The 72089-nt window shown below is 39.7% G+C and overlaps 4 protein-coding genes across 23 annotated transcripts in view; all 4 read right to left on the bottom strand.

Annotated features, from left to right (window-relative positions):
- Positions 1-5058, bottom strand: part of csde1 (cold shock domain containing E1, RNA-binding) — a 20656-nt gene extending 15598 nt beyond the window's left edge. For 9 of the 15 annotated variants that reach the window (XM_031565904.1, XM_031565901.2, XM_031565900.1 and 6 more), the window contains exons 1-2: positions 4948-5058; positions 511-1348 (exon numbers count right to left, since the gene is read on the bottom strand). The gene's annotated coding sequence lies outside the window, so the exon portion shown is untranslated. Of the gene's footprint in view, positions 1-510; positions 1349-4947 lie in introns of those variants that run through there. The other 6 variants (XM_042707604.1, XM_031565899.2, XM_031565898.2 and 3 more) reach the window with 5 other exon arrangements.
- Positions 5059-18507: 13449 nt separating this feature from the next.
- LOC116220280 (nuclear GTPase SLIP-GC-like) lies at positions 18508-54622 on the bottom strand. The gene is made up of 17 exons (XM_042707511.1): positions 54472-54622; positions 53692-53812; positions 53295-53508; positions 52981-53193; positions 50996-51190; positions 50167-50399; positions 50006-50042; positions 49815-49907; positions 49642-49729; positions 49306-49439; positions 21104-21283; positions 20824-20981; positions 20614-20743; positions 19821-19929; positions 19583-19716; positions 19342-19426; positions 18508-19149 (listed from the first exon to the last, which is right to left on the bottom strand). The coding sequence occupies exons 1-17, from the start codon at positions 54620-54622 to the stop codon at positions 19094-19096; spliced, it is 2331 nt and encodes a 776-aa protein (XP_042563445.1). The 3' UTR covers positions 18508-19093.
- On the bottom strand, positions 32261-40976 carry LOC116220279 (nuclear GTPase SLIP-GC-like). 4 transcript variants are annotated; one of them, XM_031565907.1, is made up of 18 exons: positions 40940-40976; positions 39277-39951; positions 38778-38898; positions 38391-38613; positions 38079-38291; positions 37777-37971; positions 37057-37244; positions 36860-36896; positions 36670-36762; positions 36498-36585; positions 36175-36308; positions 35900-36079; positions 35620-35777; positions 35402-35537; positions 34269-34377; positions 34040-34173; positions 33799-33883; positions 32261-33598 (listed from the first exon to the last, which is right to left on the bottom strand). In XM_031565907.1, exons 1-18 carry the CDS (start codon positions 40950-40952, stop codon positions 33543-33545), a joined length of 2838 nt encoding a protein of 945 aa, XP_031421767.1. In that variant the 5' UTR covers positions 40953-40976; the 3' UTR covers positions 32261-33542. The 4 variants fall into 4 exon arrangements, 3 of the variants coding, with proteins under 3 accessions (XP_031421767.1, XP_031421765.1, XP_031421766.1); XM_031565905.1 differs by lacking the exon at positions 40940-40976 and adding an exon at positions 40787-40911; XM_031565906.1 differs by lacking the exons at positions 36670-36762; positions 40940-40976 and adding an exon at positions 40787-40911.
- A 15329-nt stretch (positions 54623-69951) lies between the features above and the next one.
- The window catches only part of LOC105905167 (nuclear GTPase SLIP-GC-like), a 4245-nt gene continuing 2107 nt past the window's right edge, over positions 69952-72089 (bottom strand). For all 3 annotated transcript variants that reach the window (XM_031565911.2, XM_031565912.2, XM_031565914.2), the window contains 3 exons: positions 71901-72034; positions 71704-71788; positions 69952-71502 (listed from right to left, as the gene is read on the bottom strand). In XM_031565911.2, the coding sequence (XP_031421771.1) occupies positions 71447-71502; positions 71704-71788; positions 71901-72034 (275 nt within the window). In that variant the 3' untranslated portion in view covers positions 69952-71446. The remainder of the gene's footprint in view (positions 71503-71703; positions 71789-71900; positions 72035-72089) is intronic.

Raw genomic sequence — 72089 nt, forward strand, 5'->3', positions numbered from 1 at the left:
TGACTGTTCAGAACATGGGACTCTGAAAAGAGTCGTTTTTGAGAAAGCCTGACCAGTGGATGTACTGGATTTCACTTCCATATAACATAACCAGCCTGTCCAAATCTTTCTACCTTACTATCTGAAGGTTCCTTGTACAGAATGAATTCATTCTTATCCTTCTTGCATCACATTTGCAACCAATCACCTGTCACTGGTGACATTGTGCTAGGGTTAGAAGTGGAGTATTCAATGGGTACTTTAGAATACTCCTGAGCTGAGGACGGGAAACCGTTAAATTGGCAAAAATGAATTCCAAAAAAAAAAAACTTCAGGTCACAGAAAGGTTGGCTTGCATGTGCCAGGACATAGAGGGCATTTAAATGAACCATACTGGAGTCCAGAACTCCAGCACTATGTTTAACAAATGAACACAAACTTGAAGGATGTCCGTAATGACTCATATGGTCCACTCACTCACATCAGCTGGCAAGACTAATGATGGTGAAATGGAAACGGAGAGGCACCTACCTTGAGTAGAGGTCTTGTTGTGTTGTTCTGTCTTGGACACCGACCGTGGCACTGCTATTGCAGAGTTTCTGTTCAAACACGCGTGCGCACGCACACTCACTCACACACACACACACACACACACTCGCTTATGTCAAGTTTTCTGGCACGTGTTCAAATAAGGGTTGCAAAAACAAGGACACAAAAAAAAAAACGACACAAAAAAAAAATTAAGCTGAGAAATTAAAAAGGAAAAAAAAATATATATATTTATATATATATATAAAGGCCAAAACGTGGGGACAGCAACTAGGCTTCCCACAGAAAAATGAACAGATCTAGAGGAGAGAGAGAGCAGATGAGGAAGGGACAAAGAGGAGGTAACTGAAAGATAAAACGAGCAGACAGCAGCCCTCTCCGCACTCTGGATGAGACAGAGGTGCGGTGAGGATGAGAAGGGCTTGGAGCAGCGTTGGGACGTGTGCTTTGTCAAAGCTGTTGAGTAGGCACAAACTTCTTGTCTCAGATCTAGTATAGTCTTTGCATTTTGCTTTTGTTGGTTGTCGTCTGTGGCTTAGGTTCGTTGTCGGGATTTCTTTTCTTTTTTTTTTGTCTTCGTTGTCTTCTTGAACTTCTCGTTTCTGTGGGGCTTCTCTAGTCGCAGATCTTTGGTTACTTTGTCTGGTTGCTTCGTTTTTTTCCCCCTGTTTCCGTTGTGAAGTGAAGTTCTTATCCTTGGTCGTCTGAGTTGGTTTGCTAACTTTTGGGATGGTTTTTCCTTGAATTGTTACTTCGGTGTGATCTGAACTTGAAGTAGCAGTTTCAGGTGGTACAAAAATCAGTTCTGTTTCACTTCATACTGTAAAGGAAAGAAGAAAAAAAAAAAAAGGCATTAGCTGACAACCTTACACAAGCTTATCTAGTTAGACGTTCAGTATCTCAAAGACAATGAAACAGACTATACTCAAAGATATGTGAAATCATACATGTATATCAAGTAATACTCAGCTGAAATGGAAACAAATTAACCACATACTAGAAATCACAGACATTGTGGTTACAAAGTACATACAGAAAAGAACATGAAATATGAGGCACAAACCAATACAAACATAACTCCCACAGGTCCTTCACAGCAAAATTATACATCCATTGTGTGAACAGAACCCTTATGTTCTTCACCCACAATCCCCCACCTAAAAATAAAGTGCGCACAGCTGCCCCCTTTTGCTTGAGAACAGGCCCCTGTTTTGCAGGGCCAGCTGCCTGGATGCTCCCTGCTAGGCCACAGATCAACAAGTAGATGTGCATACCAGCCGGCGTGAGGGGATATTTATGGAGGTCCGCCGCTCACTGCTGACCACTGTTTAATTTCGTCTTGTTGATATACCACTCACCCTCTGCTTGCTGTTTACTAAATGTGTGTGTGTGTACGACAACAGTCCTGTGCAGAGATCTTTGGCGATTGGTAACCTTCATTTAATAGAACCTCACAATGAATTCTGTTTTCTGTTAACTGGCATGAAGACATTTGACTCAAAGAAAAAGCTGTTAAATGACACCCTGATGATGTTGCAATGAGTAGCTGCACCACAGCACAAGGCTCATGAGCATTCAAAAACAAGGCCATGGAAAGGGGGTCAATTTCACAAGTAGGGAATGGAGTTTTAAAGGAGTCTTAAAGGAGAACCAAGCCCAGCTATGCTCTCCATAATTAAAACAGGTTAATTAACCACAAATGTCTCCATTATAGAAATGCTACGAAGAACGTGAGCTGACAGTTATCAGGATGAACACAATGAGATTATGTTGACAATATTTAGGGGTTGTCTAAATTGAAGGCCCAATTTAATTTGGAAATGGACCAGAACAGCTGCTTGAAATCAGGCTCCATTTAAAATTCAGGTTGTGGTGTTCGTTGACACGGGGAAAGGGTAAATGGTTAGCAGGATCCAAGTTAAAGTGGGGCAAAGGTCTGGGTGGTATTTGTAAAGATTCGTTTTCGCTACGCATCAAAAGACTGAACTTGTAATTTCAAAACTTGAGGTTTGACCATCACTCGCAAACAACATGCATCGATGTATGGTTTACACTTAACGTACGTACAAAACTGGTGTCAGTACGTTTACATGGTTTATTAGCCAACAGCATCGAGTTGGAACCAGGGGCGGAGATCCCATTTCATTGTAGGGGGGGACAATACATTGTCAAATTTCAGAGTGTAATTCCGGGGGGGGGGACATGAAAAAATTGCTTTCACGAGAGCTAGCATAAACTGCTAAATACCGAATTATCTTATCACATTTACAAACAGAAATTCGAAGTCATTTTAGAATGATCTAAACAGCATTAAATGTACTAACACGAAATATCTATTCACAGACAAATAATGTCCAAAGTTCAAGAGAACTTGATGCTCAAAATAAGTTATAAAACAGCTCAAGAGGGAATTGAACTTTCAACCTTTTGATTACAATACGACTTCTCTACCTCCTACGCCACTGTCACTCCATATTACTATACCAGCATAGTTCATGGACCGCAGAAAAAGATGACATTAATTTAATTTCAGATAATTTAACAAATCTGGAGAGGCACTGAGATGTAGACCTACGTTTATTAACTAGCATGAACCTGCCCTGACAGGACATTGTCCTAGACTTAGCTAGCTATCTTAACTGTGTTAATTACCGGCATGCGTGTGTTATCGGCAAACGTTCACGTTGTCATGCCAATCCATGAATAAGCTTATGTATACTTGTGCATATCGATTGGAACTTCGTAAATGGAGTTTAGAAAAAAACTTCTTCTTTACATGTTCTTACTGCGTTCGAGAATGAGATAAATCTCGTTACATATCGTGTATCATAGCGGCAGCGACAGGGGACAGAGGAGGAAACAGTCTGACAATCTGACCGTGTAGGCTACTGGGCTGATTAACTGAAACACGGAGCTGCCGGTAGCCCTGCCCGTTGGAAACAGCATGTGAACCAAACCACTTTGAGGAATAGGGGGAACATGATTTTTCAATACTTAAAAACACATTTTTTTTACGTCTATAATTAGCACCGCTTGTGTCGTCGTATTTTTATTTAAAAAAAAAAAAATCAAATTTTTTTTTTTTTTTTTAGTTTTCAATGATTGTTGGGGGGGACAACTTTATGGTAGGGGGGGACACGTCCCCCCCGTCCCCCCCGGGATCTCCGCCTATGGTTGGAACCTTAGAGCGCGTGTTTTCCAGTTCCCCGTGACGCAGTCAAAAAACAGCCGCATACCGAGTCCGCCCACAGGAACCGAATCGGGATTGGTTGTTTTTAGTGATGACAGTGGATAAAAAAAATCCTTCACAGTAGATAACTCGCATGTCGCCAGACGCAGGTATCAAATGGCCAGATTCATCATAGAAAGCCAATGCATATTGGTGGTACATTTTGATGACACGTGAGGCATGTGCAAACAAACTCGGAACTTGTTGTCAACATCAATTCAACACCGCCAGCAACCAATTGTCAACTGTTACTCTGCACAGTACTGGGCTTTGTGAACCCCGATAGAGCCAAGAGCAAAGCAGCTCCGTTTAACTAACTTTAGCTCGCTAACAGTTAGCTAACGTTACCACAAATAACGGGTGATCTGTCTATAAAATACGCAGCACCTAACGTTAGATAATTAACATAGTGACATCAAATAATATCACTAACATTAAAAGTTATACCATCCTGATTTGTCGAAATCTGGTGGGGGAAACATGGCCTAGCTAGTTTTCACTCTTTGTTAACGTCAGGGCTCTACATTTTCGTTAACATGATTTACCACGCTAGGCTAGCTGACGTCTAACTGTTGTCTGGGGCCCTAGCGCCCAGCCTAGCCTGCTACCTAAAATGCGGAGGATTAAAGTGTGACAAACTGTCATGGGTGAATTTCTATTGGAATACGACGGTAAAGAAAACGCCGTTAACTACCACTTTTGTTAATGAACCTGACACCTAACGTTACACATCAAATATCTATCCGTACCACAAACAACAAAGGAAATCAAAAAGGGGGTTTCAAACCTCCGGTTAAAGAGCTAACTCAGCCTGCTAGCAATCAGAGTTATGCTCACATGCTAGACAGCGTAGAGAGAAAAGCTAAGCTAACATGATAGCTAACGTGTCTCGACCACGAAGTCAGTTCGATTCGACGTTGTCCTTCAGATGTCGGGGAAAATAAGGATTATTTTTAACGAAACAGACTGACAATTACTGGCTAAGACTAATACAATCGCCTTGATTTATGATGGAAAATGAAACACTGGAAACACAGCCCCCACCCAGGCCTCGGCGTCTTAGGCAAATAAATAGTTATTTTCACATTGTTGCATTATAACAGACAGAAATAATTGACAAGTTGACAGTAATCTTTCCACGGAATACATATTAAACGAGATTTATAACCATGAAATAACCAAAAACTCACCCCAACAGCTTTCAGCACTGTCACCAGCGCCGCCATAAGCAGCACGGCACATTACGTAGTGAGGGAGACTGCGACGTCTCGCGATATTTCCTGTAATTGTGCGAGTTGCGTGCGTGGATTCATTTTTGGATGCCGGTGCTTTGTTTTCTGTGTTGTTCAAGTGAAGTCCATTATTCTCTAAAACACAAGATAAGCCTGACTGCAGAGTGACTCGCTCTACAAGTTCACTATTTGTCTGTTCTTGAACGGAATTGAATTATTTCTGGTAACTGGTTTTCTGAGACATAAGCAGGGTGATACTAAGCCGTATAAAATGAATAACTATAACTAAACGCAAAAGGCCCTTACAGCATTCACGAATTAACAGTTACATTGTTTTGTTTTCTTTACAGTTTTCTGCTTAACAGTACAGTAGTAGCCTACAATTGACAGATATTAGGCTACAATATTTGCGAACAATATTTAATCGTATCTTTATTGTTCTTATAAGTGATTGGTTAGTAAGGTAAATAAAAGTCTACAGATTAAGTAATTTTGCTAGGATCCACTGCATCGTTTGTTCGCAAGGGGGCACAACAATATTTTCTGTCCATTTGAGTGTCTGACGTAGGCGGATGCGGATATGTTTCTATTTGGTCCGTACTAGACATTTCAAACCATAAGTTGTATTTTACAACTCTTTTACTGTAAACACAAGGAATGGAGAAAACAGAGTATCCACCCGAGGCGTTTTAAGCGTTAGACCATCTCAGCAGTAAAAGCTAAAAAGCTAAAGTTCAATGGAGTCTGCCTACGACCGATTCAATTATTTTGACTTCGAGGGTAATGCCCGTTTTCAAGAAGGTTTAAGAAATATCCAAGAGAGCAGTGCAACAGAAAATATATTGAAGCTTAAAATCTTTTATTATAACAGGTATGTAAAGTCTTCAGATATCGTACCAGTCTGCTGCGTATGTATTTCATGTGGTGACTGGAATTTGGCTACTGTTGTTTGAATGTTTTTTTTTTTTTTTTCAACCCAGATTCGTCGAGCCTGTTGACCTGGACGGTTACAGACAATGGAGTCGCTGTCGTAATTCACTACCAGGTTCCAAAGAAAGCCTACCAGCTTGCATGGAATCCCGTCATTTGGAAGTCATGAACCATGACACTAAACCCATGGAGCAGCCTGACTACGAACAAGTGCTTTTTGATTCTGCGGACTCCTGTCAAAGCGAGCGAAGTGACAGTCTGTCATTTGCAGAGGTTTTCCGTCTGATTCAAGAAGGCGAAGAAGTCCCAGGGATTCAGACACTAGATATTACGCCGTGCCAGCAAACACCAACGGTCTCACAAATGTCACGAAGGTTAAAACCATGGGAAAGGGATCATACCTCCGCCATTTCAGTGTCACCAAATGAATAAAAACCAAGTTGTTTACTCTCACACTTCAATCCAGTGTCATGCTCTGCTCATGAAAGAATGATCTCTCAGTCGATATACTCAACCTTACAATCACCACCATGAATACCAAAGTGAACACCTCACAGGTAGCCCACACTTCCAAGTAATAAAGTAGGCTACCATAGTAGGCTAAACGTATTTGTATGTATTTATCTGATAACTGTTAACAGGTGGCTCAGATGGGAGGTGGTGCTTCTATTGCAATTTGAAATATTTAAGATGTATTAAAATCGGATGATAGGGCAAACTTTGAATCACTGTCGAAAGACTGACCTAATGAAAATAACAGCTGGCCACCTGGGTAGATTTCAGATAGGCTAGTGACTAGTGGTATAGGCTAGATTGTGTTGTGAGACTGATTGTAGGCCTACTTCAAGATTGTTTCATTCAGTAATATTATGTAATTACTTAATCTTTATATCACTTTTCAAAATCCATGTTACAAAGTGCTTCACAGAGTCATACAATCATCAGCTTTTAAAAAGAAAACTGATATAAAAAACAATACAGTGGTACACCTTTACAAGAGTAAAACCAGTTTTGTTTTTCAAACATCAATTAATGACTGGAGATTGGGAAGTTGCACTGGAGGTAGATCTGGTCTTAACACTACACTAGACAACCTTAAAACCAAAGAATCAAACAGGTCTGTCCTCACACTCTCTCAGGGAATTGACTTGGTGTGGTTGGTGCATAGGACATAAAACAACAATATATATAAGTAGAAACAAAGTATTGAAATGTACAAAAGAGCAAATATTAACAAATTAGCAAAAATGTTTTACAGATAGAACAATACATTATTTGGGCACGTACAGGGCTTAGACGGTGACTGATCACAAGCGAAAGCACTTCTAACAGTAGTTACTACAATGGTATAGTTCATGGCCTCATCGCTGAACAAGTTCAGTATGGCTTTCACTTTGTGTCTGTCCTCCTCTGAGAAGCTGTCAGGCTGCAGCACCAGTAGAAATACACGAGGCTCTGGAGCAGACAGGGCCACACACTCTTTCACTGCCACCGAGAGCTCATGTTGTGTGTGTTGGGGATGAAACAGGTCAGTAGTGTTAATGACTGTGATGGGTCTTCCCTCCACCTGTCCTCTGACTCTCTCACTTACATGTTCTTCACAAACCTCAAGGGCTTCAGTCTGAAATGCATCTCTTCCAAGGATGAGGTTTCCCACTCGGCCATTGTCTAGTCATTCTTCCCCATCAACACAAGCCTCACTGCAGAAGATTAAACCATTTGCAATATAACAGTATAACCTTAATTCACATTTAATCTAAACCACTGGAATTAAGATTGAACAAAATTAAGATAATCTCCTGAAGAAACTATGAATTTTGGCATATTTCTCTGTTTGTTTTCAGTCGAAAACAGCCTCCGTTCAAATACGTGCTAAAATAACCAGACCCTCCACGATTTAGCAATTTGTTTAAAAGTTACAATTTAACGTCTTGTTTTCCTCTATTTTATGAGCAAATTAATTACATGAATTAAGGCAGTAACAAATGTGATGCGTCACGAAACAACTTACTGTTTGGTGGTGCTTCAATACTGCTTTTCTGTTTTGATTAAAATGTCAACTTTGGAATGTACTTTTCATGTGAGCTAATAACCGATGCCAGAGCATTAGTACTTCATTTCGTCGTCAGCTGAAAAAGGTGGATGTTCCAACCTAAGCCTTCGATCAGACAAATTATAAGGCAGAAGAGCAAAGCTTCCGGCTCAAGTTTCCCAAAAAATTTAACTTAAATTCAACGCTTCACTTAACATAAGCGTAAAACAGTAGACTAGAAGAGCTAAACATCTATAGCAATACCACACACACACGTCAGGTTCACCCACAAGGCGGCACAGAAAAACTACACGCACACATGACTACAGAAATCCTACCTGTTTGTCCTCTGTAGTTACGTAGCATTACCGCATGAGGGGGTAAGATGACCGGTTGAACTTCCAGTTCATCAACATAGCTGATTTAACTTTTTGATATGAGAATGATTATACCTGATATGCCCCCCAAAAATAAAATAAAAATATATGCTTACCACTTCATCCACATGTTTTGTTTTCTTCCACAGCAAGATGCAAAGGTGGAATGCAAACTAAAATTAGGGTCACATGACAAAAAAAGTGTATGGTTGCCCAGATACAGGTGGTGGGCTTACTTTTACTGTCAACGCTAGGTCTTACCTGCCCCCAATGAAACACACACATCTTTATACGTATCTTTATATTAACGAATGGGGTGTGTAACAATGTAAAAATAAAGCTTAGTGTCTTTAGTGAACTTCCCCAAATTCCTGCTGTATTTACGTTAATATTTTTTGGGTTCCACTACTGGTTTCAGTATGGTTTCTGATGGGGCGATATTTGGTGTTGCACACCTCAAGACTTTCCCTTGCTTTTGAAGTCTGGAAAGGGGTAAACAGTGTCTGAATCCTCCGTGAATGAAATTCATTAATATTGTGTATTTTGCAATGTTTTCCATGACATGTGTATTTTTTTTTTTATGTAAGATTGTCCTCTATCACTTCCTCTATTTGCATTGCGTTAAATGTGCAAATTAGCGTTGTCAAATGTTTGAAGAACTTTAGGCAACGACTTTTGGAAGAAAGCAGGGCTGAGATCCAGCAAGCTTTCCAGCCAACCCAGGACCTTGACAATGATAAGGCAGCTGGAGGGGAAGGTGTGGAGATGGAGAATGAAGCAGAGGAGAAGAAAAGAGCTCTGCTTCAAGAGGAACATGAGAGGAAGGGAGAGTATCAGAGAGTAAATGACCTGATGAAAATCAAAGCCAAAGTTTGAGGAGGGCATTTGGGGCAGAAAAGGTCAGACAGACCTAAAATAGAAACTCTGTTGAGAGGATATAGCCTAAAGGCCTGTTCAGGACTTGTTAACATGTGTTCTGTCCTTTTGATCATAGGTCCGAAAGGAACTGGCTGCTATGCTGGTCCTCATGTCTCAAGTCAGCATTCGCTTATTATGTAAGTGTGAACACCATACTGACCATTCAAAGCCATTCACACACAAAAATGTATTACCTCTAGAAAAGGATATGGGATATATCGTCATTAATTTAAGCCAATTTTTTTATGCCAAAGCATATGAGCCACTGAAGCAGATACGATATGTAGGATGTAGGCAAGGGAATCAAGGGTGAGACCAATGGTTTCTTTGTCTCTCAGTGATAAATCAGGGTGTCAATAGTACATCCACATACATCATCTCGAAGGGATCTCTTGATGTTATCACCAACCGCAAGGTAAATTACCCACTAACAGAAAAATCCTCTGGTTATATTAATCTGTTTCTTTAGGCCTGGGAAAAAATGTAAAAGCTTGTCAGTCATGACATTCAGTTGATTTGGGATTTTAGAGTTGGAGGTGCTGGAAGTCAGGAGTAAAAAACTCTGTATGCTTTATCTATCCAGGGTAAGATTACTACCCTGCATAAGGGAGAGAACTTTGGGCAGTGATTAATAAGATGCCCCAAGACACCTCAGTCATCATGCAAAAGCATGACTGTCACTTCCTCAGAGTAGGAAAACTGGACTTAAGCATCTGTGCCTGACCTTAAGGTAAGATTCCCAAGAAGAAAGGGTCCTGAATTATAGTAGTGAAAGCAGCATGGGACTGGAATTATACATACATGTGTTTGGTGTCTTTTAACATTGTGCACTTTGTACATTTGTACGGACTGAGTTGTGGATGTTTGTGCATGTCTTGACACACTGGGTGTATTGAAGGTTGTGAATGCAGACGTGGTGCATGTGGAAGGGAATGGCAAACCTGCACTGATCCTTCAGAGGAGCTCCGGCCAGGTGGTTACCCCAGATGCACCAGAATATGCATCTTGCAGCAACAAGTAAGTATTCTGGTTGTGCTTACCTAGTGATGAAATGTTGTATAAACAATAGAAAGCAAACACACGTTGTGTTGTGAGGGGACTACTAGAGCTATCTGAGTGATGTAAACTTATTTAACTATGCAACCTTCAATTTATTGACCAAAATGAGCAAGGTAATGATTACTTTAATCCAAGCGATGAAGTGCTCTATGGTCCATTCTCTCTGTCTCTGCCTCTCATGAAACCTGTTGTCTCTTTCAGCTTCTTGGTGAAGTTGGCAACACCAGCCAAGATACTGCAGTTCATGCTTTGCTCAATTAAACTCATCCGATGACCGAATGGGTAAGCCACTTTATGTGTGAAGCTAGTTTTTTTTGTTTTTAATTGATGACATTACATTATAGATGACTGAAATTTCTCTGATTTGTTTTCATGTTGGTGAAGAGAAAAATGAATGAGTGATTATGAGAGTTGTCTTTGCCTGCAGATCCTTTTGTGTGCAGTTTCTTGCTCATGCGTCGCGTCTTTATGCCGTTTGAAGAGCTGTGCTCCCCCCTGCTGAATCAATATCCTTCCACACCAACTTTCACTGATATGGATCTTTTATAGTAACATTTAAGCAATTGGATTTTAGAGAAATTACTTCACTAAAAGGTTAAGGGTTTTCTGTCTTTCTGAAAATTAAACAAAAGTATCCACGGTTAGTTTCGGTTGGGTCAGAGGTCACATTTCCTTAATGATCATTTCACTTTCCATGCCGAGTCCTCACAGCGCTCTGAGCTGGAGAGGGGAAGCCTCCGCCCTCAAGATAAAAGAGAGAACTGTGAAGCTTTTTGTCCAGTGGGTGGCACTGTATGGCCTGCTGTTGAGGGACAACCCTGCAGTGGTTCACCTCCTTGAGGTAATAATGTTTCCCATCTTTGGTTCCCCTTACCCACAGTGAGTGTGTGTGTAGTCTAATAAAGTTAAATGAAGCAATCAAGAGAGGGAAGACCTTCCAGGTAGTTGTTATGTTTTTGTTGTTGTTTTTCATGAAGGGCCATGCACATCTACGCATGCTGAGAGGATACATAGTGGCAAAAGCAAAGCCCTTAACAAAGGCACAACCAGCGTCAGCCCTCAACAGTGGTAGCAGCAGCAACAGCAGCAGCCCTCAGCAGTGGATTTTCTGAAAGAGTGCCTTCTTGGCTTCTGTTCAGATGGAGCATTGGTGATGTTAGGTAGGAAGACAGGGGTGGACAAGAAGTTGAAGGCCAGATATCCTGCAGTGGTTGGCTGGCACTGCCTTAATCATAGGCTTGAGCTGTCTGTTGGGGATGCAGTCAAGAGCTGTGTGGAGATGAATCACTTCACCAGTTTCCTAAATAAGTTATATTGTCTTTGCAATCAGTCACCAAAACATCTCAGAGAGCTGGAAGAGGCTGCATCTGCAGTGGGCACACAGTTGTGCAAAATAGGGCGTGTGTTGAGTGTGAGATGGGTGGCCTCCTCTTTCAGGACTCTTGTCTGGAACATGTATGGTGCTTTGCATCAGCACTTTATAAATACCAGCAAGGATGCGACAAGAAGTTCAGTGGATAAGTCCATGTATCAGGGGCTTGCAACTAAACTAAGTTCAGCTGATTTCATCTTGAATATTGGACTTATGTTTGATACATTAGAGGAGCTGAAAGACTTGTCGAGATGGAACTGGAGTTCCTCATACGACGCTTTAATGAAGTGTTCTACTGGCTGCTCACAGAGCTCTGCCCGTCTGCTGAAGAAATTCATCACAATCGCCATGATGTGCGTGCTCTCGAGGCCTTGTGTTTTGCTGGTTTAGTTTCTTGTTGAGCCTTAGTTACATTTTTCTATTCTTTGTAAATAAATTCACGATTATTGTTATTCCTTTGTCTGCCCGTTTGTTAAAACTTTTTGTCATGTCATTATGCCCTAGACACGGACGTCACAGACACATCACAACACACACACCATAATGCCCCATCCAGATTAATGTCATCGGCTACACAGCTAGTGAGATAATGGTTTTCTTGTGTAGCTGTGGAAAAGGAACAGCATTTTAAGATGGAATGATATTTAGTCACAGTTTGCTTTAGAGGCACTTAATGGAAACTTCTAAAACTATCCTTGGCAGTTCAAAACTTAGTGAAATATTTTAAAATGTATGTTTGTAGTTTAGTGTTTAGGCTTAGGGGCCGTTTAGTGTGTGACAGTGATGTCTCATTATATCATCCAGAGGCGAACCACTGAACTGTCTCATTTTCTTAATAAAGATATATTTTGCATAATCATAAATGCATTTTGTTCTTCTTTATACTTGGTCAAAGTGGAGTTTGCCAGTAGGAATTGCTGTGTGCTTTGAGGATATGCATACCGTAATTTCCGGACTATTAATCTTGGTTTATACATTGATTTTGTTACATATCTGCAGCCCTGTGGTTAATACTCTGGTGCAGCCTGGGAATGCATTTATTTGCATGTTAGGTTGTTAGTAAGGCACACAGTAACTCTGCTAGGTAAAGCGTGAATGGATATCTCTTACCCTCTTTCACACATGAATCCCATTAATGTATCAGATATTTCAACATGGGATAGATAGCTAAATTGTATTTACACTCATTCTTCCATAATGATAAGGGTAAAGTAAAGGGTGTCCTGTATTCCCACCCAATTGCATTTAACAGAATGCTGAGTGTGAACACACCGCCAGAGGTGTAAAACATGCGAGTTAGCCGGTTAGCCTAGCTATGAACCATGGCTGTCAGTATTGTTTGAAAAGTACTGAGGACATACATGGGATTTTACATAATCCTACCTGTCGCTGGGCTATTGCGTGTCTGCCTGTGTTATTGATGAGCGTAGCCCAAATACAAACCACATTTAAAAGGTTATTGGAATTGTGTAGAGTTGAGCCTAAATGTAAAAAATTAAAAATCTAAATAAAACTTTAAGCAAAATGTCACCAACCCGGTGGTCTTGGTGTAATTATTAGCACTGCCACGTCCAGAGCCAGAGAATGTAGGTTTGAGTCCAGTGCAGGGCTATGCTCACTTATATAAATAATGGTTATGTGATGATTCATTTAGAGATGTCTGTATTCATCGATGTAGGTGTGTTCTGTATCATTTGTTCAACACACTCTGGCACAATTTACTGTGCACTACTTTCATTCCCATGTCTGATCTGTGTGGTTAATGCTTGCTCTGCTGCTGTTGAGCAATCACACTTCACAATCACATCTCTAGTTATTGTTGATGTTATTGTGTTAAGGGCACAACATGTATTATTTAGTGGCATCTAGTGATGAGGCTGCAGATTGCAACCCACTGAATACTTCTCCTTTCCAAGCATGTTGGAGAAGCTACGGTGGCTGGCAGGTGCCATAAATAGGTGAAAGGCCCTCTCTAGTGCGATCATTTTGATGCTTGCTCGGCCATGGTGGTGGCATGTGGGGTGAGCTCTCTGTGTGCATTCCTTTGACGGTTCAACCGCCAAAAGGTAACAGTTTTTAAAGAGCAGGTGGCCTACATTTCTAGAGTTTTCTGGATCCACCACAACGTGCACGTGTGTGTTTATATGTGAGTTTCCTTGGACAAGGACTCAGGCAAGACACATGAAAGACCTTCACACATGTGACCCCCATGGTTTGTTTGTGTGTGTGTGCGTGTGTGTGTGAGAGAGAGAGAGAGTTCTTTTGTGTACCTCTATATATGAGTTACATGTGAGTGTGTTTTTTTATTTGGTGATATTCATTAATTAATGAACATTCAGTTATCCTGCTGAATCAGATAAACCAAAACCCCTTTGTAAGAAAAAAGGAAGTTTATTCTGTGGTTGATGTAGCAATCTGCTTGCGTAAGAAAAAGGACGTTTCTTTTGTGGTTGATGCAGCAATCAGTCTTTATTCCAGTAAAGGGCAGTAACGAAGCACCTGGAAGACATACTCTGGATTTTTGGAGCTTGCAATAAAAGCAGTAACCCTGTTTTGGTCGCCTCATTCATCAGCATAACTACCTAAAACGGGAATAGATCAAGAAATACAGTCAAGAAACAAAGCATCAACACGATTAAAATTGGATTACCCGGTTTCTGCTCTGAGATTGCGACAAGTACCTAAGCAACTAGGCTAGGCTACTGTATTTTGTCATCCAACTGGTAATACTACAATGCCAGTAGAAAATACTTGGGAAGATAATTTCAGTTGTCATTCGCCAGACCAGGTGGTTGTACTTGTGTTAACCAGGAAATTGTGTAAAATGATAAAGAACAGTGTTGGGTAGGCTAAAGGTTGCTAGCTAACAGCATGTAGCTCGCTAGCTGGTAGCTAGCTATTAAATGGCAATCATCTTTGCTCTGATAATGAAGATGTTTATTAGTTTTCACCTTCCAGACGACATCGTTATTAACCCATCCCCTTCTGAAAATTAAATTACTATCTGTGCTTTTGGTAGGCTTTCAGTTTTTGAGGTGTGTAGGGGGACGGATTTTCTATTAGATATATGTAAATATCTCCAAACTGGAGCTCAGGCAGGGACTTCTACGACGTTACAGAAATACAAATATCAGCGGGTGCAGTAAAGGGATCACAGGTTCCCAAAATGTAATTTTTTTCTAGATATCTCTGTCTGGCTATTGTGGTATGGTTATGTGATGATTCATTTAGAGATGTCTGTATTCATCGATGTAGATGTGTTCTGTACAATTTGTTCAACACACTCTGGCACAATTTACTGTGCACTACTTTCATTCCCATGTCTGATCTGTGTGGTTAATGTTTGCTCTGCTGCTGTTGAGCAATCACACTTCACAATCACATCTCTAGTTATTGTTGATGTTATTGTGTTAAGGGCACAACATGTATTATTTAGTGGCATCTAGTGATGAGGCTGCAGATTGCAACCCACTGAATACTTCTCCTTTCCAAGCATGTTGGAGAAGCTACGGTGGCTGGCAGGTGCCATAAATAGGTGAAAGGCCCTCTCTAGTGCGATCATTTTGATGCTTGCTCGGCCATGGTGGTGGCATGTGGGGTGAGCTCTCTGTGTGCATTCCTTTGACGGTTCAACCGCCAAAAGGTAACAGTTTTTAAAGAGCAGGTGGCCTACATTTCTAGAGTTTTCTGGATCCACCACAACGTGCACGTGTGTGTTTATATGTGAGTTTCCTTGGACAAGGACTCAGGCAAGACACATGAAAGACCTTCACACATGTGACCCCCATGGTTTGTTTGTGTGTGTGTGCGTGTGTGTGTGAGAGAGAGAGAGTTCTTTTGTGTACCTCTATATATGAGTTACATGTGAGTGTGTTTTTTTATTAGGTGATATTCATTAATTAATGAACATTCAGTTATCCTGCTGAATCAGATAAACCAAAACCCCTTTGTAAGAAAAAAGGAAGTTTATTCTGTGGTTGATGTAGCAATCTGCTTGCGTAAGAAAAAGGACGTTTCTTTTGTGGTTGATGCAGCAATCAGTCTTTATTCCAGTAAAGGGCAGTAACGAAGCACCTGGAAGACATACTCTGGATTTAGCATGCAGATCTGAACCAAAAGCATCTCCAACTCTAGCCATATATACGGTTTAAGACACCTCCTAAGCTTTTAATGTAATTGAGCTAGGCTTCAAATGCAAATAAGTCTGGCAACCTTTTGCTGTTCTGTATGATAATCAGGTTTCTCTGACTGAGATGGTTCTCAATTATGGGGCGCCGTTTGTAAAATGTTGCACGTTCGAAAATCCTGCTCAGTTTTGCTACATTTAGCATTTTCATATGGAACAAAAAGCACGACAATATTCGAATGTCACTTTTTCAAGCATTTAGAGAGAAATTCATGTAAATTCATGCGATAACTTTTCCAAGGATATTTTTTGGCAGTAACACAAAGTTGTTGAATAATATAAATGTTTCATCTAAATGTAAATGTTAAATATAAATGTAAATGTTAAATATAAATGTAAATGTTAAATGTAAATGTTAAATATAAACGTAAATGTTCAATGTTATATATAAATGTTAAATGTAAATGTTAAATGCTAAATGTAAATGTTAAATGTTAAATGTAAATGTAAATGTAAATGTTAAATGTTCAGTCTACATGTCAGATTTGAAGACTGAACCTTACAATATTTACGGTAATTGGCTTTCATAGTTTTCACGTCACGTCAGAATTACCAGCTTGCTGGCAAGAAAATACACTCCACAGCTGTCTACCACTGGAATTTATACTGGAACTGACCATCTTTCATTCAAGATTATTTATTATATCCGCTTTAAAATTGTCTGACATAGGTAGTAAAATGCCAGACAGTTGTTGCTCGGTTGGCTGTTCAAATCGGCGAGGAGACAAGCCCGGCTGTTTCCAGCTGATTGTAGACGTCTTCTGGGTCAACTTTTCTCAGGCGGGCAGTAAACTAGCCTTCTTTTTGGAGCTTGCAATAAAAGCAGTAACCCTGTTTTGGTCGCCTCATTCATCAGCATAACTACCTAAAACGGGAATAGATCAAGAAATACAGTCAAGAAACAAAGCATCAACACGATTAAAATTGGATTACCCGGTTTCTGCTCTGAGATTGCGACAAGTACCTAAGCAACTAGGCTAGGCTACTGTATTTTGTCATCCAACTGGTAATACTACAATGCCAGTAGAAAATACTTGGGAAGATAATTTCAGTTGTCATTCGCCAGACCAGGTGGTTGTACTTGTGTTAACCAGGAAATTGTGTAAAATGATAAAGAACAGTGTTGGGTAGGCTAAAGGTTGCTAGCTAACAGCATGTAGCTCGCTAGCTGGTAGCTAGCTATTAAATGGCAATCATCTTTGCTCTGATAATGAAGATGTTTATTAGTTTTCACCTTCCAGACGACATCGTTATTAACCCATCCCCTTCTGAAAATTAAATTACTATCTGTGCTTTTGGTAGGCTTTCAGTTTTTGAGGTGTGTAGGGGGACGGATTTTCTATTAGATATATGTAAATATCTCCAAACTGGAGCTCAGGCAGGGACTTCTACGACGTTACAGAAATACAAATATCAGCGGGTGCAGTAAAGGGATCACAGGTTCCCAAAATGTAATTTTTTTCTAGATATCTCTGTCTGGCTATTGTGGTATGATCTGTGTTTGATGGCGATCGTAATTGAGTAGGTTGCACTGCTCGACGATTTCCACTGTTGGTCGACACATTTTGCCCGCAAGGTATCCCTGGTAGTGTTACTGAAAGCTATGAATTACCGTAAATATTCTAATGTTCTGTCGTCAAGTCTGACATGTAGACTGAACATTTACATTTACATTTACCATTTACATTTAACATTTACATTTAGCATTTGATATTTGTATTTACATTTAACATTTACATTTAACACTTATATTTAACATTTATATATAACATCGAACATTTACGTTTATATTTAACATTTACATTTAACATTTACATTTATATTTAACATTTACATTTAACATTTAACATTAACATTTAGATGAAATATTTATATTATTTAACAACTTTGTGTTACTGCCAAAAAATATCCTTGGAAAAGTTATCGCATGAATTTACATGAATTTCTCTCTAAATGCTTGAAAAAGTGACATTCGAATATTGTCGTGCTTTTTGTTCCATATGAAAATGCTAAATGTAGCAAAACTGAGCAGGATTTTCGAACGTGCAACATTTTACAAACGGCGCCCCATACTCAATGGCCTACCCCATTCCCATACTATGATTAATTGCAGTCACTCACACCTCAGTTTGCTTCCTGACCCCAGCGGTCAGCGGAGCAAATCTAGTGTGGGGGCCTTTCCTTTGTTACTATGATAAGATTACCATTTTGGATATTATGCTGGCCAGCTTTTGGTGGTCACAACAGCTGCTTGATCATGAATCTCATGTTCACACACAGGATATACTGTAATTTCTTACACCTTGTTTACAGAGAATATAAAAAAGACTGAAAACACACATTTAGCACTTTGACAAATCCAAAAGGGTCTATAAAGCAACTAACAAAATAACGTCACTGAAGTTAAATCACAGAGACACCTCCACATTGACGCTCATTAGCCTACTGCATCTACGGAGACATCAATTACTATATGATGTAGTCAGTAACAGCCTATCCACCCACAGAGAACAGGAAGAGAGAGAGGAAAATTGAATTGAAAGCCTTTATTTTCATCGTATTTGCATACAACGCAATTTGGAATCCGTAGTCAATTATGTCCTGGCGGCTGTAGACGTAGCTTGCAATGCATATCTCGAAAACGAGTACAAAACGGTATACACAAAACACCACCCTGGAAAGCAAGGAGCCGCCGCATCTGTGCGCGCCGCCATTTTGACATCTATGTGTATATTGGCATAAAAAACGTTTGAGCACAGAAATGTTAAATGAAGCATAAAATGAAAAGTGAAAATAATACATAATCCATTGAATAGGCAGTAGGTTTATAGACAGTAGTTACATTAAAGAGATTCACTGCAACAGCACGTCTGAATTTTAATTATGTAATGCCAAAGTGAGTAATAATCAGCTAAAAAGGACAACTTTTCAGCCTCTTCATTCTGCACTTGTAATGAAGCAAACTCTACTAACGGGATCTACATTTATTTTTAAACTGGGTCATGTTTTCAATTTAATTCAATGCAATTTAATTTATATAGCGCCCAAACAATACAATTGTCTCAAGGCGCTTTACAGAGCCCAGGGCTTGTTTTCTATATCTAACATTCTTACATTATTAAAACATTTAAGTGCCAAGCCTTTACAGAGTCCAGGGCCTGTTTTTCTATTTCTGACACTCTATGGCATGGCTACATAAAAACCCACTCTTCAATAGATTCTTGGCGCTGTTATTCATCAGTTAGGGCAGATAACATCTCCAGTGCTGCAATTTCAATGCTGACATCTACAACAAAGAAGAACACAGTCAGTCGTGTTTTCTCGTGTGATTAATACCAGCTGTATGATCAGACCCCTGAGAAAGCATTTTGATCAGAATTAAAAACATCAGTGTCCAAGCAAGGCTTTGGAATGTGACTTTACTGTTCAGGCAGATGGATATAGATTATGATAAAGATCTGTGGAGATCCTGACTTACCCAAGCTAAACGGGAAGTTGGATTCAGTCAGTGCATGAGCCATAGCTTCCAGTAGGTTCTCTCTCAACATGATCTCGATAAGTTTCTTGCAAAGAAAGAAAAAAAAAGATTCAAGTCAAACAAACATTTGGTTAAATATTCCCGAAGTAATCGATTCACCTGAGTAACTGAATCTTCCTAAAGAATTCCGAAATCCTAAAGAATTTTCATTTTTGAACTTCACATGTAAAAGTGAACAAACCGTCAGATTTCTGAACGAAACCAGCATCCTGTTCTTTGCTTTGTTGAACATGGTGTGCTTCAGTGACTCAGTATGTTGTATCAGTACTCTCTGCTTCACCAACATGGATCTCGTTCCAACACATTCTTCAGCCTCTGCAACCAAACAAGCAACCTTTGGTTTATATTACCGAAATTACATAATCACATAACTCTTCAAATAAGTCTTTCTGGAATTAAGCACAAATCCACTGACTTACTGTTGTAGCCAGGAAGCATCTCTTCTTTGATGGTATCTGTGATTGATGCATATATTTCCTTCTTTTGTTGCGCAATCTCTCTATATATCATACGCTTCAGTTTGCCTTCCTGTATATTTTCATGAGAAATCAATTAAATATTGCATTCAGAAAACATTATTGGTTTCTTTTTTTGGCTATCTATTAATCAGCCTTACTAAAGTAACACCAAATTCTAGTTGAAAAGAGGAACACTTCCATTCAGAGCCTCTAAAACAAGTAATTGTGAGACTGTGAAGAGTGTTTTAAGAAGCATGGATTTCCATTGTCCTCCCTTACTATCTTGCATCACTTAATTTTGTAATAATTTTAGCATTTCAAAACAAGTTTAACACTTTCAGTACACTTTGTTGTCTAGCAAAATGACAACATAATGCATCGTTAAGTGTAGGTTTGTGCAGTGGTGCGAGAGTACTAATAAAAAAGTACTAGAAGGCCAACAGAAGTTTCCAAATGAAGCAATAAGCCACACTGCTACACTGGGAACATACATGGCAACTTCACTAAAGTTAAATTAATTTGTGGAATGTTTATTGTTTCACCACACTAGTCAAATGTGGGACACATAATCGGAAAATGTATTTTACAAACGAATGTTGAAGTGTGTTTCCCCCCATAGCCATTAGAAATGGTACTTATATGTTTATTGTACTTATAGCATATTGTGGCCAGTTTTTCTTTTTTTTTACCTCAGTGTTTGGTGATATATTTACCACAAAGAAAGAGATAGAGCGGTGTAAACACTCTCGCTTACCTCAGCTTTTAAGAACCTCAGAATGTGAGTCATTGCGGCAGGGTTGCTGTAGCCCTCAGTGACACTGATCGAGAAGATACTGAATCGTTTGACCTTCTCCCGCACTGACAGTCTAGTTTCCCCTTTATTTCTGAACACATAACATTGGACATGTCACACACAGAGGTTGTGGATGAATAACACTTTTAAGACTACTGTCACAATACTTACGGGAACAAGGCATTAAACTTTTCATTGATGCTTTCATACATAATTTCAGCCAAAGACCTGTTCAGGTCTCTTGTTTCTCCATCGTTTGACCTGAAGTAACCTTTATTTCTGCACAAGGCTGATAGTGTCTGATGGTATCCACGTCCATTTTTTTCAACCTAAGGAAATTATAGTGAATGTTTAATTCTTTAAATGTGTGTGGATTAAAGCATGGTAGATCTGTAGCAGTTTTAAATATAATACCATAAAATAACTTAATCTGCCAAGTAGTAGTGCTTACTGGTACATCCACGTTTTTCTTGGTTATTTCAGCACATTTCCTCTCTGACTTTTTAACTCCATCTGAGAGGTACTTCTCCAGTTCATCGTAACATGGCTCTAAATGATCAAACCGTAGACATTTCAGTTCATCGTCCAGCTTCTTCCTCAGCTCATTGTGCAGCTTTGCTTTGTCCATATTCTGAAACACATACCACAGAACCATCTGAGTTTCTCCTCAAGATAAGACTAATTTACAGACAACACAAGGACACCTTCATTAATGGTGACACTTACCATCTCCTCATTGTTTTCTTTGGATGTCTGTATGAGGGACAGGATCCCTGTGGCACTTGTAAAATACTGTGAGGCCACTCTGTTTGTGTGGCTGTGGTTAAACCTTCTCAGCACCTCTCTCAGCTTTGGTATCTCTTCCAGGTTTTTTTCCAAATAAAGAAATAAAGAAAATACATAGTGTCTTTGTCAGCTATACTTTTCACATTGACAAGTGAATCTGCTTAGTTTGCGCTCACTTCATGAAATACACAAACTCCCTTTATGGGTGATGATGAACAGCACACACTCCTCTAATGGAAAAAAGAGACTACTACTAAGTACTAAAACTGATGATGCTCTACCTGTGTCCTCCTGTTTCAGATATGGCTTCTCTGAGCAGAACTCCCGTGAACTTACAGTAAACACTGAAATGCTTTGGATGTAATATTTCTGAAAAAAATCACAATAGGTCAATCAGCCAGCTGTATGATCAGAAAAATATTTTACAAACACCTCCTGGGTGAGAGAAATACCTGGAGTTGACACTGTTTTTCAAAGGCTTGTTTCACTCGATTCTTGGCCATGTTATTCCTGTGCTGTATGCATTTATGCTTTCTCTCTGACTCCTGGGAAATGGGGAGAATAATAAATCACTTTTTATTTCATCTGGCATAGATCTATCATCTAATGAAGTGGTGTCGGTTTGTATCCGTTTTTCACTTACATTGTCCGCTGTGATTTGTAGATCTTCATTTTTTAGTCTTAAGGGATGTGAAAATCAAATGTCATATTTGTAGTTTTCAGCATACTGTTTTAAACCTAATAACCTAATAAACCAAACTTATAGTATGCTGAACACACTCTTTAGTACTGCATACACTTACATAGAACAAAAATGGAGGATAAAAAATGAAAAAGACTGACCTTAATGATCTCATGTAAGACTGGGGATCAATATTATCAGTTTTGGTGCAGATGAAAGTGATGCCAGTGCATGCCCCTCCCTGAACCATATCTGTCATGCTGCTCTTCAGGATCTCCCAGGCTGCCTTGTCAGATGCGGCTCGATTGATATCACTCACAACCCAAACAGCTGTGCACTCCCTTAACATCTGGGAAAAAAGTTATTGTTTTTGGTGTTTGTTTGGTTTACTTTAATGGAATAGATTTCTCATTACAAACAACTAGTTCAGTATAATCCAAACGCGTTTTATCTATTCAATATGAAAAATAAAATAGGCGCCTGTAGCTTTATAACTTATAACTAATCAGTGTATTGAAACTATAAACTATATTTTCTCCCAAAAAAAAAAATTCACTTGCCAAATTTGACATTTTTTCATGTAATTGGAACCGGTAGCTTTGCTAAAATGATAGCATGAATACATATGAATAATAATAAATGTTATCAATGAATTCGTATATGAATGTAAAAAATGGTTTGTTTAATGATGTCACACCCTGGTTCTCTCCTGCTGGTCAATCTATGTTGGGTTTGTTTATACTGCTGTCCCTCAGTTAACCTTGGTAGTCAAATCATTAACTGCACCTGTTTTAGCTTATTCTGGCTTTCTGTTTTGTATCAATACTCCTCATTTTCACTTGTTTGATTGGGTGTGGAATTGTACTGTCAATATGGTGTCTAAACCTGAGGTCTGACACAAGAATCCTGTAAGTAACTAATTTGCTTCATTCAAATAAGTTGTGCGCTAACCTGCACATGCATCCAGAATCTCCTTCAGTTTGTGACAAAAAGCACTACAGTGAGCACTTACTGATTTCCACATCTCGTCTCTGGTCTGATTACAGTCTCCATTTCCAGGGAGATCAACTAGCACGATGTTCTGTAGAAGCCCTTTGTGATCTGGCACTTTGATTCTCACAGTCTTCACTACTGGCCAATAGAGTCCCCCAAGATCAGACTCTTGATGTTGAATATAAGGCCTGATTTCTTCAGAGAGATCTGAGGCCTGTTTGAGCATGGAATTAGACTTAGAAGGTAATAATTTTTCACAAATATGAGCTGTAAATAAAGTAACTTGAACTCACATACAATTACAATTTACAGCTACAAGAACTGTAACTTACCTGAAACTTTGAGATGGTTTTAGTGGTTAACCTGAGCAGGGCTGCAATAACTGTTGAACGATCATCCTTCATCAGTTCATCAAAGCTTTTTGCAGTTGCATTCTCTCCATACAGTGCTTCGATCTTGTCTTCTGCCATTTTGCAGATGGTTTCATCCCTTTCCTCATGTTCTGCTAGAAAACCTAGAAGGCTCTTTAGCTCATTTTCCCAGGCCTACAAATGAACATGAAGTATTTTTCAGTATTCATTTTAAACGTAGGATGTGAGCTGTTACATTACAGTATGACAGTGGTAATGTAACAGTTGTAAGAAACCTCTTTTGAGATGAATTCAATAGTTGCTGTGTACTGGTCTCTCTCAGACCCAGCCTCCACTTGTATGATGACTGATGTACAGGCATCGAGTGTCCCTGTCGGTAACAGCTCCTCCTCATCTAGGATGGCATTTATCAAGGAGCTTTTACCATCTCCCGTCTTTCCAAACACACCAATAGTGGTTTTTTGTATCGTTTTCTTTAGCAGATCTGCCATAATGTCCCTGGACACAACAAACAAACAAGTCATAGATAAATAGATAGATAGACAGATACATACAAATAAATAGATAGATAGATAGATAGTTTGTTTTAATTAACAGCAGATTCAGGAAAATATTATCATGCATGTTAATTAGTGCTATTTTACTGAAACAGGCAATGTACCTGATGAAGTTCATAAATTTTGTGTTGGTCTTGGCATGGTGGATGATTTTCTCCTCAAGTCTGTGTTGAACCTGTGCCATGACTTCTTGTGCTTGCTGTATGGCTGCAATCTCTTTAATCTCTATAAATGAAAAGACCATAAGACCATAAACAATATCTGTTCTTTGACAATTACCTGTAGTGAGAGTAAATGTGAAAGTCCATGTCTTTTTGCCAGATCTGACCACAGTATCCAGACAGGTTTGACTAATCGTTTAATCTAAGACTCAGATGAGAATGATTGTGAATGGATTGGATGAAGTCATAGGGCTGTTTGGATATGTGCAAAACCAAAACGTTCCAAAACTAACAAACCATCGTGTTGATCTTGTTACTATTCAGCTATTACCATTGCTTGATTATTTATCACCATAATTTAATTTGTGGAATAGATGGATGTGACACATTTATGGAATGATGACACTATCAGTAACTTGTCTGTTATGGGACCATATGGTAACCCACAGAAAAGCCATTCTTCATTCAGAACAGTCATTTTTTAATGGAAGCGATTAAACAAATAATTTATCACAGGTTCCTACCTCCTGTTCTCTTCTTCTTCCATTCTTTGTCTTTGTGAGAATCACTCTCTCTTCCTCTTTTTGCTTTCTGTTTGCTCTCTGGAAGTAATGAGCCCCCTGGTATCACCCCAATTTCCTCACAGGTGAGATGTCTTCTCCCATTCTCTTCCATCATCTTGTCTATCTTCTCAAAGAGTTTAAGGACCTGACTGAATCTGTTAATCTCATCAAATATTTGATGCCTCATCTTACACTCCTGTATGATCAGGCCTAAATGGTCTTCATTTTCACCAGCGTAAGATGTAATGACATGCCGCGCACTTCTAACAGTAGTTAGTACAATGGTATAGTTCATGGCCTCATCGCTGAACAAGTTCAGTATGGCTTTCACTTTGTGTCTGTCCTCCTCTGAGAAGCTGTCAGGCTGCAGCACCAGTAGAAATACATGAGGCCCTGGAGCAGACAGGGCCACACACTCTTTCACTGCCACCGAGAGCTCATGTTGTGTGTGTTGGGGATGAAACAGGTCAGGAGTGTTAATGACTGTGATGGGTCTTCCCTCCACCTGTCCTCTGACTCTCTCACTTACATGTTCTTCACAAACCTCAAGGGCTTCAGTCTGAAATGCATCTCTTCCAAGGATGAGGTTTCCCACTCGACCATTGTCCAGTTCATTCTTCCCCAGCAACACAAGCCTCACTGCAGAAGATTAAACCAATTGCAATATAACAGTATAACCTTCATTCACAATTAATCTAAACCACTGGAATTAAGATTGAGCTAAATTAAAATTCCATCTCTTGAAGAAACTATGAATTTTGGCCTATTTATCTGTTATCTGTCGAAAACAGCCTCCGTTCAAATACGTGCTGAAATAACCAGTCCCTCCAAGATTTTGCAATTCGTTTGTAGTTTTTTTGCAATCAAAATGAAAAAAAAAAAAAAAAACCATTGTGAGAACTTTTGTAATTATTGTTTCTCTCAATCCAGGTGCTGTGGTGTTCTGAGTTGCAGGGGGTGGAGACCACAGACTCAATTTGTATAGTTGATTTCGTGGCATATAGGGGCTCTCATGTACCAACTGAGACAACCGCGTCATACACTATGGGCCTATATCACGTGTATTCATGATGTTCAAGTGTAGCTAAGGGAACAAAGGGTGCGTTCAAAACGGGGTAAAATGCAAACTCTTGTGCCCCCTCCATACAGTGATGAAATTCTCATAACATCAGCTGTAAGAAAATGTTTAATTTATAAGGCCTGAATCGCTTTTGTGGCATAAAGGGGGTGACATATAGGCTACCAACCGCGTCACTCCGTATAATTTCATGTAGCATATATTTCCGTAAGCTATTTAAATGGGAGAAATCCATAATTACTGCAATAAATCCGTTAAAGTTGACATGTGTAGGCTAATCACCTGACACCAAAGGACTGGGACAAGCAGTGGCAGTGGTTGAGACAGACTACGTATAACTTTACACCACCATCAAGAGGGCAGAAGAAGCGGGTATAAAAGTTGTAATTTAACTTTAGGCGTTGTTTTCCTCTATTTTATGTGCAATTCATGCAGTAAAGGATGGAGTTAATAACTTACTGTTTGGCGGTTAATTGTTGCTTCTTCTGCTTCTTCTTCTAGCTGTTTTGTTTAAGCTTATGTTCAATGTAACTGAATAAGAATTTGTCTGATAGACTTTTGCTTTGGAACTTCCAAACGCATTTAAGTTCACCTTGTTCAGGTGACGACGAAATGAATTACTCAGGCTATGGCATCGGGTATTAGCTTACATGTACAGGACATTCTACATTCCAAACCAGACCTACAAGTAACACCTCTCGCTCAAGTTCGCGGAAAATGAAACTTAAATTCAGCACATTGAACATAAGTGTAAACCAGTTGTCTGTAGAAGAGCTAAGCTTCCTGCCCAAGTTCCCCGAAAACGAAACTACTACATGGCAGCCAAAGAGATGATAAATGATAAACCCTTATATTATAGCTTGCCCTTTCACCAGATGACTACAGCTCCTTTATAAAGCTCTCTTGAGTGATCGTCCTTGAAAACCGAAATCCAACAGAAGTGTTGTGGTTGATTTAGCTACAAAGCCTGACACACCCATATCCACTGGTCTTGTGTGGCAGGCTTTCCAACCTCGTTGCCTAGCTTCCACTACCACTTTTGCATACATAAGTTCCCTCTTTCAAGCGCTTCCTCCAAAGGGATTTGTTAAATCAATAAAGTAAACGATGTGCTCACACTTAGAATACAACAACATGTCTGGTCTCGTAGTAGTCACAACAATACACTGAGGAACTTGAAGTTGTCTACCGACATCAGTCACCATTCTCCAATCCCGCACCCATTTTGTTTGAACATGCCTAGTGCCCACTTTTCTGCTCCTCGCTCTCTAACAAAAGAAATCCTACTTTCCCTGTCATTAACCAGTGAAGAGTCAAACCAGCTCAACTTGTTAATTAAGGAAGCAAAGGCAGCTGGCTTTGTTATGTGTGCTCACTAGCCACTCTTTTGAACTGGCAGTTTACCGTATTCATCGCACCTGTATTCAAACCACATGTGCACTGCACACATACTTTGTTAAACAGAATATACAAGAATACCCTAACAGATTGCTCTCGTATACATACAATGCATTGATAAACAAAATGCACATTTAAGTGATATGCACGTTGTAATGATATGAACATATTGTAACCAATCACGGAAGTGTGGAATTTGTTATGGCTTCTTTATTAAACACTTAACACAACACCCAGTCAAAATGGCACGGGCTTTATGCCCTGGTGCAAGTTACCACGAACAGACTGTGCTACAGTCACACACCTGCACAACCTCTGTCCCAACACATAACAACGACAGGTACTTAGAACCATAAGGAACATTGTTAGGGAACGTGCGCTAGTGCATCACATAGGGTATATAACACATAGAGTACAACAGTGTGCGCCCGCCGCACGGCATTATGGGGCGACTATGCCGGCACGTTACAATATAATGATTTGGCTATGTTCAGTTAAGCCTATGACCATCAGCTAGATGGCGCATGCGCAGAGCTATACTATATATTAACTGACAAAAAGCGTAGCAGAAGTTCTATTATGACAGAGGAACACAGAACCTACCTGAGCTGCACACTGGTGACCACGTGAGGCTGAAAGACAAAAGTAATACATGGACACAGAATCCTCAATGAAATTCAACCAAGGTCGTACAACAGACAGACAGAAGATGGCGCTGTACTAAGAAGGAATCGCCGAGATATCATGGCACCAGCTGAAGCAGATCAGAGGACTGATGCTGCTGCTAATCAACCTCAACAGAGAAGCCACCATCTGAAGCACCAGTTCCTGTACAGCAGGGGTTTTCAACCAGGGGTCCGTGGCCCCCTGGTGGTCCGCGACGGCATTGCACGGGGTCCGCGACATGAGCCTATGTTGATCAGTTCACCATTGACTTTTAAAATTTTTATAAATATACCTGGGCCCGTCGACATATTTATGTCTGAATAGCCAAGTCGCATTGCCCAAAATACTGATGTAGACCCATATTCAGCGAAGACATTACATTGACAGGTATTATAGGCAGAATATGTGTGCGGGGGGAGGGGGCGTGGCGGCGGTTACAAACATGAAAAAGAAGGGTACGGGACTGTAAAATGTTTTGGGAATCACTGGCACATCAGTGGGCCGTGGATTACTTTCTGGTCAGAATGGTGGTCCCTGGGACAAAACCAGTTGAAAACCCCTGCTGTACAGCATCGGTTCCCAAACTGGGGTACGCGTACCCCCAGGGGTACGCGAAGTGGTTCAGGGGGTACGCGGGGAGAAAATTTCGGCGATAACAGAAAACGGACGGAATTCGCAGAATGTACCGTTTGAAACAGAATTGCAACTTTCAGACGGAAACATCATTTTGTGCATCAAAATCGCCCAAATTACCCTGTATTTTGTCCTGCAAGGCTGTATTTCTTTCTTATAAACATAACAACGATCGCAACGATGAACAAGCATTAATTAGAAAACAAAACCACTGAGAAAATGTCACGTCTGTGCTGAACTCCGCTCCGGCCACGCCCCCCTATTCAACACAGACCTCCGTAGCCTGTCAAATGAATTCGCTCATCTTCCCAATCGCCTGCAAATAATGGGCCTCATTCTCGAACATTTTCTGAAGTTTCTTCTGAAATGTTTCTTACATGCTTCGGAAAAACAACGTAAGGAAAAGACCTCCGCCAAATTCATGAACGCTTGAAAATGTATTCCTACGCAGCAGAAGTGTTCTAAGCTGTGCTCCACCAGAAGAGTTTTCTTAAATTGAAAGCGCGTTCTCGTGCTCCTGAATTTGCATACATACACGCCCCGCCAGCTCCTTATAAGGGCACGCACGCAACCGTAGTGACGTGTGCGGTCGGAATCTACCGAGTCCACACTAAAGCAACTCGTAAGCGAGTCATGTCAAAGCGGAAAGTGAGCACAAGTAAACGCAGATCTAACTTACCGGTGCAGAGGTGGAGGTAGCCTACTGACTGTTGCAGGATGTAGATGTGTCCATTCTATTCCACTATGGCTATTTTAACGATTGAGTTTAGTGCTTATTCATTTATTCACTTACATTTGCAGTGTTCGTGTACATTCACATTTACATTCAGTCATTTAGCAGACGCTTATGTCCAAAGCCACGTACAAGGGAGAGAACAGTCAAGCTACGAGCAATAGAGACCTAGTGTAACAATAAATACTACTTTACATAAGAAATAGAAAAACGAAATAGAAAATGTGCAGGAATGTAACTGCTGTAAGTGCAAATTAAGCACTAGTCGAAGTGCCAGTTAGGAAGGGAGGTGCTCTCTGAAGAGTTGGGTCTTCAAAAGCTTCTTAAAGGTAGAGAGGGACGCCCCTGCTCTGGTGCTAGGCAGTTCGTTCCACCAACGTGGAACTACAAATTAAAATTCTGGATTGCCTTACTTGCACAGACGGCAGTGCCAAACGACGCTCACTAGACGAGTGTAGCATTCTGGTGTAGTCCTTTTATTTATTTTATGACATCACGGTGCCTCGTAGAATCATGACTATACATGTGAAACGTAATTGTTAATGATACAAATATTCTCGTAATTATTATTATTATAATTATTTTAATCCGAGGATGTCTGTAGAGTTGATGTGAACGCAATCACCAACGATTTCTCAGAAATTCATTAACACTTCTAACACGGAGAATTTTCTTAAATGCGATTCCTCAAGGAATTGCATTTGAGAAAACTGGCCAAATTACGACTGCTATTTCGAGTTCGGAAAGTCTTCTGAAGTTCAGAACAAATCCCAGATGAGAAAACTTTCATGAATGCCAAATGTTTTCCTAAATGCAATTCAGAAGAAATTCCTTCTTAAATTCTTCTTAACTGCGTTCGAGAATGAGGCCCAATGTTTTTTTAGTCTTCTGTTCTGTTGATGGCTGGCAAACAACAACCTTAGAAGGTTTGGGTCACTTGTGGCACATATTATTCACTCATTTTAAGCCATCAATCTACCTGTGGGTGAACAAAATGAGCCGAAACGGATTAAAACGGAATTAAAGTAATTCATAAAGTGTGTTTTTCAATCCTTGTTTAGTAGAAAAGTTATGAGTAATATGACATAATCTCTCTTTCAGTATTTAAGAGTTCAGAGTTTAAACTGGAATGCATTAAGAGTAACAGTTAAAGTCAAGCTACTCATTAGTTGAGATATGAGTGCTGTCTTGATGAAAGTATACTTTTATGTTAAGAAAGGGAGATGTAATGATATGAACATATAATGAATTGGCTATGTTCAGTTAAGCCTATGACCATCAGCTAGATGGCGCATGCGCAGAGCTATACTAGATGTTAACTGATGAAGTCGCATGGTTCATATTGTAAGCCTGTTGCATACTAGACGTATAAAGAACATTCTCTTCAAATTACCTCAACCTCTCGGTTTGTTTATTGAAGAACCTACAATACAAACAAAACAGGCGTGTGCACCCAAGTCTCTGCGGGGGAGAAGCTGATTGATGTTGAGGGTATGGTAATGTGATGATTAATATAGAGATGTCAGTATTCATCGATGTAGGTGTGTTCTTGTATAATTTGTTCAACACACTCTGGCGCAATTTCCTGTGCACTGCTTTCATTCCCATGTCTGATCTGTGTGGCTAATGTTTGCGATCACCTGCTGCTGTTGAGCAATCACACTTCAATATAACATCTCTAGTTATTGTTGATGTTATTGTGTTAAGGGCACAACATGCATTATTTAGTGGCATCTAGTGATGAGGCTGCAGATTGCAACCCACTGAATACTTCTCCTTTCCAAGCATGTTGGAGTAGCTACGGTGGCTGGCAGGTGCCATAAAAAGGTGAAAGGCTCTCTCTAGTGGGATCATTTTGATGTTTGCTCGGCCGTGTGGAGTGGTGGCATGTGGGGTAAGCTCTCTGTGCATTCCTTGGACAGTTCAACTGTCAAAAGGGAACTGTTTTTAAAGAGCAGGTGGCCTACATTTGTAGTGTTTTATGGATCCACCAGAACGTGCGTGTGTGTGTTTATATGTGAGTTTCCTTGGACAAGGACTCAGACAAGACACATGGAAGACCTTCACACATGTGACCCTCTTGGTTTGTGTGTGTGTGTGTGTGAGAGAGTTATTTTGTGTATCTCTATATATGTGTGAGTGTGTGTATATGTGTGAGTGTGTATGTGTGTGTGAGTGAGAGTTCTTGTGTGTATCTCTACCTATGTGTGAGTGTGTTAGTTTATTAATGTAAGGACTCAGGGTAGACGCATGGATGACCTCCACATATGTGACCACCACAACGTGTGTGTGTGTGAATGTGTCTGTTTGTGTGCGACAGTTTCCTTGGGGTAAAGACTCGGGGGAGCTGTGTGGAAGTCATTCGCACGTGTGACCAAAAGGTGTCAGCGTTTATACAAAAGCCACAGCCACAAATCAGTGTAATGGTGACTTTCAGTTTTTTTGGTCCGCGCTCAGTTCAGTTCTCCAAATGTGGCCCAGGGGCTCCGCCGGTTACCGTGTGATTTACTACCCCTCATTACCAGCGCATGTGCACTTATGTCACCCTACTCAGGCCCTGATGGACCAGGAGAAACTGCAGGGATTCATATAACACCCAGAAAGCAACAGACCAAACATACCTAAAACCTGTTTGAGAAACTATGAGAGTAAAATAACTGCCAAACCCTTCAAATCAATTGTGTTCACTCAAAAATACTCAAAAGTATCCTAACAAACAATATGATTATTCACTAGAACATTTGTTAATAAAATAACATTTTATTGGTTTTCATCTGGTGATATTCATTCATTAATGAACATTCAGTTATCCTGCTGAATCAGATTAACCAAAACCCCTTGTTTACAGAGAATATAAAAAAGACTGAAAACACACATTTAGCAGTTTGACAAATCCAAGAGGGTGCATAAAGCAACTAACAAAATAATGTCACTGAAGTAAAATCACAGAGACACCTCCACATTGGCACTCATTAGCCTACTGTATCATATCTACTGAGACACAAATGACTACGTATATGATGAGTCAGTAAGAGCCTATCCCCACACAGAGAACAGGAAGAGAGAGAGAGAGAAAGAAAAATCATTGTCCATTGTATACAACGACATTTGGAATTCGTAGTCAATTATGTCCTGGCGGCTGTAGACGTAGCTTGCAATGCATATCTCGACTAACTAACACAAAAAACAAGTACAAAATGGTACAAACAAAACACCACCCTGGAAAGCAAGGAGCCACCGCACCTGTGCGCGCCGCCATCTTGACATCTATGTGTATATTGGCATCAAAAATGTTTGCGCACAGAAATGTTAAATGAAGCATAAAATGAAAGGTGAAAAATAGAATTAAATGTATAAAATACGTATTTCATTCAATAGGCAATAGGTTCATAGACAGTAGTTACATTAAAGAGATTCACTAAAATGGCACGTCTGAATCTTAATTATGTAATGCCAAAGTGAGTAATAATCAGCTACAAAGGACAACTTTTCAGCCTCTTCATTCTGCACTTGTAATGAAGCAAACTCTATATACTAACAGGATCTACATTTATTTTAAACTGGGTCATGTTTTCAATTTAATTCAATTTTATTTTATTGATATAGCGCCAAAACAATAAAATAGTTTCAAGCCGCTTTACAAAGCCCAGGGCCTATTTTCTATATCTAACATTCTTAAATTATTAAAACATTTAAGTGCCATGCCTTTACAGAGCCCAGGGCCTGTTTTCTAAATCTAACACTCTATATCTGACATTCTAAAATCATTAAAACATTTAAGTGCCAAGCTTACTACCCTAATTGTTAAGTCCCAAACAATTATATAAATCATTCAAATAAAATCAAGGGTCTGCTTGGATTTCTACGGTCCCCACATAAGTCACATTAGTCTGGAGATAGTAAATTGCCCCTAGGTGTGAATGTGTTTGTGTGTCTGCCCTGCGATGGACTGGCGATCTGTCCAGTGTGTTTCCCTGCCTTTTACCAGCTGAGACTGATGTTCATAGAGTACTCAGAGACGTACTGAAACAAATGACGTGTTGTTTATGTCGATCTAGAGAGTTCTAAGAGACAGTTGAACCACAGACCTTCTTGACAAAGACTGACCATCCTAGCCATATCTCACTAGTTTTTAACACATTGTATCTAGATGATCTATCAAAGATTTATATATGTAATTTTCTGCACTGTCTGCCCAGCCATGAACATTTACATGGCTACACAAAAACCTGTTTTCCGCATCAACTCTTCATTAGATTCTTGCCGCTGTTATTCATCAGTTAGGGCAGATAACCTCTCCAGCTCTCTAATTTCAGCGCTGACATCTACAACAAAGAAGAACACAGTCAATCGTCTTTCTCGTGTGATTTCTGACAGCTGAATGATCCCAGCGCCATAGACCCCGAGAAAGCATTTTGATCAGATTTACAAACATCAGTGTCCAAGCAAGGCTTTGGAATGTGAGTTTACTGTTCAGGCAGATCGATATGGGATATGATTAAGATCTGTGGAGATCCTGACTTACCCATGATAAACGGGAAGTTGGATTCAGTCCGTGCATGAGCCAAAGCTTCCTGTAGATTCTCTTCCAACATCATCTCGATTTGTTTCTTGCAAGGAAAGGAAAAAAAGATTCAAGTCACACAAACATTTTGTTTAAAGATTCCCGAAGTAATCGATTCACCTGAGTAACTGAATCTTCCAAAAGAATTCTAAAATTCTAAAGAATTTTCATTTTTGAACTTCACATGTAAAAGTGAACAAACCGTCAGATATCTGAACGCAGTCAGCATCCTGTTCTTTGCTTTCTTGAACATGGTGTGCTTTAGTGACTCAGTGTGTTGTTTCAGTACTCTCTGCTTCTCCGCCATGGATCTCGGTCCAACACATTTTTCAGCCTCTGCAGCCAAACAAGGAACATTTGGTTTTCATTACCGAAATTACATAATCTTCAAATAAGTATTTGAGGAATTAACCACAATTCCACTGTCTTACTGTTGTAGCCAGGACCCATCTCTTCTTTGATGGTATCTGTGATTGATGCATATATTTCCTTCTTTTGTTGCGCAATTTCTCTATATATCAAATGCTTCAGCTTGGCTTCCTGTATATTTTCATGAGAAATAAATGAAATATTGCATTCAGAAAACAATAGTATATTTTGAAAACATTATTGCTTTCTTTTTTTGGCCAACTATCAATTAGCATTACTAAAGAAACACCAAATTCCAGTTAAAAAGAAAAACGCTTCCATTCAGAGCCTCAAAAACAAGTGGTTGTGAGACTGAAAAGTGTTTTAAGAAGCGTGGATTTCCATTTTCCTCCTTTATTTTCCCTTACTATCTTGCATCACATAATTTTAGCCTTTCAAAACAAGTTTTTCACTTTCAGTACATTTAGTTTATACATTCTAGGAAAATGACCACATAATGCATCGTTATGCATTCCTCGTCTTCGAGTAAACGTGTAGGTTTGTACAACAGTGCAAGTACTAGAGAGTACTAATGAAACAGTACTAGAAGGCCAACAGAAGTTTCCAAATGAAGCAATAAGCCTTTATAGTGGACCTACACTGTGAACATACATGGCAACTTCACTAAAGTTAAATTAATTCATGGAATGTTAATTGTTTCACCACACTAGTAAAATGTGGGACACTGTGAAGTAGAGTTGTTGAGCGGCGGAGGCAGTAACCAGGAGAATGTGTTTTAAGTAGTCCAAAAGGTGCAGATTTATTAAACTGCCGGCAGGTGACAGACAGAACGAACTTTAACATGTAACACTAACAACTTTTCCCAAAACAAACAAACAAAGACAGATACTTAATTACCTCACCCTGGTCAAACCGTTCATCAAGCACTCACATAAAACCCAAACAATTTCCCCAACGTCTTTCTGCGCTATTTAAAGTGACGGTGAATATTTCACTCCGTCACAGACACATAATAGGGAAATTCATTTTACAAACGAATGATGAAGTGTGTGTTTTCCCCCATAGCCATTGGATGTGGAAGTGATATTTTTACTGTACTTATAGCATATTGTGGCCAGTTCTTATTTTTTCTAGGTGTTTGGTGATATATTGACCAAAAAGATAGAGATGGAGCGGGGTAAACACTCTCACTTACCTCAGCTTTTAAGAACCTCAGAATGTGAGTCATTGCTGCAGGGTTGCTGTAGCCCTCAGTGACACTGATCGAGCAGACACTGAATCGTTCGACCTTCTCCCGTACTGACCCTTCATCATGACCCTCACCTTCATTTCTGCACACATAACATTGGACACATGTCACACAGGGAGGCTCTGGATGAATAACACTGTACAGACTGCTGTAACAATACTTACGGGAAGAAGGCGTTAAACTTTTCATTGATGCTTTCATACATAATTTCAGCCAAAGACTTGTTCAGGTCTCTTGTTTCTCCATCTCCTGACCTGAAGTAACCTTTATTTCTGCACAAGGCGGATAGAGTCTGATGGTATCCACATCCATTTTTTTCAACCTAAGGAAATTATATTGAATGTTTAATTCATTAAATGTGTGTGGATTAAAGCATGGTAGATCTGTAGCAGTTTTAAATATAATACCATAAAATAACTTAATCTGCCAAGTAGTAGTGCTTACTGGTACATCCACGTTTTTCTTGGTTATTTCAGCACATTTCCTCTCTGACTTCTTAACTCCAACTGAGAGGCACTTCTCCAGTTCATCGTAACATGGCTCTAAATGTTTAACCCGTAGACATTTCAGTTCATCATCCAGCTTCTTATTCAGCTCATTGTGCAGCTTTACTTTGTCCATATTCTGAAACACATACCACAGAACCATCTGAGTTTCTCATCAAGATAAGACTAATTTACAGACAACACAAGGACACCTTCATTAATGGTGACACTTACCATCTCTGCGTTGTTATCTTTGGATGTCTGTATGAGGGACAGGATCCCTGTGGCACTTGTAAAATACTGTGAGGCCACTCTGTTGGCGTGACTGTGGTTAAATCTCCTCAGCACCTCTCTCAGCTTTGGTATCTCTAGCGGGTTTTTTCCCCAAAGAAATCAATTAAGAAAATACATAGTGTCTTTGTCAGCTATAATGACTACATTGACAAGTGTGCTCACTTCATGAAATAAATAAACTCCCTTTATGGGTGATGATGAAAAACAGCACAGACTCCTCTAATGGAAAAAAGAGACAACTACTAAAACTGATGATGCTCTACCTGTGTCCTCCTGTTTCAGATATGGCTCCTTTGAGCAGAACTCCCGTGAACTTACAGTGAACACTGAAAAGCGTCTGATGTAATATTTCTGAAAAAAAATTCACAATTGGTCAATGAGCCAGCTATATGATCACAGAAATCTATCAAAACACCCCCTGGCTGAGAAAAATACCTGGAGTTGACACTGTTTTTCAAAGGTTTGTTTCAATCGATTCTTAGCCATGTTATTCCTGTGCTGTATGCATTTATACTTTCTCTCTGACACCTGGGAAATAGGGAAATAATAATTAACTTTGTATTTTATCTGGCATAGATCTATCATCTAATGAAGTGTTGTCGGTTTGTATCAATTTTTCACTTACATTTTCCGCTGTGATTTGTAGATCTCTATTGTTCAGTCTAAGTGTGGTGAAAATCAAATATGTCATTTTTATAGTTTTCTGCATAATGTTTTAAACCCAAAAACCTAATAAACCAAACTAATAATACACGGAACAAACTATTTAGTACTGCATACAATTACATAGAAAAAAAATTGAGGTTAAAAAGAAAGACTGACCTTTTTGATCTAATGTAAGACTGGGGATCCATATTATCAGTTTTGGTGCAGATGAAAGTGATGCGAGTGCATGCCCCTCCCTGTACCATATCTGTCATGCTGCTCTTCAGGATCTCCCAGGCTGCCTTGTCAGATGCGGCTCGATTGATATCACTCACAACCCAAACAGCTGTGCACTCCCTTAACATCTGGGGGAAAAAATATTGTTTTTGTTGTTTATTTGGTTTAATGGAATAGATTACAAACAAGTAGTTCAGTATAATCCAAACCCTTTTCATCTATTCAGTATGAAAAATAAAATAGGTGTCTGTACCTATATAAATTGTCAGTGTATTGAAATCATGAACTATATCCCCCCCCAAAAAAAATTCACTTTCCAAATATGACATTGGTTCACCCTGGTTCTCCCCCCCCCCTGCTGGTCATTCTATGTTGGGTTTGTTTATATTGCTGTCCCTCAGTCAACCTTGGTAGTCAAATCATTAACTGCACCTGTTTTTGCCTTATCTGGCTTTCTTCTGATTTGTATCAATACTCCTCATTTTCACTTGTTTGATTGGGTGCGGAATTGTACTGTCAATATGGTGTCTAAACTTGAGATCTGACACAAGAATCCTGTGAGTTCCTTTAAGTTATTTGTTTCATTCAAATAAGTTGGCGCTAACATGCATCCAGAATCTCCTTCAGTTTGTGACAAAGAGCACTACAGTGAGCACTTACTGATTTCCACATCTCGTCTCTGGTCTGATTGCAGTCTCCATTTCCAGGGAGATCAACTAGCACGATGTTCTGTAGAAGCCCTTTGTGATCTGGCACTTTGATTCTCACAGTCTTCACTACTGGCCAATAGAATCCCCCAAGATCAGACTCATGATGTTCAATATAAGGCCCGATTGCTTCAGAGAGATCTGAGGCCTGTTTGAGCATGGAATTAGAATAATTTTTCACAAATATGAGCTGTAAATAAACTCACTTGAACTCACATATAATTACAATCTACAGCTACAAAAACTGTTACTAACCTGAAACTTTGAGATGGTTTTAGTGTTTGACTTGAGCATGGCTGCAATAACTGGTGAATGATCGTCGTTCATGAGTTCATCAAAGCTTTTTCCAGTTGCATTCTTTCCATACAGTGCTTCGATCTTGTCTTCTGCCATTTTGCAGATGGTTTCATCCCTCTCCTTTCGTTCCGCTAGAAAACCTAGAAGGCTCTTTAGCTCATTTTCCCAGGCCTACAAATGAACATGAAGTATTTTTAAGTATTCATTTTAAAATAGGATGTGAGTTTAACATTACAGTATGACAGTGGTAATGTAACAGTTATAAGAAACCTCTTTTGAGATGAATTCAACAGTTGCTGTGTACTGGTCTCTCTCAGCCCCAGCCTCCACTTGTATGATGACTGATGTACAGGCATCGAGTGTCCCTGTCGGTAACAGCTCATCCTCATCTAGGATGGCATTTATCAGGGAGCTTTTACCATCTCCTGTCTTTCCAAACACACCAATAGTGGTTTTCTGTATCGTTTTATTTAGCAGACCTGTCATATTGTCCCTGGACACAACAAACAAACAAGTCATAGATAGATAGATAGTTTGTTGTAATTAACAGCAACAAAACAAATCATAGATAGATAGTTTGTTCTAATTAACAGCAGATTCAGGAAAACATTATCATGCATGTTAATTAGTGCTATTTTACTGAAACAGGCAATGTACCTGATGAAGTTCATGAATTCTTTGTTGGTCTTGGCATGGTTTTTGATGTTCTTTTCAAGTCTGTGTTGAACCTCTGCCATGACTTCTTGTGCTTGCTGTATGGCTGAAATCTCGTTAATCTCTATAAATGAAAAGACCATAAGACCATAATCAATATCTCTTCTTTGGCAATTACCTATAGGGATAGTTCATGTGAAAGTCCATGTCTTTTTGCCACATCTGACCACAGTATCAAGACAGGTTTGACTATAACCATTGTGATCATTCAGCTATTGAACTAACTATTAAAGAACTCCTTAAGATGTTTTATTATTTCTCACCATAATTTAATTTGTGGAACAGATGGATGTGACACAGTATTTACCATGGAAGGATGACACTATCAGTAGCTTGTATGTTCTTGTATGTAGCTTGTAATTCTTCATTCATAACAGTATTTTCAAACACTTTTTTAATGGAAATGTAGACATTTTATAAGTTATGTATCATAGTGTCCTACCTGTTTTCTTCTTCTTCCATTCTCCCTCTTTATGAGAATCACTCTCTCTTCCTCTTTTTGCTTTCTGTTTGCTCTCTGGAAGAAATGAGCCCCCGGGTATCACCCCAATTTCCTCACAAGTGAGATGTCTTCTCCCATTCTCCTCCATCATCTTGTCTATCTTCTCAAAGAGTTTAAGGACCTGGCTGAATCTGTTAATCTCATCAAATATTTGATACCTCATCTTACACTCCTGTATGATCAGGCCTAAATGGTCTTCCTTTTCACCAGTGTAAGCTGAAGAGACATGCCGCGCACTTCTAACAGTAGTGGTTAGTACAATGGTATAGTTCATGGCCTCATCGCTGAACAAGTTCAGTATGGCTTTCACTTTGTGTCTGTCCTCCTCTGAGAAGCTGTCAGGCTGCAGCACCAGTAGAAATACATGAGGCCCTGGAGCAGACTGGGCCACACAGTCTTTCACTGCCACAGAGAGCTCATGTTGTGTGCGTTGGGGATGAAACAGGTCAGGAGTGTTAATGACTGTGATGGGTCTTCCCTCCACCTGTCCTCTGACTCTCTCACTTACATGTTCTTCACAAACCTCAAGGTTAGTCTGAAATGCATCTCTTCCAAGGATGAGGTTTCCCACTCGGCCATTGTCCAGTTCATTCTTCCCCAGCAACACAAGCCTCACTGCAGAAGATTAAACCAATTGCAATATAACAGTATAACCTTAATTTACAATTCATCTAAACCACTGGAATTAAGATTGAGCTAAATTAAGATAATCACTTGAATAAACTTTGAATTTTTGCATATCTGTCTGTTATCTGTCGAAAACAGATATAACAAATATGTGCTAAAATAACCAGTCCCTCCACGATTTTGCAATTCGTTTTTTTTGCACTGAAAATGACAAAAACATTGTGGGAACTTTTGTGATTTTCGTTTCTCTCCATCCAGGTGCTGTGGTTTTTTTAAGTTGCAGGGGCTGGACACCACAGACTCAATTTGTATAGTTGATTTCGTGGCATATAGGGGCTCTCATGTACCAACCGAGACAACCGCCTCATACAATATGGGCCTCTATCACGTGTATTCATGATGTTCAAGGAAACAAAGGGTGCGTTCGAAACGGGGTAAAATGCAAACTATTGTGATCAATACAGGAATGAAATGAAATTCTCATAACATCAGCTTTTAGAAAATGTATAATTTATAAGGCCTGAATCGCTTTTGTGGCATAAAGGTGGTGTCATATACTACCAACCGCGTCAATCACTCCGTATAATTACCGTAAGAAATTTAAATGGGAGAAATCCATAATTTCTGCCATAAATCCGTAAAAGTTGACAGGTGTATTCACCTGACACCAAAGGACTGGGACAAGCAGTGACAGTGGTTGAGACAGACTGCGCAGAAGAAGCAGGTACAAAAGTTGTAATTTAACATTACGTTTTTCTCTATTTTACGCGCAGTTTATTCAGTAAGAAATACGCAATAAAACTGGATGGAGTGAATAACTTACTGTTTGGCAGGTGTTGATTCTTCTGCTTCTTCTTAGCTGTTTTGCTTAAGCTTATGTTTAATGTAGAATTTGTCTGATAGAACTTTTCCTTTCGAACTTCCAAACGCATTAAAGTTCACCTTGTTCAAGCTATGGCAACGGGTATTAGCTTACATGTACAGGACATTCTACATTCCAAACCAGACCTACCAGTAACACCTCTCGCTCAAGTTCCCGGAAAATGAAACTTAAATTCAGCACATTGAACATAAGTGTAAACCAGTTGTCTGTAGAAGAGTTAAGCTTCCTGCCCAAGTTCCCCGAAAACGAAACTACTACATGGCACCCAAAGAGATGATAAATGATAAACCCTTATATTATAGCTTGCCCTTTCACCAGATGACTACAGCTCCTTTATAAATCTCCCTTGAGTGATCGTCCATTTTCCAGTACTGTTTGTACATGCCTAGTGCCCACTTTTCTGTCCCTCTCGCACAACATAAATCCTTCTGTCCCTGTCGTTAACCAGTGAAGAGTCAAACCAGCTCAACTTGTTTATTAAGGAAGTGTTGTGGAAAATTCTAAGAGTTCTCCAGAAACTTTTCAAGGCAAATAGGTATGAATATACTGAACAGTTTAATTAAGAGAAATCAACTGCTGAGCTGGTCCTTGGAGCATCTCAAAGACTCTAAGCATATGGCATGAGCGATCGAAGTAGAAAACCTGAGGACTAAGTCCCCGTGCCCTTTTTATAGATATTACCCCCTTTATTCTTCTCTGTTCTTGTTTACTTCATCAGTTTTAACCACATCGAGGGAGGGGACGATTGGTACATCTATTTTACCAGCATGCATATTGCATCCATTTTGCCAGCGTGCATATTGCACAGTTTCCTGTGATAACAGGTGTCTCAGCGCTTTCAGGTATGGTGTCTGGAAACTACCTAGATGTTCGGAAGCATCTAGGAACCCCTGGCCCCGCCATGACCCCTCAGAGGCGCCTATCTGGAGGCCATGAAGGCCCGTGACGCAGTCAAAATCCTCAGACGCCCTCAAAAGCGCCTTGGTATGTCTGATATGTGGTTTTTCAGAGAGGCCATGTTTGTCACGTGATTTATAAGAAAAGGTATGTCTGCCACATGATTTATCAGGAAAGGTATCTTTGCAACGGGGTTTTTAAGAAAAGGCATGTCTGCCACATGATTTATCAGAAAAGGCATGTCTGCCACGTGATTTCTCGGAAAAGGGCCCTTCTGCCGGATGGCAGCCTTCTCGTCTAACTGCTACCTCTATTTGTTGTCTGTTTTATGTCTATACAGTCATAAGTAGATAAAAATACAACATTAGCAAAGGCAGCTGGCTTTGTTATGTGTGCTCACTAGCCACTGCATTCATCACCCATCTGTCTACAAATCACATGTGCACACATACTTTGTTAAGCAGAATATACAAGAGTACCCTAACAGATTGCTCTCGTATACATACAATTTCTTGATAAACAAAATGCACATTTATGTGATATGCGCATGTGCACCCCAGTCTCTGCAGGGGAGATGCTGATTGATGTTGATGGTAATGTGATGATTAATATAGAGATGTCTGTATTCATCTATGTAGGTGTGTTCTGTATTAATTTGTTCAACACACTCTGGCACAATTTCCTGTGCACTGCTTTCATCCATTCTGATCTGTGTGGGTTAATGTTTCGCGATCCCCCTGCTTGCCTGTTGAACAATCACACTTACAATCACATCTCTAGTTATTGTTGATGTTATTGTGTTAAGGGTACATAATGTTATATTTAGTGGCATCTAGTGGTGAAGCTGCAGATTGCAACCCACTGAATACTTCTCCTTTCCAAGCATGTTGGAGAAGCTACGGTGGCTGGCAGGTGCCATAAATAGGTGAAAGGCCCTCTCTAGTGCGATCATTTTGATGCTGGCGCGGCCATGTGGAGTGGTGGCATGTGGGGTGAGCTCTCTGTGTGCCTTCCTTGGACGGTTCAACTGTCAAAAGGGAACAGTTTTTAAAGAGCAGGTGACCTACATTTCTAGTGTTTTATGGATCCACCAGAACGTGCGTGTGTGTGTTTATATGTGTGAGTTTCCTTGGACAAGGACTCAGACAAGACACATGGAAGACCTTCACACATGTGACCCCCTTGGTTTGTGTGTGTGTGTGTGAGAGAGAGAGTTATTTTGTGTATCTCTATATATGTGTGAGTGTGTGTATATGTGTGAGTGTGTATGTGTGTGTGAGTGAGAGTTCTTGTGTGTATCTCTGCCTATGTGTGAGTGTGTTCGTTTACTAATGTAAGGACTCAGGGTAGACGCATGGAAGACCTCTATATATGTGACCACCACAACGTGTGTGTGTGTGAATGTGTCTGTTTGTGTGCGACAGTTTCCTTGGGGTAAAGACTCGGGGGAGCTGTGTGGAAGTCCTTCGCACGTGTGACCAAAAGGTGTCAGCGTTTTACAAAAGCCACAGCCACAATCAGTGTAATGGTGACTTTTCAGTTTTTTTGGTCCCACGCTCAGGTTCAGCTCCCTTAAATGTGGGCCTAGGGGGCTCCCACCGGTTACCGTTGTTATTTACTACCCCTCATTACCAGCGCATGTGCACTTATGTCACCCTACTCAGGCCTGATGGACCAGGAGAAACTGCAGAGATTCGTATAAGACCAAGAAAGCAACAGACCAAACACACCTAAAACCTGTTTGAGAAAACTAATGAGAATAAAGATAACTGCCAAACCTTCAAATCAATTTGTGTTCACTCAAAAATACTCAAAAGTATCCTAACAAACAATATGATTATTCACTAGAACATTTTTTAATAAAATGACATTTTATTGGTGATATTCATTCATTAATGAACATTCAGTTATCCTGCTGAATCAGATTAACCAAACACTTGTTCAACAGAGGAATATAAAAAGACTGAAAACACACATTTAGCAGTTTGACAAATCCAAAAGGGTCCACAAAGCAACTAACAAAATAATGTCACTGAAGTAAAATCAAAGAGACACCTCCACATTGACGCTCATTAGCCTACTGTATCATATCTACTGAGACATAAATGACTACGTATATGATGAGTCAGTAACAGCCTATCCCCCCACAGAGAACAGGAAGAGAGAGAGAGAGAGAGAGAGAGAGAGAGAGAGAGAGAAAGAGAGAAAGAAAAATCATTGTCAATTGCATACAACAACATTTGGAATTCGTAGTCAATTATGTCCTGGCGGCTATCTCGACTAACTAACACAAAAAACAAGTACAAAACGGTATAAACAAAGCACCACACTGGAGAGCGAGGAGCCACCGCATCTGTGCGCGCCGCCATCTTGACATCTATGTGTATATTAGCATAAAAAGTGTTTGAGCACAGAAATGTTAAATGAAGCATAAAATGAAAGGTGAAAAATAGAATTAAATGTATAAAATACGTATTTCATTCAATAGGCAATAGGTTCATAGACAGTAGTTACATTAAAGAGATTCACTAAAATGGCACGTCTGAATCTTAATTATGTAATGCCAAAGGATAATAACCAGCTACAAAGGACAACTTTTCAGCCTCTTCATTCTGCAGTTGTAATGAAGCAACGTCTATATACTAACAGGATCTACATTTATTTTAAAACTGGGTCATGTTTTAATTTAATTCAATTTTATTTATTTGATTATAGCGCCAAAACAATTTAAATTGTTTCAAGCCCGCTTTGCAAAGCCCAGGGCCTATTTTCTATATCTAACATTCTTAATTATTAAAACATTTAAGTGCCATGCCTTTACAGAGCCCAGGGCCTGTTTTCTAAATCTAACACTCTATATCTGACATTCTCTAAAATCATTAAAACATTTAAGTGCCAAGCTTACTACCCTAATTGTTTGAATCCCAAACATTATATAAATCATTCAAATAAAATCAAGGTTCTGCTTGGATTTCTACGTCCCCACATAAGTCACATTAGTCTGGGATCGTAATTGCCCTAGGTGTGAATGGTGTTTGTGTGTCTGCCCTGCGATGGAACTGGCCGATCTGTCCAGTGTGTTTCCCTGCCTCTTTTACCAGCTGAGACTGATTGTTCATAGAGTACTCAGAGACGTACTGAAACAAATGACGTGTTGTTTTAATGTCGATCTAGAGAGTTTCTAAGAGACAGTAGAACCACAGACCTTCTTGACAAGACTGACCATTCCTAGCCATACCTCACTAGTTTTAACACATTGTATCTACATGATTATATAGAAGATTTTATATATGTAATTTCTGAAACTGTCTGCCCAGCCATAAACATTACATGGCTACACAAAAACCGCAACCAACTCTTCATTAGATTCTTGCCGCTGTTATTCATCAGTTAGGGCAGATAACCAGTTCTCCAGCTCTCTAATTTCAGCGCTGACCCATCTACAAACAAACGAAGAACACAGTCAATCGTCTTTCTCGTGTGATTTCTGACAGCTGAATGATCCAGCGCCATAGACCCTGAGAAAGCATTTTTGATCAGATTTACAAACATCAGTGTCCCAAGCAAGGCTTTGGAATGTGACTTTAACCGTTCAGGCAGATGGATACGGAATATGATGAAGATCTGTGGAGATCCGGACTTACCCATGCTAAACGGGAAGTTGGATTTAGTCAGTGCATGAGCCATAGCTTCCAGTAGCTTCTCTCTCAACATGATCTCAATTGATTTCTTGCAAGGAAAGAAAAAAAAGATTCATGTCACACAAACATTTTGTTTAAAGATTCCTCTTAAATCCTAAAGAATTTTTATTTTTGAACTTCACATGTAAAAGTGAACAAACCGTCAGATATCTGAACGAAGTCAGCATCCTGTTCTTTGCTTTGTTGAACATGGTGTGCTTCAGTGACTCAGTATGTTGTTTCAGTACTGTCTGCTTCACCAACATGGATCCCGTTCCAACACATTCTTCAGCCTCTGCAGCCAAACGAGCAACATTTGGTTTATATTACCGAAAATACATAATCTTCAAATAAGTATTTGAGGAATTAACCACAATTCCGCTGTCTTACTGTTGTAGCCAGGAACCATTTCTTCTTTGATGGAATCGGTGATTGATGCATATATTTCCTTCTTTTTTTGTGCAATCTCTCTATACATAAAATGCTTCAGCTTGGCTTCCTGTATATTTTCATGAGAAATCAATTAAATATTGCATTCAGAAAACAATAGTATATTTTGAAAACATTGTTGGTTTCTTTTTTTGGCCAACTATCTATCAGTATTACTAAAGAAACACCAAATTCCAGTTAAAAAGAGAAACACTTCCATTCAAAGCCTCTAAAGCAAGTGGTTTGTGGACTGTGAAAAGTGTTTTAAGAGGCGTTGGATTTCCATTTCTCCTTTATTTTCCCCTACTATCTTGCATCACATAATTTTTAGCAATTTAAAACAAGTTTTACACTTTCAGTACATTTAGTTTATACATTCTAGCAAAATGACAACATAATGCATCGTTATGCATTCCTCGTCTTGGAGTAAAGGTGTAGGTTTGTACAACAGTGCAAGCAGGGACGTGCGGTCCTATGAGGCCTTGAAAAGTAAAAAAAAGTAAAAAAAAAAAGTAAAAAAAATATATATATATAAAATAAATATTGATATTTCTCTACTAATCTGTGGTATAGGTGTAATTTCTGCATGATTCCAATCATTTCGAGCATTTGTATAATCAAAATCGGCTGAATTCGGCTGAATTTGCGCATGTCCTATTCAAATAGACGGGGAGAAAACAAGGGACGTGCGGTCAGTTTAGGCACCATGTATTTGTCTATGGGAGCTAGTGAGGCAGTGCCTCACCTAGGATTGCGCAATCGCTCCAAAACTGGGTTTTGCGCATGCATGCGCATGGCGTAGAAACCTTTGAGCTGAGCTCAAAAACGCATTGAAAATCATGTAGGTGAGGCACACAGTACCTCTGCCTCAATGAAGGGGGGCGTGCGAGAGCGCACATGTCGGGTTATGCTGGGAACGTTGTTCTTCTTCTACACTTCTAACTTGACGGCGAAAATGGAAGATTTTATTGCTAAGCTGAAGCAGTTCTCAAAACTGGACTTTCAGTCCAAACGTGAAATGATTTAATAATGGGAGACCAATGCCGAAGTTAAAAGGTATGCTTTCAAGCGACGGACAGAAGATAACTCGATCGACTTCTCACATTCAAAAGCCAAATTGCTTTGAACATGTTTGGAACCTCCAAGAATAAATTTGGGTTTTGAACTTACAGCGGCAGCTCCGTTGATTTCCCATTATTTCTATTGGGATTGTTTTATGTCTATGTGAAGCCATTTAACATCACTCAAGTGGTTGTGATCACTTGGAACCCAAGACTGCTTTTTATTGGTGAGCTGATTTTGAGAAATTAAACTTAAATTGTAGGTAAGTTGTGTTTCCTGGTTGCAATGGTTATCCTGTTGCTACGTTAGCTAATTAGCTAGCTAAGGACACTTAATAACCTTACGAGTTAATCGGAAGAGTTCAATTTGCATGAAATGATAGCTGGTTATCTAGCTGATGTTATAGTCTCCTCGATTTAACTCTTAAAATGATAATGGGAAAAGGTAGAAACCCTCAGGGTGCTTGTGCAACTTCGTAAGAAAGAGTTCATATTCAGGAGTTCATATTCATGAGTGCATAATATTTACACATGAGTTAATCACAAGCTAGCAGCTGCCTACTGTATGCACCTTATAATGTGTGTGTAAAGAATGCTGATATGAAAAACAACCAGTAGTCAATGTGAAAGCTGCCAATTCAATGGTGATCTTAGATACTCTATCGTAAAGGCGCCTATTAACGCCCCAGCTATTAAAAACATTTATAGATCGAAAAATCTTTAATCAATCAATCTTACATATTTCAGTAGCGGTGGGTGTCTAGATTAGGACTGGTATCTTGTTTGGATTTCAACTGAAACGTGTTTTCCGGTTTTTTTCCCGTTGTGTAGACCGACACGCAAAATTAGCTGATACAGGAGGTGGAACCCATTAACAGCCTTTCTGTATATATGTCTATGGAAAGCTCTATGACCCTCACAAATTCTCGTTGCGAAATCGAATTCGTTCAGTTCGTTCCATGAGGGTTTGTACACACAGAAATACATCGCTGTCTAGTACACTAAATAACGCTGTACTGCAATTTTTTGCACACATACAAGTTAAATACCCCCTTTGGGTAGGAGCGTATGGTGTTTAAAATCCGTTATCCTGGTTGATATAGAAATCAATATTAAATAACATGTACCTGCGTGAGGCTGTTAATAGGTTTCGGTCGTTAATAGGCGCCGTTACTAAATTGGGTTTATGTATTTGTAAATTTGACTCTGAAAAAGTCAGTGCCTCACCAGCCACGAACCTCACCGCACGTCACTGAGTGCAAGTACTAGAGAGTACTAATGAAACAGTACTAGAAGGCCAACAGAAGTTTCTAAATGAAGCAATAAGGCTTTATAGTGGAGCTACACTGTGAACATACATGGCAATTTCACTAAAGTTAAATTAATTCGTGGTATGTTAATTGTTTCACCACACTAGTCAAATGTGGGACACATAATAGGAAAATTAATTAGACAAACAAATGTTGAAGTGTTTTTTTCCAGCCATAGCCGTTAGATGTGGTACTGATATTTTTACTGTACTTATAGCATATTGTGGCTAGTTTTTCTTTTTTATACCTCAGTGTTTGGTGATATATTTACCACAAAGATAGAGAAAGAGCGGGGTAAACACTCTCACTTACCTCAGCTTTTAAGAACCTCAGAATGTGAGTCATTGCTGCAGGGTTGCTGTAGCCCTCAGTGACACTGATCGAGCAGACACTGAATCGTTCGACCTTCTCCCGTACTGACCCTTCATCATGACCCTCACCTTCATTTCTGCACACATAACATTGGACACATGCCACACAGGTAGGATCTGGATGAATAACACTTTTCAGACTACTGTAACAATACTTACGGGAAGAAGGCGTTAAACTTTTCATTGATGCTTTCATACATAATTTCAGCCAAAGACTTGTTCAGGTCTCTTGTTTTTCCATCTTTTGACCTGAAGTAACCTTTATTTCTGCACAAGGCCGATAGAGTCTGATGGTATCCACCACCTTTGCCTGGCTGAGGAAATGGTATTGAATGTTTAATTTATTAAATGTGTGTGGATTAAAGCATAGTAGATCTGTAGCAGTTTTACATATCATACTATAAAATAACTTTGGTAATCTGCCAAGGAGTAGTGCTTACTGGTACAGCCACGTTTTTCTTGGTTATGTCAGCACATTTCATCTCTGATTTCTTAACTCCATCTGAGAGGCACTTCTCCAGGTCGTTAAATGATTTAAATGATCAACTCTAAGACATTTCAGTTCATCGCCCATCTTCTTCCTCAGCTCATAGTGCAGTATAGCTTTGTCCATATTCTGAAACACATACCACAGAAACATCTGAGTTTCTCCTCAAGATAAGACTAATTTACAGACAACACAAGGACGACTTCATTAATGGTGACACTTACCATCTCCTCGTTGTTATCTTTGGATGTCTGTATGAGGGACAGGATGCCTGTGGCATTTGTTAAATACTGTGAGGCCACTCTGTTGGCGTTACTGTGGTTAAGCCTCCTCAGCACCTCTCTCAGCTTTGGTATCTCTTCCGTTTTTTTTTTTCAAATAAAAGAAATAAAGAAAATACATAGTGTCTTTGTCAGCTATAATGACTACATTGACATGTGAATCTCCTCAGTTTGTGCTCACTTCATGAAATACACAAACTCCCTTTATGGGTGTTGATGAACAACACAGACTCCTCTAATGGAAAAAAGAGACAACTACTAAAACTGATGATGCTCTACCTGTGTCCTCCTGTTTCAGATATGGCTCCTCTGAGCAGAACTCCTGTGAACTTACAGTAAACACTGAAAAGCTTCTGATGTAATATTTCTGAAAACAAAATCAGAATCAGTCAATCAGCCAGCTATATGATCACAAAAATCTGTCACAAACACCTCTTGGCTGAGAAAAATACCTGGAGTGGAAACTGTTTTTCAAACTCTTGTTTCACACGATTCTTGGCCATGTTATTCCTGTGCTGTATGCATTTAAGCTTTTTGTCTGACTCCTGGGAAATAGGGAGAATAATAATTCACTTTGTATTTCATCTGGCATAGATCTATTGTCTAATGAAGTGTTGTCGGTTTGTATCAATGTGTCACTTACATTGCCTGCTGTGATTTGTAGATCTTCATTGTTCAGTCTAAGGGTTGTGAAAATCAAATATGTCATTTTTGTAGTTTTCTGCATACTGTTTTAAACCGAATAACATAATAAACCAAACGTATAGTACATTGAACACACTCTTTAGTACTGCATACACTTACATACACAAAAAATGTTGGTTAAAAAGAAAGACTGACTTTTTTGACTTTAATGATCTCATGTAAGTCTTGGGATCCATATCATCAGTTTTGGTGCAGATGAAAGTGATGCGAGTGCATGCCCCTCCCTGAACCATATCTGTCATGCTGCTCTTCAGGATTTCCCAGGCTGCCTTGTCAGATGCGGCTCGATTGATATTACTCACAACCCAAACAGCTGTGCACTCCCTTAACATCTGGGAAAAAATATTGTTTTGTTGTTTGTTTGGTTTAATGGAATAGATTACAAACAACTAGTTCGGTAGAAACCAAGCCGGGTTCATCTATTCAGTAGGAAAAATGAAATAGGTGTCTGTACCTACAGTATATTAATTGTCAGTGTATTGAAATTATAAACTATATTCTCTCCCCTCCCACAAAATTCACTTGCCAAATATGACATTTAATTGGAACCTATAGCTTTGCCAAAAATAATAGTATGAATACATATGAATAATAATAAATGCTATTAATGAATTCATATATGAATGTAAAAAATAGTTTGTTTAAAGATGTCACACCCTGGTTCTCTCCTCCTGCTGGTCATTCTATGTTGAGTTTGTTTATATTGCTGTCCCTCAGTTAACCTTGGAAGTCAAATCGTTAACTGCACCTGTTTTTACTTATTCTGGCTTTCTTCTGTTTTGTATCAATACTCCTCATTTTCCACTTGTTTGATTAGGTGTGGAATTGTACTGTCATTTGTTTCATTCAAATAAGTTGTGCGCTAACCTGCACCTGCATCCATGATCTCCTTCAGTTTGTGACAAAGAGCACTAGAGTGAGCACTTACTGATTTCCACATCTCGTCTCTGGTCTGATTACAGTCTCCATTTCCAGGGAGATCAACTAGCACGATGTTCTGTAGAAGCTCTTTGTGATCTGGCACTTTGATTCTCACAGTCTTCACTACTGGCCAATAGAGTCCCCCAAGATCAGACTCTTGATGTTGAATATAAGGCATGATTGCTTCAGAGAGATCTGATGCCTGTTTGAGCATGGAATTAGACTTAGAAGGTAATCATCTTTCACAAATATGAGCTGTAAATAAACTCACTTGAACTCAAGGCCCCGTCACACCATGACGTTCTGGTCAACGTTCTCTGAATTTTCTAATCGTTCAATTTCGAGCGTTCTAGGGCGATGTGGACACATCTGGCGTGTGACTTAATTAAGGGATAATGTATTGTCCAGAGGTCATTATCCAAAAATAAATCCCGACGGGGCGAACAGCACCCCGACGCGCAGCGGAGGGGTGTTGTTTCGTTCTGAAGGGATTTATTTTTGTATAATGACCGACGGACAATACATTATCCCGGTTATTATACGGTTACTTGCCAAAAACGATAGAAGACATTCCTCCAAAATACCTCTTTTTAATGATTTAGTTGCCGTTTCGTGATTTCTGCTTAGAAAAAATTGTTCTTCAAGCAAATAGAACTTTTAAGTTTCAGGTGTTGCGTAGCAACCCATTACTTCCTGACTTCAAATTACAATGAGTCTGTTACGTTAAATGACCGGACTACTTGCGGAATGATATGAAAGATGTGAATTAGAAGCACAAAACCCGTTGCCATTGACAGCGGTCAATATCTTGTCGCAGCGGTGAATATCAAGAAATATTCACCTGCGAACGTTGGGATGCCCCATTCAAATCAACGGTACTTTTTGGAACATTCTGAAGAGCCGTATAATAACGAAAGAATAGCGTAGGACTGACGCATGACTACTAACGTGGGACTCACGCATGAGGAGCATGTAACCGCGACTTGTGACGTGTCACTTGTGCGCGACAAACGTGTGCTGACGTGTCTGCTTGTAGCGCTGCTGCAAGTAAGAAGATGATAAATCCTGCTGAAAGTAAGAAGAATACAAAGCCTCTTTCACTAGCAATGTCTTCGGACGAAGATTTACTGTTATTATTACTGTAATTTACGAAATAACGGGCGTTATTCCTGGGGTTTTATGTTATTAAAATAAATGATTTAAATTTGACACTAAATTTGTGTTTCTCAATGTTTATTATTAGAAAACATCAACACGTTCAGTACATCTACTTCATGCTGGGCTCAAGCAAGTATATATACCCTCCACTCCGCTTTTCGCTAGATTATGCAATGACCTTGCATGACATGATAGCATGGAATATGTAGATTTATAGTGCACAGAATAACGTTTGCAATGATGTAAGTTGCGTTTGTTGATCACGTATGGTTAATAACATATTAATTGTAGAAGGGACATAATAAAATCAAGATCTTCCCTTGGTGAAAAAACTTTCGCCGATATCTTCCTACGAGAGATGGGTTAGGTGCTCAAATTTCCCTGGATCAAAGAGGACGTTAGTAGACATGTCCAAACTAAAAATCACGTCTCAGGATTGCTGCGCACATAAGTTATTTCGGGTGCATCAACTGTACTCAGTCTACCCTACCCAACGACTGACTATGATAGCCAAACGCGTGCAAAGTTAATAAAACGTTCCACGAAAGTTCTCCAGCGTTTAAATGAAACGTTGAAGAACGCTGATCTCCATGAGAACTTTTGTGCATGTTCAAAACTTTTTTTTTTGGACCAGCGTTCTCCTCCGATCACCGACGATTACCGACGATTACAGCGTTCACCAGCTTTCACACAAAGCTCTTCTGGCGCAATTCCAGCGACCATGGACGATTACCAACGTTTCCTCTAACATCATAGAACGTTGACCAGAACGTCATGGTGTGACGGGGCCTTCACATACAATTACAATCTACAGCTACAAGAACTGTAACTAACCTGAAACCTTGAGATGGTTTTAGTATTTGACCTGAGCATGGCTGCAATAACTGGTGAACGATCGTCCTTCATGAGTTCATCAAAGCTTTTTCCAGTTGCATTCTTTCCATACAGTGCTTTGATTTTGTCTTCTGCCATTTTGCAGATGGTTTCATCCCTCTCATTTCGTTCTGCTACAAAATCTAGAAGGCTCTTTAGCTCATTTTCCCAGGCCTACAAATGAACATAAAGAATGTTTCAGTATTCATTTTAAACATAGAATGTGAGTTGTAACATAACAGTATGACATTGGTAATGTAACAGTTTTAAGAAACCTCTTTTGAGATGAATTCAATAGTTGCTGTGTACTGGTCTTTCTCAGCCCCAGCCTCCACTTGTATGATGACTGATGTACAGGCATCGAGTGTCCCTGTCGGTAACAGCTCCTCCTCATCTAGGATGGCATTTATCAGGGAGCTTTTACCATCTCCCGTCTTTCCAAACACACCAATAGTGGTTTTCTGTATATTGTCATATGCCATATTGTCCCTGGACACAACAAACAAACAAGTCATAGATAGATAGATAGATAGATAGATAGTTTGTTCTAATTAACAGCAACAAACAAACAAACAAATCATAGATAGATAGTTTGTTCTGATTAACAGCAGATTCAGGAAAACATTATCATGCATGTTAATTAGTGCTATTTTACTGAAACAGGCAATGTACCTGATGAAGTTCATAAATTCTTTGTTGGTCTTGGCATTGTTTTTGATTTTCTCCTCAAGTCTGTGTTGAACCTGTGCCATGACTTCTTGTGCTTGTTGTATGGCTGAAATCTCGTTAATCTCTATAAATGAAAAGACCATAAGACCATAATCAATATCTCTTCTTTGGCAATTACCTATAGGGATAGTTAATGTGAAAGTCCATGTCTTTTTGCCACATCTGACCACAGTATCAAGACAGGTTTGACTATAACCATTGTGATCATTTAGCTATTGAACTAACTATTGAAGAACTCCTTAAGATGTTTTATTATTTCTCACCATAATTTAATTTGTGGAACAGATGGATGTGACACAGTATTTACCATGGAATGATGACACTATCAGTAGCTTGTATGTTCTTGTATGTAGCTTGTAATTCTTCATTCAGAACAGTATTTTCAAACACTTTTTTAATGGAAATGTGGACATTTTATAAGTTATGTATCATAGGCTCCTACCTGTTTTCTTCTTCTTCCATTCTCCCTCTTTATGAGAATCACTCTCTCTTCCTCTTTTTGCTTTCTGTTTGCTCTCTGGAAGAAATGAGCCCCCTGGTATCACCCCAATTTGTGGAACAGATGGATGTAACACAGTATTTACCATGGAATGATGACACTATCAGTAACTTGTCTGTTATGGGACCATATGGTAACCCACAGAAGAGTAGTTATTCATTCAGAACAGTCATTTTTCAATGAAAATGTAGACATTTTATACATTATTTATCACAGGTTCCTACCAGTTTTCTTCTTCTTCCATTTTTTGTCTTCGTGAGATTCACGCTCTCTTCCTCTTTTTGCTTTCTGTTTGGTCTTTGGAAGTAATGAGCCCCCTGGTGTCACCCCAATTTCCTCACAGGTGAGATGTCTTGTCTCATTCTTCTCCATCATCGTGTCTATCTTCTTAAAGAGATTAAGAACCTGACTCTTGTCAAATCTGTTAACCACATCAAATATGTGATGCCTCATATTACACTCCTGTATGATCAGGCCTAAAGGGTCTTCTTTTTCAACAGCATTAAGTGTTAAATGTAAATTTAAATACAAATATTAAATGCTAAATGTAAATTTTAAAAGTAAAAGTTAAATGTAAATGTTAAATGTTCAGTCTACATGTCAGACTTGTATGTTCCCATTGTGTAACAACGTTTTTACATGAAATTCTCTCTAAATGTTTGAAAAAGTGACGTTAATCCATAATGTGTAGGCTATTCACCTGACCAAAGGACTTGGACAAGCAGTGGCAGTGGTTGAGACAGACAACGCATAACTTTACACCACCATCAGGAAGGTAGAAGAAGCGGGTACAAAAGTTGTAATTTATCATTAAGGGATTTTCCTCTATTTTATGCGCCGTTTTTGCAGTAAGAAACACACACACAAAAATAGATGGAGTGAATAACTTACTGTTTGGCAGGTGTTGCTTCTTCTGCTACTTCTTATACGTGTTTTGCTTAAGCTTTTGTTTAATGTAGCACTGAATTAGAATTTGGAACTTCCAAACGCATTAAAATTCACCTTGTTCAGGTGACGACGAAATGAATTACGCAGGCTATGGCATTGGGTATTTGCTTACATGTCTACGTTCCAAACCACATCTACCAGCAACGCCTCCCGCGCAAGTTCCGGGAAAATGAAACTTAAATTCAGCACTTCATTGAACATAAGCGTAAACCAGTCGTCTGTAGTAGAGCTAAGCTCCCCCCTCAAATTCCCCGAAAACCGAAACCTACTACATGGCATCCAAAGAGATGATAATCATAAACCCTTATATTATAGCTTGCCCTTTCACCAGATGACTACAGCTCCTTTATAAGGCTCTTTTGAGTGATCGTCCAACAGAAGTGTTGTGGTTGATTTAGCTACAGCTAAAGCCTATCTCCACTGGTCTTGTGTGTGTTTTCTAACCTCGTTGCCTAGCTTCCACTACCAGTTCTGCATACTTTAGCTTCTTTCTTTCAAGTGCTTTCTGATAGGTGAAAATTCACCCTAGTTACCTCAGGACTCCGGAGCTGCATATAAGTATATTTATTAGACAAGCAACAATTGCAATCGGGCTCACTCCCAGCACAAGGCTGAAAGTGAAGCAATGATAAGCACATCGCACAAGGTTTATATAGACAGAAGTTGAGCGTTCAGCAGGGAAAACCACGTGGTGGATTTCTGATGTCCGAGGCAAGGATGGAAGTTTTGCAAGGTCAAAAGAAGCACAGTTCGACCCTTCTTATCACTTCTGGTCTAAACATGCTCTTGTACATATGCAGACCAAGTGGCACCTAATATTCTAAGTTACACACACGCAGAAACACAGAAAAGCCATGTTCCTGCTTTCATAAGCACATGATTCATACAAGGAATATATTAATACAAAGCACTCGATTATTATATTCTTAAGTCATTAACAGTGTTTGGAAATTATCTCCATCAGTCCCTCCTTTTATCCGTTTCAATGGATAATTCAAAATCACAATCAAAATCACAATTAAAATTAAAATCAAAATCACCTTTCTTAATTCGTCAATTATCAATTTCAATGGATAACCTCAAAATCATCACTCTGAGCTTCATCACATGGATTTTTGGAACAGAGATCATTACTGAGCATCAGTCAATCATTTAAAATGTCATCATATTTCTCATCACACATTTGTATACTTTGCATTTGTAGGCCAACATAGTGGATGTCGACTGTGTGTGTCATTAGCTCGCCTAGGCTTCAGATAACATTCAAACAAGGTTTCTTTGCTGTGTCCTTGAAGGCCCTGTTCCCCATCAGGCATCCTGCAGAACACATCGGCTGTTGAATATTACTGGGCAGGAAAATGTAAACAGTATCTTTGTATCTTTGTGGAAAGTGTGTTTGGGCAGTCTGGTTCCCCCACCACAGATGGTCTTTGGCCAGGCCGCATTGCGGATATTTGACCAAGATCGGTGCCTGTTGTGATTAATATGTTAACAGTATCAAAATGTAGAGTAGTGCAGTTATTATCAAAAGTTCCACACATTGTTTAATTTTCCCTTGTAACTCCCCATGACTTCACAGAGATAGGACCGCCCGCCCTCCCAGTATCCACTAGGCTCTTTTACCCCACTGGACAGTGTTGTTTTCTTCACCAGGTTTGAGACGAAAAATTGCCAAACGCAAAGAATCCCCTTTGTAGCTGGACTTCTGTCACAGTGTTCCGGCCTTGGAAAACTGTAGAGGAAGACAGCTCCTATCCTCTGTCTCTTTCTAAGGAAGGCTTACTGGTTTACAATGTGTTAGAGGTATCCAGGTGGCTCTCTCCGCTATTTTGACTATGGTAGATGTTGACAGTAGCACTTTGTATGGTCTGTCCCACTTAGGCGAATGGCAGTGTTTTCTTTTGAGGCTGTTGATTAGGACACAATCTCCTGGTCCAACCTTGAATTCAGCCTAACAGTGTTCCTGTGTAGGGGAGAGAAGTCTGAGAGCATTTAGTTTCGACATCATCTTTGACATAAATTCTGCAAATGTATATTCAATCTCTTTGTCTGTTTCAGCAAATAGTTTGAGTGCTGAGGCAGTGTAGATTCTTCCATACATCATTTCAAACAGTGATAACAACATGCATGCTTAATTTCACTGATTTCACTCTTGGATTCTCAATTAACTTTTAATAGTTTGGTTCATTCTTTTCTACCAGTCCGGCTGACTGGGGGTTGTATGAACAGTGATTGTCTATGGCTAGACAATATTTCTTTCTTTCGTTGGGATTTAACCCAATAAAATCAATAATGAATGATTAAACATCTTTCTCATGAAATATAAATAAGAAGTACAAATATATGCTTACTATCCCCACTTATTGAGGCATGTTTTCACCATGGCTCAATATTACAGCATATCTTTTAGTATTGTGAGATCTAATTCTTCAATTGTGTACGTGTCAGATGGATGTTGTAGTGCAACCTGATTTGTGGCCTTGTCTGCTTTTTGGTTTCCAATGAAACCGGGTCTTTTGCATTTGTATGTGTGTGTGTGCGCAATCAGGGAAATCAGTTCCGCTGCTTGTGCGGAATAGTGTGGAAGTAGTGGCTATGTGTTCAAGGTTTATTTGCTTGAACCATCAACAAACAATAGTTAAATCAGCTTCTGGAAAAGGCATATCTTGTAGGTCAGCTCTGGCTGCCATAGTTTTATCTGTTCTCTGCTGTAAGTAAAAGTGTAACTGGGTTAAATGTCACGCAGCGCTCAATATTGATATGAGGCTGAGTGAGCAAAAAAAATTAAATAAAAATAAAATAAATAAAAGTAAGCATGTGGAACTTTCAGTGTAAGTGTCTGTTTAGTTCAATAGGAGCAGAGGCCTGCAGCCACTACTGCTTGTAAACATTCAGACATTGCCTGGGCTACTGGATCTAGCCGTGTTGAATAGTATGCCACTGGTATCAACTTTAAGTCCCCACTTATCCATTAACACAGATGTTATATAACCTTTTTTTACAGTCTACAGTTTGTACGAATGGCTTTGTCATGTCCTGGATGTGCTAAGACATACTTTATTTCTTTGTCTGTGGCTGTGGTGCTTTTTAAAGATAGCTTTATTTTAGTGGGTCACAGCTGCTAATTTTGTGGCCTTGTTTCTGCTAACAATCGTAACAACACCAGGGTATGTTGTTTACAGGTCTTCTTATCTGGAGGAACAGCATATTCTTTTGAGCCAGCACTCAACCCCCACCCAGCCTGTGTTAGTCCAATGCATCAGTCTAGGTTAATGTAGTTAGTGTGACAGGCTTAAATTTGTCCTTAAATCTTTTTTGTTTTTGGGGTTAAACAGTGTATATTCTATACATAATAATATTTTGGGACACCATTGTTTAATTTATTCTATAACCCATGTATTGTTGGAACAATTCTAATGCCCAGCCCACATCACATCTCTTCCTAATAAGTTTGTAGGGCATGTTTTTGAAACATAATCTGTATTTTTTAAATATCTCTCCTGTTTTCAGAGTCTGCTTTTAGATGTGTCTTTCTTTTTGCAACCTTACTGTTCTGGGCATCTGATTAGAGTAATCAGAGTCACACAAAACAAAACAAAACAAAACAAAAATCATTGGCTTTCTTGCCACCATTAACGTAAGCTTTGCTCTGTTTGGCGCAACCAATAATGTAAAAACATTTTCAAATCAGTGTTACAATTTTCTTCTTCTTGACATTTTAAAACACCTCTTATTGCCATTATCATGTACGTCTTCTGATTTTGACGCACTTTTTCCCATTTTTTAAGTTATTTTATGTATTTCTCTTAATACCTCTAACTGATCTTGAAACCTTTTAAATTACCTTTATCTTATTCTTCACACTAGGGTTAGTTATGTTTCTATTTTCAGACTCTTTTAGACTTGCTTTTAGATGTCTCTTTCTTCTTACTTTCTATTTTAACACTTCACTTTCCTCACTTTCTTTTTCTTCTTCTTCTTCTTAACTTCCCATTGACCTTCTCATTTTTACTTTCCATTTTACCTTCCCATTTTGTTCTTGAGATCGCAATGCTGAGTCAACCCGAGCCCGACCAGAGGGCCCCCGTCTCACTCGTTTGGTGAGGAGGTTGAGGCCAGGGAATTTCCCTGGGGTGATCAGTCCCCTACTGGTTCCGGGTCAAGGCATCTCAGTAATGCAAAATCTTTAATTACATAAATTATGACTACATTATCTGTGTTTAAATCATTGTAAAAAGTGTGTCTCCACCCCACAGAAAAATAACACACAGGAGTATCTCTGACTCTCTTTTTTTTATCTTTTAAGGAGACTCGTCTCCCTCAGGAATATATTCAATTCAATTCAATTTTATTTATATAGCGCCATAACAATACAATTGTCTCTAGGCGCTTATATATCAATATCAATTCGTAACGGACTATAACCCTCTTGTAAAGCCCTTTTTAACAATGCACCCAGAGGCCTATCAGGGGGCCCCACAGGAAAACAGAAATTTTAAAGTTTGTTCCCTTCATACAAGGCGAACAGGAAAATATATTGCTTGTTTCCCATTTTGTAGTATTACTCTCACTTATCAGGAGATCCTACAGGAAAACAGAAATTGAAAAGTTTGTTCCCTTCATACAAGGCGAACAGGAAAATATAGAGAAATATCCGGAGAAATAGGCCTAGAGAGTTTTCAACTTCAGATATAACCTTTAGCGTTTCCAAAATGAACGCTACCCTTCCATTATACAAGAAGGTGAGGAGTGCTTATAATCAATTTGCGCGCGCTAACCTTCCTTGGCAACAGGCTTCAGTTTACTTATAACCTTTAGCGTTTCCAAAATGAACGCTACCCTTCCATCATACAAGAAGGTGAGGAGGATTATAGCATTCAGCACTTTTAGCGCTCCAAGAACATGAAAACTACAAAACAGGAGTCTCTCTAACTTTAGCAATTCGTTCAACACATGAGGCATGCAAGAAAAAGTCCTCCATCGAACCTTTGTTCCCCTTTACACCCCGCAGCAAACATGCAAAAAGTTAGTCTCAACCCCACTTGAAAACAAGTGTATACAAACCAAAACAAACAAGAACCATATACTGGCGTTCATTTTCAACAAACAAACAATATACTCACAAACAGCTCGGAGTCCAACCCCTATAATCTAATTCAATTCTTTCACTCTCGGCTCTCCATGCTGGCAGGCCCTGGCCTCCTTCCAATTCAAGTTGGAGGTCTTTAGCAAAACTGAGTCTTGTACTCCGTACCGATTAGCCCAGCGTGGAGAGTCGATGAGGTTGTTGGAATCCCGGACACGAGCCCCCAATTATGATAGGTGAAAATTCACCCTAGTTACCTCAGGACTCCGGAGCTGCATATAAGTATATTTATTAGACAAACAACAATTGCAATCGGGCTCACTCCCAGCACAAGGCTGAAAGTGAAGCAATGATAAACACATCGCACAAGGTTTATATAGACAGAAGTTGAGCGTTCAGCAGGGAAAACCACGTGGTGGATTTCTGATGTCCGAGGCAAGAATGGAAGTTTTGCAAGGTCGGAAGAAGCACAGTTCGACCCTTCTTATCACTTCTGGTCTAAACATGCTCTTGTACATGTGCAGACCAAGTGGCACCTAATATTCTAAGTTACACACACGCAGAAACACAGAAAAGCCATGTTCCTGCTTTCATAAGCACATGATTCATACAAGGAATATATTAATACAAAGCACTTGATTATTATATTCTTAAGTCATTAACAGTGTTTGGAAATTATCTCCATCACTTTCTCCAAAGGGAATTGTTAAATCAATAAAGTAAATTATGTGCTCACACTTAGAATAAAACACCATGTCTGGTCTCCTAGTCACAACAATAGACTGTGGAACTTGAAGTTGTCTAATGACATCAGCCAGCATTCTCTAATCCCGCACCCATTTTCCTAGCCTGACGTTGTCATACTCATAATTCTAGTCAGAATATGAGTCTGATACTGCTCCATTGGGCTGTGATTATGGAGCGTGTTTCAACCGAACCAGGAGAAAAAATGCCTCTTCGCTTAATTGGTTACCTACAACCAATCAGAGCAAAGTAGTATGTGACCAGGGCCAGCTGATAAATTAAACTTTTACCGAATCCCGTAGGAAGGACGGAAAAAAACATCTTTTTGATCTACAAATGCCTTGATCGCGTTTCTCTGTTCCTCTTTCAAAATGAATGCATTGTCAATGTCTAAATGGACTCGAATCTATACATTTCAGCTCTCCAGCGGCAGCCATGTTTGTTGAAAACGAATTCAACCCGTGTGTTGGTGACGTGGTTGATTACGTTACGGTTGATCATCTGTCCATCATCGTATAAAGCCCGCCCTGACAATTTGATTGGTCCGATCAAGTTCTTGATCGGCCATAATTTCTCCCCAACAGAGTAATGCCAGACCGAACTTCCCGACCTAAAATTTTGTGGGCGGGGCTCAGTTCGTCTGGCATCCAGGCTACCATTTTCCAGTACTGTGTGTACATGCCTAGTGCCCACTTTTCTGCTCCTGTCGCACAAAAGAAATCCTACTGTCCCTAACCAGCAAAGAGTCAAACCAGCTCAACCTGTTTGTTAAGAAAAGCAAAAGCAGCTGGTTTTGTTATGTGTGCTCACCAGTGTTGTGCATGAACGCGTTCAAAAGAACGCGTTCATTGAACACGTTCATTTTTATGAGAACGATGAACTGAACGCAACTTCATGACAAATAATGAATTTGAACGGTGAACACGTTCATATTATCTGAGGTCCAGCGCCACTGAGGTCTAGCTAAAACATTACGGAATGCTTTCCTTCTGCTGAGGAAAGACGCTGTCTAAATCGAATGCTTGTACCATGTCGTTGCTCAGTACCTGTTAAAAAGGCCATAGTAATTATTTGTTAAATTGCCCAGACAGACCATGTTTCGGTAAATGACCATATTTGGTAATTGCGTTGGTCATGTGACTCCACTTCTCACGGTGCAATGTTTTGATATCGCTTCATGGCATATTTAGATGGAGTAGCAGTTAACTTCGGGCATATTTTCACATAATTGAACGTTGCACTTTGTTGAAGTTATGTGCGTCCATGTATACGTGAGTTTGACTTTGTAGCCTACCTTGTCAGTATGTGTTTGTTATAGTTTAGCTTTCTCATCATTGTTACGAGCACTGTCACTTAATTGATCCAGCATGATGCACTGTTCGTGAACTCGCTTAGCATAAGCTGCTAATGTACAAATACGAATGGTACAGGGTTTACCTATGCTAACTTTTGAGCGGTCTTTCATTTAGTGTACATGCCCTTGTTGAGATTAAGCCAGTAGCATATCATTGTTGAAGAGCAAGTTATTATTATTAGTTCCCTGTATAATTCATTATTTAAATGGTACTACATACTAATTAAAAAAAATGAAAATGAACTGAACTATGAACTAGTTCAGAATTTAAATGGTGAACTATGAACGTGAACGATTCATGTTTACTTGTATGAACTGAACTTTGAACTAGTTCATGAGAGGTGTGAACGTGCACAACACTGGTGCTCACTACCCACTCTGTTGAACTGACACAGTTTACTGCATTCATCGCCCATCTGTCCTCAAACCACATGTGCACACATACTTTGTTTAACAGAATATACAAGAGTACCCTCACAGATTGCTCTCGTATACATACAATGTCTTGATAAACAAAATGCACATTTATGTGATATGCGCATGTGCACCCCAGTCTCAGCAGCGGAGATGCTGATTGATGTTGATGGTAATGGTAATGTGATGATTAATATTGTAATGAACTCTGTTTACTGGCCACAGTGGGTACGCCCCGCCAATGGATTAATTATGACCGGCTGAAGGTGGGTGAGACACCTGTTGCCTGTTAAGGGTGTGTGATTGTTCCTAGAGTAGGATGTAAAAGACAGTCTGAATCTGGGGGCAGAAAGAACGCTTGGCAGCACTAAGAAGAGAAGCATTAACCTTCTGTGGACTATTGTGTGATCGTGTGTTTGAGTGCAGGGTGAGTTATCCCCCGGCCGGGGTTAATGGCCAATCCCCTCCCCTAGTTTAAGGGTCATTGTGCCGTCTTCGGTAAGCTCTACGCTAACAGCCAGCTAAACTCTTCCTAAGAATCACGACTCTGAAGATATAGTCCACAGGTTTAATGATAGTAGATAGGAAGTATAAAACTGAAATTTACAAAAGACATAGACAAATCAATTCTAGCATAAACATATACTCATTGCATACAGTTACGATAAATAAACATATATTGTATCTCACAAAATTCACAACAAAGGATAAAACATACCAACGATGCCTTGTTAAGGTCCAGATGTATGCAGGTTAGCTGTAGATAACAAGAACATGAAATAATACGCTTGAATTGGCTGATTAACTGTGTCGTGAGTTTAGTTCGTTTGTCCTTATTTATAGTTATATACGGGTCACGCGAATTGACAGTTAAGGCTTAGTTTGTATAATGACAACTTGAAATAAAAACACTTATTGGAATGCACGAACCATAACGGAAACACAATAGAATGTTAAACTGACATTGTGACAAAACATCTATTCTCGCACCTCCCAACCAGACACATCGTAACAAAACACTCCCCACCTGATGTGGATACACGTCACAACAAAAGTCCATACACAATTCATTTACCCTGCCTCTGGAGGCAGAGGCAGCACTACTTCAGTGCCCGGCCCAACAAAGAGGCTAGTCCCATCTGGTTTAACGATCTTCACCTCTACCTGGCACACTTTACTGTCCTTGCCAGGGATGGCCAGTGTTATCAGTCCAAGAGGCCATACATTCCTGCGTGCTTGGCTGATCTTAAGGAGAACAACACTTCCTGGCTGAATGTTTGGCTTGCTGGACTGCCACTTGTTGCGCGCCTGTAGTGTTGGGAGGAATTGCTTCCTCCAGCGGTCCCAGAAGGTGTTTGACAGGTGCTGAACCTGTTGCCACTGGGACTTGTAGAGGTTGGCAACTCCGAACTCACCGTCAGGAGCTGAAATAATGTTTGACTTTTGCGTGAGAAGAGCTGCTGGCGTGAGTATGAGCGGGTCATCAGGGTCCGTTGTCACTGGAACAAGGTGCTGAACCTGTTGCCACTGGGACTTGTAGAGGTTGGCAACTCCGAACCCACCGTCAGGAGCTGGAAGAATGTTTGACTTTTGCGTGAGAAGAGCTGCTGGCGTGAGTATGAGTGGGTCATCAGGGTCCGTTGTCACTGGAACAAGTGGCCTGGCATTGATGATCACTGCTGCTTCTGCCATGAAAGTCACCAGCACCTTAATGGAGAGAGCCACCTGGTCGTCATCCTTGATCTGCCTGAACACCGTGCATCCAAGGTGGTCGGCTTCACAGGTTGGTCTGGTCCGCAGGACACGCTGGGGGCTGACCTGTGTCTTGGACGCTGTTAAAGTTCTCTTTCACATGGAACCCGTCGGGGCGTGGAGCAAAGAGAGTAGAGCGTTTCAGCTCTGTGGTGTTCGTGTGAAATGTGCTGATTGTCAGTGGTTTGTGGTCATTGCCTAGGCACACATTCCCGACAATGACCCGCCCCAAGTCCAACTTCTGTGCATAGGGCAGGTTGTGAGAGCCATTCACCTGTTTGCGGACTTTATGCGCTCTGATAATGTCCTGTCCTAAGAGAAGCGTGATGGGGGCTTGGGGGTCGATGTCTGGGATGAGGTGTGCCACTGACCTTAGATGAGCATGATGGAGAGCCTCTTCGGGGGTTGGAATTTCCTCTGTGTTGTTCGGGATGTTGTTGCATTCTATGAGGCTTGGCAACGGTATGCGAACAGTTCCATCAAAGGATTCCACTTCATAGCCATTGGCTCTTCTGCCTGCTGATTGCTCCACTCCAGCACATGTTCTCAGTGTGTATGGAGCACTTGGACTTTGGTCGTTGAACACATCGAAGAACTGTGAGTGAGCCAGTGACATGTTGCCCTGCTCGTTCAGGAACGCATACTGTTTCACTGCTTTTTCTCTGTGGCCAGCCGGATACACTTTGACGAGGCATGTCTTCGAGCAGGAGCGGTCTGTGAGCTCGCCACCGCAGACTTTAGTACATTTGTGGTTGACATGAGACTGTGGTGGAGCTCCCTCCTGCTCCCCTCGTGCTCAGAAGCAGGGCTGACCTCTTGTTTCCAGGGTGCAGGTCCAGGGTAAAATGCTGTGTTGTGCCTGTCGCTCTCACTTTCAGAGTACTGGACTTTAATTTTGAAGTTCTTTGGTAGAGGGTGTGGCTTTAGCTGTGGAGGTGATATGTTGTGGCTAGGGGTCGGCGTCGTCTTTGATGGTGTGCACATCAAGACATATGCAGCAGCTTTAAGTGCCTCTGCTTCAGCAATGGCTGCAGCTGCCTCTTTTATGCCTAAGTAATTCCAAAGCGTGCTCCAACTTCAGTTTACCTTCCTCTTCAAAGTAGAGCAGACGTGCCTTTGCTGCTTCGGCTCTTGCTCTAGCTTGGACTGCCGCAGTCCTTATGGATGATGCGCTGGATCTCACTGAGCACTGAGCTTCCAAGCGTGTATTTAAAGATGTGCGTCCACTGGTTGCCCTTGGCGACGACATGGAGGTTAGCTGTTAGCTTGCGCTGCGTTATCTTGCCTGTTGAAAGCTCGTTGTTTTACTGTGCCGTCTTCGGTAAGCTCTACGCTGACAGCCAGCTAAACTCTTCCTACGAATCACGACTCTGAAGATATACGTAGTCCACAGGTTTAATGATAGTAGATAGGAAGTATAAAACTGAAATTTACAAAAGACATAGACAAATCAATTCTAGCATAAACATATACTCATTGCGTACAGTTACGATAAATAAACATATATTGTATCTCACAAAATTCACAACAAGGGATAAAACATACCAACGATGCCTTGATGTATGCAGGTTAGCTGTAGATAACACGAACATGAAATAATACGCTTAAATTGGCTGATTAACTGTGTCGTGAGTTTAGTTCGTTTGTCCTTATTTACATTACATTTACATTTACATTTACATTTAGTAGACGCTTTTATCCAAAGCGACTTACAAGGTATACACATTTTACATTTACACTGATGGCACAATGCACATCAGGAGCAATTAGGGGTTCAGTGTCTTGCTCAAGGACGCTTCGACAGGGAATCGAACTAGCAACCTTCTAATTACTAAACCCCCTGTACCACTGTCGCCCCATTTTTAGTTATATACGGGTCACGCGAATTGACAGTTAAGGCTTAGTTTGTATAATGACAACTTGAAATAAAAACACTTATTGGAATGCACGAACCATAACGGAAACACAATAGAATGTTAAACTGACATTGTGACAAATCATCTATTCTCGCACCTCCCAACCAGACACATCGTAACAAAACAGTCATAGAGAGGCTCAGTTGTATGGGGCGCCGTTTGTAAATTGTTGCACGTTCGAAAATCCTGCTCAGTTTTGGTACATTTAGCATTATCATATGGGAAAAAAAGCATGACAATATTCAAATGTCACTTTTTCAAGCATTTAGAGATAAATTCATGTAAATTCATGCGATAACTTTTCCAAGGATCATTTTTGGCAGTAACACAAAGTTGTTAAATAATATAAATCTTTCATCTAAATGTTAATGTTAAATGTAAATGTTAAATATAAATGTAAATGTTAAATGTAACTATTAAATATAAACGTAAATGTTCGATGTTATATATAAATGTTAAATGTAAATGTTGAATGTAAATATTAAATATAAACGTAAATGTTCGATGTTATATATAAATGTTAAATATATGTGTATAATGTAAATGTTAAATGTAAATACAAATATCAAATGCTAAATGTAAATGTAAATGTAAATGTAAATGTTCAGTCTACATGTCAGACTTGACGACAGAACATTACAATATTTACGGTAATTCATAGCTTTCAGTCACACCACAAGGGATACCTTGCGGGCAAAAGCGAAGATGTCGACCAAGAGTGGACATCGTCGAGCAGTGCAGCCTACTCAATTACGATCGCCATCAAACACAGATCATACCACAATAGCCAGACAGAGATATCTAGAAAAAAATTACATTTTGGGAACCTGTGATCCCTTTACTGCACCGCTGATATTTGTATTTCTATAACGTCGTATAAGTTCCTGCCTGAGCTCTAGTTTGGAGATATTTACATCTATCTAATAGAAAATCCGTCCCCCTACACACCTCAAAAACTGAAAGCCTACCAAAAGTACAGATAGTAATTTAATTTTCAGAAGGGGATGGGTTCATAACGATGTCGTCTGGAAGGGGAAATTATAATTATCAGACCAAAGATGATTGCCATTTAATAGCTAGCTACCAGCTAGCGAGCTACATGCTGTTAGCTAGCAGCCTTTACTAACACTGTTGTTTATCATTTGACACAATTTCCTGGTTAACACAAGTACAACCACCTGGTCTGGCGAATGACAACTGAAATTATCTTCCCAAGTATTTTCTACTGGCATTGTATTACCAGTTGGATGACAAAATACAGTAGCCTAGCCTACTTGCTTAGGTACTTGTCGCAATCTCAGAGCAGAAACCGGGTAATCCAATTTTTATCCTGTTGATGCTTTGTTTCTTGACTTTATTTCTTGATCTATTCCCGTTTTAGGTAGCTATTCTGATAAATGAGGCGACCAAAACAGGGTTACTGCTTTTATTGCAAGCTCCAAAAACAAGGCTACTTTACGGCCCGCCTGAGAAAAGTTGACCCAGAAGACGTCTACAATCAGCTGGAAACAGCCAGGCTTGTCTCCTCGCCGATTTGAACAGCCAACCGAGCAACAACTGTCTGGCATTTTACTACCTATGTCAGACAATTTTAAAGCGGATATATTAAATAATGTTGAATGAAAGATGGTCAGTTCCTGTATAAATTCCAGTGGTAGACAGCTGTGGAGTGTATTTCTTGCCCGCAAACTGGTAATTCTGACGTGACGTGAAAACTATGAAAGCCAATTACCGTAAATATTGTAAGGTTCAGTCTTCAAATCTGACATGTAGACTGAACATTTAACATTTACATTTACATTTACATTTACATTTACATTTAGCATTTACATTTAACATTTACATTTAACACTTATATTTAACATTTATATATAACATTGAACATTTACATTTATATTTAACATTTACATTTAGATTAAACATTTATATTATTCAACAACTTTGTGTTACTGCCAAACATTATCCTTACATGAATATCTCTCTAAATGTTTGAAAAAGTAACATTTGAAGATTGTTGTGCTTTTTTCCCCATATAATAATGCTAAATGTAACAAAACTGAGCAGGGTTTTAGAACGTGCGACATTTTACAAACGGCGCCCCATACAGTTGTGTTTGGGGTAGTGTAAATACAGGTGGTTGGGTTGTATGTATTGACTATAAGTTGTAATAAACAGTAAAAGTGTATTCTGTGTTTGTGTATGTTTAACTCCTCCTCCGATAATATAATCGTATTACAATATAGAGATGTCTGTATTCATTGATGTAGGTGTGCTCTGTATAATTTGTTCAACACACTCTGGCACAATTTCCTGTGCACTGCTTTCATTTCCATGTCTGATCTGTGTGGTTAATGTTTGCGATCCCCTGCTGCTGTTAAGCAATCACACTTCACAATCACATCTCTAGTTATTGTTGATGTTATTGTGTTAAGGGCACATAATGTTATATTTAGTGGCATCTAGTGGTGAAGCTGCAGATTGCAACCAACTGAATACTTCTCCTTTCCAAGCATGTTGGAGAAGCTACGGTGCCTGGCAGGTGCCATAAATAGGTGAAAGGCCCTCTCTAGTGCGATCATTTTGATGCTGGTGCGGCCATGTGGAGTTGTGGCATGTGGGGTGAGCTCTCTGTGTGCCTACCTTGGACGGTTCAACCGTCAAAAGGGAACAGTTTTAAAGAGCAGGTGACCTACATTTCTAGTGTTTTATGGATCCACCAGAACGTGCGTGTGTGTGTTTATATGTGAGTTTCCTTGGACAAGGACTCAGACAAGACACATGGAAGACCTTCACACATGTGACCCCCTTGGTTTGTGTGTGTGTGTGTGAGTTATCTCTATATATGTGTGAGTGTGTGTGTGTGTGTGTGTGTGTGTGTGTGTGTGTGAGTGAGAGTTCTTGTGTGTATCTCTGCCTATGTGTGAGTGTGTTAGTTTACTAATGTAAGGACTCAGGGTAGACGCATGGAAGACCTCCATATATGTGACCACCACAACGTGTGTGTGTGTGAATGTGTCTGTTTGTGTGCGACAGTTTCCTTGGGGTAAAGACTCGGGGGAGCTGTGTGGAAGTCCTTCGCACGTGTGACCAAAAGGTGTCAGCGTTTATACAAAAGCCACAGCCACAAATCAGTGTAATGGTGACTTTCAGTTTTTTTGGTCCACGCTCAGTTCAGCTCTCTAAATGTGGCCTAGGGGCTCCACCGGTTACCGTGTGATTTACTACCCCTCATTACCAGCGCATGTGCACTTATGTCACCCTACTCAGGCCCTGATGGACCAGGAGAAACTGCAGAGATTCATATAACACCCAGAAAGCAACAGACCAAACATACCTAAAACCTGTTTGAGAAACTATGAGAATAAAATAACTGCCAAACCCTTCAAATCAATAGTGTTCACTCGAAAATACTCAAAAGTATCCTAACAAACAATATGATTATTCACTAGAACATTTGTTAATAAAATAACATTTTATTGGTTTTCATCTGGTGATATTCATTCATTAATGAACATTCAGTTATCCTGCTGAATCAGATTAACCAAAACCACTTGTTCACAGAGAATATAAAAAGACTGAAAACACACATTTAGCAGTTTGACAAATCCAAAAGGGTCCACAAAGCAACTAACAAAATAATGTCACTGAAGTAATCAAAGAGACACCTCCACATTGACGCTCATTAGCCTACTGTATCATATCTACTGAGACATAAATGACTACGTATATGATGAGTCAGTAACAGCCTATCCCCCCACAGAGAACAGAAAGAGAGAGAGAGAGAGAGCGAGAGAGAAAGAGAGAAAGAAAAATCATTGTCAATTGCATACAACAACATTTGGAATTCGTAGTCAATTATGTCCTGGCGGCTGTAGACGTAGCTTGCAATGCATATCTCGACTAACTAACACAAAAAACAAGTACAAAACGGTATAAACAAAGCACCACACTGGAGAGCAAGGAGCCACCGCACCTGTGCGCGCCGCCATCTTGACATCTATGTGTGTATTGGCATCAGAAATGTTTGAGCACAGAAATGTTAAATGAAGCATAAAATGAAAGGTGAAAAATAGAATTAAATGTATAAAATACATATTTCATTCAATAGGCAATAGGTTCATAGACAGTAGTTACATTAAAGAGATTCACTAAAACAGCACGTCTGAATCTTAATTATGTTACCAAAGTGAGTAATAATCAGCTAAAAAGGACAACTTTTCAGCCTCTTCATTCTGCACTTGTAATGAAGCAAACTCTATATACTAACAGGAACTACATTTATTTTAAACTGGGTCATGTTTTCAATTTAATTCAATTTTATTTTATTGATATAGCGCCAAAACAATAAAATAGTTTCAAGCCGCTTTACAAAGCCCAGGACCTATTTTCTATTTTTAACATTAAATTATTAAAACATTTAAGTGCCATGCCTTTACAGAGCCCAGGGCCTGTTTTCTAAATCTAACACTCTATATCTGACATTCTAAAATCATTAAAACATTTAAGTGCCAAGCCTACTACCCTAATTGTTAAGTCCCAAACAATTATATAAATCATTCAAATAAAATCAAGGTTCTGCTTGGATTTCTACGGTCCCCACATAAGTCACATTAGTCTGGAGATAGTAAACTGCCCCTAGGTGTGAATGTGTTTGTGTGTCTGCCCTGCGATGGACTGGCGATCTGTCCAGTGTGTTTCCCTGCCTTTTACCAGCTGAGACTGATGTTCATAGAGTACTCAGAGACGTACTGAAACAAATGACGTGTTGTTTATGTCGATCTAGAGAGTTCTAAGAGACAGTAGAACCACAGACCTTCTTGACAAAGACTGACCATCCTAGCCATACCTCACTAGTTTTTAACACATTGTATCTACATGATATATAGAAGATTTATACATGTAATTTCTGAACTGTCTGTCCAGCCATAAACATTTACATGGCTACACAAAAACCGCACCAACTCTTCATTAGATTCTTGCCGCTGTTATTCATCAGTTAGGGCAGATAACCTCTCCAGCTCTCTAATTTCAGCGCTGACATCTACAACAAAGAAGAACACAGTCAATCGTCTTTCTCGTGTGATTTCTGACAGCTGAATGATCCCAGCGCCATAGACCCCTGAGAAAGCATTTTGATCAGATTTACAAACATCAGTGTCCAAGCAAGGCTTTGGAATGTGAGTTTACTGTTCAGGCAGATGGATACGGAATATGATGAAGATCTGTGGAGATCCTGACTTACCCATGCTAAACGGGAAGTTGGATTTAGTCAGTGCATGAGCCATAGCTTCCAGTAGCTTCTCTCTCAACATGATCTCAATTGATTTCTTGCAAGGAAAGAAAAAAAAGATTCATGTCACACAAACATTTTGTTTAAAGATTCCTCTTAAATCCTAAAGAATTTTTATTTTTGAACTTCACATGTAAAAGTGAACAAACCGTCAGATGTCTGAACGAAGTCAGCATCCTGTTCTTTGCTTTGTTGAACATGGTGTGCTTTAGTGACTCAGTATGTTGTTTCAGTACTGTCTGCTTCACCAACATGGATCCCGTTCCAACACATTCTTCAGCCTCTGCAGCCAAACGAGCAACATTTGGTTTATATTACCGAAAATACATAATCTTCAA

Source organism: Clupea harengus, chromosome 4, assembly GCF_900700415.2.
Source record: "Clupea harengus chromosome 4, Ch_v2.0.2, whole genome shotgun sequence".
Taxonomy (NCBI): Eukaryota; Metazoa; Chordata; class Actinopteri; order Clupeiformes; family Clupeidae; genus Clupea; species Clupea harengus.

Bases quoted from the DNA above. Each gene is read 5' to 3' on its own strand.
- LOC116220280 (XM_042707511.1), bottom strand. From the start codon at position 54,622: ATGATGGAGAAGAATGAGACAAGACATCTCACCTGTGAGGAAATTGGG. The intron at 53,813-54,471 runs GTAGGAACCTGT...TTTCATTTATAG, and splicing joins ATGGAAGAAGAAGAAAACTG to AGATTAACGAGATTTCAGCC. The intron at 19,150-19,341 runs GTAAGTCAGGAT...TCTTTGTTGTAG, and splicing joins CAACTTCCCGTTTAGCTTGG to ATGTCAGCATTGAAATTGCA.
- LOC116220279 (XM_031565905.1), bottom strand. From the start codon at position 40,895: ATGCGTTTGGAAGTTCGAAAGGAAAAGTTCTATCAGACAAATTCTACA. The intron at 39,952-40,786 runs GTAAGTTATTCA...AATCTTCTGCAG, and splicing joins GAATCAACACCTGCCAAACA to TGAGGCTTGTGTTGCTGGGG. The intron at 38,614-38,777 runs GTACATTGCCTG...TGTTGTGTCCAG, and splicing joins GAATTCATGAACTTCATCAG to GGACAATATGACAGGTCTGC.